The sequence below is a fragment of the Salminus brasiliensis genome, chromosome 23 (assembly GCF_030463535.1).
Source record: "Salminus brasiliensis chromosome 23, fSalBra1.hap2, whole genome shotgun sequence".
Lineage (NCBI taxonomy): Eukaryota > Metazoa > Chordata > Actinopteri > Characiformes > Bryconidae > Salminus > Salminus brasiliensis.
Window position 1 is genome coordinate 8,535,433 of NC_132900.1, and position 72,089 is coordinate 8,607,521.

The 72,089-nt window shown below is 43.9% G+C and overlaps 1 protein-coding gene across 2 annotated transcripts; it reads right to left on the reverse strand.

Moving 5' to 3' along the window:
- Window positions 1-703: 703 nt before the first annotated feature.
- On the reverse strand, window positions 704-44,086 carry gna11b (guanine nucleotide binding protein (G protein), alpha 11b (Gq class)). Of its 2 annotated transcripts, XM_072669333.1 has the most exons (8): window positions 43,211-44,086; window positions 13,777-13,961; window positions 12,118-12,272; window positions 10,179-10,307; window positions 9,027-9,155; window positions 5,372-5,501; window positions 4,779-4,932; window positions 704-2,632 (listed from the first exon to the last, which is right to left on the reverse strand). In XM_072669333.1, exons 1-8 carry the CDS (start codon window positions 43,344-43,346, stop codon window positions 2,442-2,444), a joined length of 1,209 nt encoding a protein of 402 aa, XP_072525434.1. In that variant the 5' UTR covers window positions 43,347-44,086; the 3' UTR covers window positions 704-2,441. The 2 variants fall into 2 exon arrangements, with proteins under 2 accessions (XP_072525434.1, XP_072525433.1); XM_072669332.1 differs by lacking the exon at window positions 10,179-10,307 and having other exon boundaries at window positions 43,211-44,082.
- Between the last annotated feature and the right edge of the window lie 28,003 nt (window positions 44,087-72,089).

Below are 72,089 nucleotides of genomic sequence, written 5' to 3' on the forward strand. Positions count from 1 at the left end.
AAGGATGAAGTAGGTGGTGGCGGTGGGTTGGATTGGGAAATCAATAAAATAAAATGCGTTAAAAGCTGATAGTTTCATCCATCCAGAGTTTTTATACAGCAGAAAAGACCCCAACGACTTCAAAATCTGGTCCATAAATTAGATAAATAAACCATCCTTTATTTACTTAATCTTCAGTTAATCTCGCTAATGTCCTTTTAAAATCATTTGTTTAATATCTTTCTATTTCGAGAGGATCAACATTCACACCATGAGAAGAGCTGTACTTGCGGTCTGCCTGGAAACCAGAGCGGGAAACGCTTCGGAAGTTTCTCCTACGGAGGTGCGACTGATTTCGATTTTCCTCAGACTATTGCTCATAACCACTTATTTCGTCCATCCACAACGTTACTGTCGCGTACAGCTAATAATGTCATGTGAATAATCAATCAATCAATCATAGTGAAGAAGAAGAGAAAAAAAAAAAGAAAAACGTAAATCACAGTATCAATAATATTGTAATTCATAAGAAACCAACCAAAACCGTACACAATTACAAAGAGTGGATATTTTTTTTTCCTTTTTGCCAAAGATAGTGTACCACAGACTGTTTTTTACATAAGCAATAATGTGTATACGTATTTACAAATATAAATATACACAATCAATTAACTTCAGCGCATTTAACGACTTCCACCCCCCCCCCCCGAACAACCCTCACCCTTCACTTTAACACTACCTCCCAACCCCCAAGCTAAATTAACCTATGTCTCCACAAACTCTTATTAAATCAATAAGATAATGTCTCCGCAAAAAAAATAAAGGCGTAAACAAACAAGATTGTGTGCGTCAGGGCCACTAGTTGGTAGCGGATAATCCAGAATTCAACCGACAGTTGAAATCAATGAAGTATCTGTCAAGTCAAGAGCAAACTCGCAGTACTATGAGTACGATACCAGCAGGAGCCCCACGTTACCATCACGTCGGTGCTTAGCTGACGACGGATGCTAAATAATGCAAAAAAAAATGAAGAGAAAAAAAACAAAAACTGGACAAGGCAAGGAGGAAGCAGTCACTATGGAAAACACTTAAGAACATAAAAGGGGGGGAGAAAGCGATGCAACCATCATAAAACCCGTGTGGAAATCTGCAAAAAACAATACCTACTGTGTGAATATAATCCTGCTGTCGAATGTCTGTTTTACACACTGATAAATCCTTAAAGTTTGATTTCTTACTCATCACTGATTCTGTTGCAGTTTTAATTCGTCCGATAGCAGTAGAAGTATAGATACTTATCATTTAAAAAGTGTATTTTTTCTTTTTTTTCTCTTTCGATCATCTCAGCAATGTACACACATTAAATCAGATTTTTCCCACTCTTTCTTCCGTGCTTTTGTATCATCATTTCACTTAAATGTGCATTCTAACATTTTTTTTCTTCTTTTTTTGCGATTGCGATGCTCTCACATTTAAGTTTACATTCAACGATGCAAGTTGAAGACTAGCCTCAATGAGATCATCTCATCTTTTGTGAGGGAAAAAAAAAAAGAGGAACAATTCTCCATACCACCAGTGGAACCCCCCTCCCGCTGGAATCTCCCCCAGATTCGAGAATCCAGCGGACTCCTCCCGTTTCTAGAGGGATCTATAAAAGATCCGTTCGGAACTTCCGGCACCACAGCGATTGTCCTTGTTTGTGTTCATGTACAAGTGTGGAAATATGATGTGATTTTCTTTCTTTTTTTGTAGTTTTGTTTGTTTGTTTGTGTTTTTTTGCAGGATGGTCCGAACCAAAACAACGTTTGAATCAATCCAGGCAGAATGAAGAATATGCGCTTGTTGGATATGACTGGAAGAGGATAGGAAGGGGTGGAGAGAGCGACGTCACTTCCAGTTTCCGTGCCGGCATACAGTCCACGAAACGCTCTTGCCGAACTGCGTCAGTGCTGCCGCTGCAGCAGCCATCCCTGCCTGACCAACTCTGCCACTTCGGAACCCTTCATTTTTGTTTCTTTTGTACTTTTTCCAAAATGAACGAGGATCAAAACAAGTCACAGCCTGTTACCCTAACTCCTCCTCCCCCCTCATCTGAAAAGGTCAGAAATCCTCACGGTCAAATTCGAGGGAAGGGATGGAGGCCTTTGACATGAGCTGCCAACAAGAGAAAGTGGACAGGCTTTGGAGAAACCAGGAGATGGCTAGAGGGTACGCAGGAAACCAGGTCCATAACACCCTCACACAGCTGGACCAAACGGGGGAAAGAAACCAGGAGGTTGAAAATAGGGGTGGATCGTAGATAGTTGAGAATGCGTATGTTGGTGTGTGTGTGTGTGTCTGTGGCATGTAGAAAGTGTGTATGTACGTGTGTGTGTGTGTGTGTAAGTAAGTGTGCGCACACTCTGTGGGTGCCTGTTCTGTGCTGAAGTGTGTGAGTAGCGCCTGACGGCGGCGGCAGCAGCTCACACCAGGTTGTACTCTTTTAGGTTGAGCTGCAGGATGGTGTCCTTCACTGCGGCGAAGACGAAGCGGATGTTCTCCGTGTCTGTGGCACAGGTGAAGTGCGAGTAGATGATTTTGTCGCTGTCTGGGTTCAGGTCCACAAACATCTTGAGGATAAACTCCCTTGCGGCCTGGGCATCCCGCTGAGGACCTGCAGGAGGAAAGCCATAATTAGTTATTCTAGTTGAATGATATCAGTGGATAAACTCTATTGGTCTATTAGTTATTTGGGATGCAACAAGGCATCGTACATCGTCAGAAACTGGCAAGGGCAGTGGTCAAAAGCCTTGGCTTGATGGCTTGGCTCGACCCGCCATTCCTTAAGATCCACAGAAGACAAGCATCCAGGCTTTTTTCTGTCCTGGCACCGAAGGTCTGAACTTCTGAACAGCCAGTCGCTCACCCTATTACTGTCAAATGCAGACTGAAGACCCACCTCTTCAAAGAGTACTTAGCCGAAGTGTAGTGCAGAGTATTATGGTCTCCATACGGACTTTTGTCTTTAGTAATATCTAAGTTAAGCTATCTTTGGATCCTAGTCTATACAAACTAGCTACGGGTATTTTCTGAGTGAACAGTGAAGCACTTTTGTTGCTCTGGAGCAGAGTGTCTGCTAAATGCCTTAAATGTAAATGTAAATTACGGGAACACAAAGGTCAGCGATACCTATATCAATACTTTTTCACAAAACAATAACAATGCTGACAAAAACTTCCAGTGATTATGATTTGTATTCAAAATTTGCTTCACTACATCCAGTTAGCAAGAGGGAATAGCCTACAAGCTAATGCCAGCTGACTGGCTTGTTCTAGCTCTTCTTCACTTCCACATCTTTGGAAACAAACCGGATGACCAAACTAGTTGGCTACCAAACTGCAGCTAACCACACATCAGAGGGGAAAGTGATGCACCACGCAAGAACGCCAAAAAGTTCTTGAAAAAGCGAGCGGGTGCTAGGCTAAACCCAACACATCGTGCTGAGAGGACACTATCTGGTAAGACTAGGGAATAACAATAATTAGTTATTAGTTATAATTAGTGTTTACAACATAAAAAACAGACCTAATTTTTTCCTCTGAAAGGAGAATCTGCGTGTTTTATTCTATGGGAGTGTTTATTTTAAACGGCAGGACTTTGTAAACCTTTACAGTACAGATGTAGCGGCTCAGAAAACTCACAGACCAATTCCATCAGATCTGTGCATTATGATTGAGTGAGTGAGTGAGTGACACACTGGGAAGTTTATACCTTTGCTCTATAATATTTATTTGGGTTAGAAGGATATGGTTTCTGCTCATCTTATCGGTCACTTGGCATAGATTAAACTGTGGATAATTGTGCCAGAAGGCTCAATGCTTTAGTCAAGAAATGAAATAATAGTTGATATGTTACTCACTTATAGAAATCATTTTTAGTTGCAGCTTTAATGGCTTGAACTTAAAGTTCAAGGCCTTGCTACAAATACCAGTTTGAGCAATAGAAAGCCTGTAAAATGTTCAATTACTTCAGGCCAAAAATGGTCAGAATTAGGTTCAGGAAACAATACTCTCAAAATATACATTTCTTCAGTTTGTGGCACACAGTAAATGCCATTTACCTTGTTTTCAAATGTAATTCTTTGGTAACCAACAACCACATTAGCAATAGGTTTATTTATTAGGCAGTGCAGCTTGCTTTCCCATGAACTTCACCCTGGATTAGCTGGTTTTCTTTGCTAAAGAATCTGATTTCAAAAGGGCTAAAATAAACTGAAAGCTTAAATTTAATACCCATTTCTGAACGCTGTCCAGGTGAGAAAACACTCACTCACGTTAACAAAAATGTACCCTAAACAAATTCAGGAATACACCATATGCACAACAGAAAATCAAGGAATCTTATTATATAAAGAGAGTTTATCTTGCTTTTGTTGGAGTAAGTCTCTACTGTCCAGAGGGGGCTTTATTCCCCATGCCTGGCATTAGGAATGGTGCCAAAAGGTTCACGTGTATCTGCTCCAAAGTGTCCTAATCTACTAGCAATACTTCTCTACAGGGACTAGACAAGCTGTGTGCATGGATTTGCACATCTATGTCAGTAATAAGTGCAACTTAAAGCATTTAAGGCATTCATTAGAAGGGGTGTCCACAAACATTTGGACATTGTGTATGAACTGAATTACTGTTTTCCAAGTTTCTTTGCTCTGCATAATCTGATATCTCTGCTGTTCCGACACACCTTATCCAACTAATAAGCTAATGAGTGAATGAGTTGAAGTACTCAATACATGTGTAAAGAAATCTGAAATTAACTCGTACCATCAAACTCTGGGAAGTAGTCGACCAGGTGGGAGTAGGAGATCTTCTCTTCTAGTAGATCCTTCTTGTTGAGGAAGAGGATGACAGAGGAGTTTTGGAACCAGGGATATGTGATTATCGTCCTGAAGAGGGCCTTACTCTCCTCCATACGATTCTAGAAGCAAAGCAGAAAAGGGGAAGCCAGGAGGTCCTTGTTAGTACTGCGGATGCAACATTGCCAAGAAGGGGACAAATGGACTAGACAATAATTAAGCAGCATTCCATGCAGCGAAGCCCAGTGACACTGGACCCCATTTGCAGGGAAGAAAAGATTTGACCAATATTTAAAACTAATGTACTGAAGCAACTTGCTGGGTCACAAATAATTTCACATGGGGGAGATATGAGACCCACCCAGAATTGTAGCCAATTATGCACTCATGGACTCCTGGGTGCCCAGATGGCTGTGGATCAAATTCACAATCTTGTGATGATCGGGCCAACACAAAGAAAGTTGAACCCAAGCACTTTAAAATAATGGGTTATTGATGACAGGGTTGTCAATAACCAGGTTCGATAACCCCCCTGTTATCCTGGAATCCTGGAATTCTTACCTCGTTGTCGGACTCGACTAAAACCTGGTCATATTCGCTCAGTGCCACCAGGAACATGATGGACGTCACATTCTCGAAACAGTGGATCCACTTCCTGCGTTCGGACCTCTGGCCCCCAACATCCACCATTCTGAGAGGCAGAGGATGGGTCAGGAAGAGAGAAACAGCATCCTTAGCTTAGTACCCCTGAATCCTGTGTACCTTTAGTTACAGTGAAACCACACAAAAAGACCAAATCCTATAGATCTACAGTGGCAGAAGCAGCCTCTGATGCCTCTTAAATGAAATGCTGTTTTATAAAATGGGTTTAAAATGTTCAAGACCCCCAAGTAGCTGTCAGAGGAGAGCGAGCATTGGGTATCTGAAGTTTACTACAATGGTGTGAATCATGTGTGATATTCAAAAGTCTTCTTAACCACAAATCCAAATTAAGAGTCCGTATAGGAGGAGCTCAGAGGCCGGTTCTCCACAAGTGCATTTAAATAAACCTTCTGTGTGGCATAACTCCCTCAGAGCACCATTTTTTGGGTCGCTATGAAGGGAGTTAACAGTTTTATAAAGACGCTGTGTGTGCTGCTACTAGTTCCACTACTACTACACACTGTGCACCCCCCTCCCAAACCCCAAAAAAGGGCCTCAGTAAGCTACGAGGACTACGATCTACACCAACGTGCCCTCAGGATACAAACCGGTGGTCAGTTCACAATACAAGCCAAGCAGTGACATGACATGGGGTGGCTCTAGCAAAGGAGAGGGAGCTGTTCAGAAGGAAAGGAAAGAAAGAAAGATGGACAGAAAGGAGAGCAGGGGCACCTCTTCTTGATCCTTTAGAAGCTGAAGAAACGGTCCATCCACAACCAACTGGGCTACAACAACTATGTGGACAAAGTTTATTTGAAGAACCAGAGAATCTAAAGAACCAGGACTGAGTATAGAGAGAGGACACTTGATTTATATAGATTTTTAAAGGTCTTATATACCGGTGTCTCATTGGCTTCATACCTCACCGTAACGGCAGGACCAAAATGAGGACAGCACTTTGGAAGAAAGGAGGGGAGGGAAGAAAAAAAAAAAAAAAGTCGGTTGAATTGACCTGACAGTGAACTTCCTCCTTCATGTAACCACACAGCTTCCTGTGTCTGCCACATGAGAGGCATTCGGCCAGTTAAGGAATCCATTCAAAAACACAGCAGAGTTCATCTGCTGAGACCTCTGTGCAAGTCTGCGAGAGGGATTCCAGACTGAGGTTCGTAAACATTGCAAATGAAATACTGCTGGATAACAACTGAAGCTTATCCCAAAAATACTGGGACACCTTCAATTCATTGTTTATTCTAAAATCAAGGGGATTCACACCTCTTCCTTTTGTTGGAGTAACTGTCTCTACTGTCCAGGGAAGAAGGCTTTCTACTAGATTTTGAAGGGGCATTGCTGATCAGCAACAAGAGCTTTAGTAGTGGAGTTAGGATGTTGGATGATCATCACCCCAACTCATCCCAGAAGTTTTGGAAAGTAGCACCAACCATCATTCCAGAGAACACAGTTCCACTGCTCCACAGCTCAACGCTGGGGGGCTTTATACCCCTCTAGTCCAGGCCTGGCATTAGGCATGGTGCCAATAGGTTTATATTTATCAGCTCTGGAGAGTCCTATTCTATTGGCAGTACTTCTCTACAGGGACTAGACAAGCAGTGTGTGTGCATTTGTACATCTTCATCAGGGTGTATGGGTGCAACTTAAAACAGCTGAATGCATTCATTAGGAGGAGTGTCCACAAACATTTGGACATGTAGTATATCTCTAACAGGATTGGTTTTTGCTTTGCTTTTTGAAACTGGTTCACACAGAGCTTAGCTCTTAGCATTTGGAATCAGCATTAATGCTATATAACTTTAATGTAATTTAATGCAATATGTTTTTGCATTTATAAAATAACCAATAGTAAAATATCTGATCTTCTGAAGAACCGGAGTGTAGATCTGCACTAATAACAGACGTTCTCTGTTCGTTTCACTGAGCTATATATATATATATATATATGTATATATATGTATGTATGTATATGTAAAACATTTTTATAAAAATAACACAGTGGATTTAGTTTTCGCTGGTGCTAAAACTGAGTGCAGCCTCCAAGGGTTAAACACCGGTCACCCGAGTGCGCTGGACAAAGGCTGGGAATGGAGATAGATGGCGTTAGAGGCCGGGTGCAGGCGCGATGGCTGATCGCAGAGGTGGATTTTGGGGCGGACAGCGCCCCCGCCGTCGTTTCAGTCCTGAGCCAGCAGCCCACAGAGGGGCCTTTGATAAATGAGGCCCTCTAGGAGAGCCTGCCTAAAATAAAGCTCCTTCACATCGCCGTCCTCATTTCCTTCAGCCGGGGGCTCGCTGACCTACTTCCAAACATGCACGGGCTCTATAATGTAGGACGAGCCGCCACGGTCGCTCAGGCAAAACTTCAGAACGGACACGGAGAGGAGAGGGGTAGGAGGGAGGGAGGGAGAGAAGAGACGAGAAGAGAAGAGAAGAATGACAGGGAGAAAAGGAGGAGAAAGTAGTGCGAGAGAGACAAAGAGAGAGGAGAATGATGAGGGAAGAAGAGAAAAAGAGGAATATGGATGGAGGAGAGAGAGTAAGACAATGTATTATGTGTAAGAGAGAGACTACATTATTAGGAGACGTTTAATGTATTAGAGTAAGCGAGAGAGCGCTTTACAAGAGAGAGAGAGTGTATAATATGAAAGAGAGAATTAGTAGAGAGAGAGAGAGAGAGAGAGTATTAGGAGAGAGCAGAAGAGAGAGAGAGAGCAGGAGAAGGAGAGAGAGAGAGAGAGAGAGTATTAGGAGAGAGCAGGAGAGAGAGGGAGAGAGAGAGAGAGAGTATTAGGAGAGAGCAGAAGAGAGAGAGAGAGAGCAGGAGAAGGAGAGAGCAGGAGAGAGAGAGAGAGAGAGAGAGAGAGAGAGAGAGAGAGAGAGAGTATTAGGAGAGAGCAGGAGAGGGAGAGAGAGAGAGAGAGAGAGAGAGAGAGAGAGCAGGAGAAGGAGAGAGAGAGAGAGAGAGAGAGAGTATTAGGAGAGAGCAGAAGAGAGAGAGAGAGCAGGAGAAGGAGAGAGCAGGAGAAGGAGAGAGAGAGAGAGAGAGAGAGAGAGAGAGAGAGAGAGAGTGAGTATTAGGAGAGAGCAGGAGAGAGGGGGAGAGAGAGAGAGAGAGAGAGAGAGAGAGAGAGAGAGAGAGATAGATCGCTTGGTTTGCTGAATAAATATCAGCGAACAGTACCGGTTCAATTAGCATATCAGCTGATCTTCTCTTATTGACCTTCACACACAAACATCAGACCCGCCTGCCTCGTCTCCGTCCAAATAAGGAACTCTAAAACAGTGAAACCCAGAAAGGCTCGTTCCTCTTGCTAGACAACTGCTGAGAACAGGTTTGTGGGTTTTCAGAACTCAAAGAAAAATCGATGGATCCACAGCAGAGTCAGCTATGATTGATGCTTGTGTACAGTCTGATCTTTTTAGGTCAGAAAACTAAACTCCTGCTTGAAACCAATGGCTGAGAATCGAAGACTCTGTAAGAAGGTTCAGCTTTTAATGGACTAGACCCATTTCTACACCAACACCTAGACAAGAGCGACGGAAGTAGAGTGTCTTCTACCTGAAAATGATGCTTTGCAAGTCGAAAGGGTACTCAATGATCCCTGTGGTTGGGATTCGAACCCTAAGCACATCCTGCTGGGTGGGTAGATAGGATGATTCAGCAATACGATCCAGATCGGATAGATAGCTAGAGAGAGACAGAGACGGAGAGAGAAAGAGAGAGACACACACAACATAATGAAGACTGGTTTTAAAAGAACAGTTCCCCTCCTACTTCACAAGCCAGTGGGTCAGTCCAGTGCTAAAGGCCTCTGCTTTGGGCCAGTCCAACTGAGAGGTGCTGGGACGTGGTTAGCATCCATCACACCACTGTGGTATTCCTCAGAGTTGGAGATGCGCCCTACAGAAAGCTTTCTGGGTCTGGCCAGGGTGGTCTAATAAAAGCATTTTTGGCATGTTTAATGTGTTGCTTAAGGAATCAGGGACTATTTTCTTCATGAAACACCTCAGAACAGTTCGAGACCCCTTAAGCTTCTTTGCATCTGGACATCCTAATGCTAAACATGAGGGACAGGGTATGAAAACAGCTGAAAAACACTCTTAAGGCCATTCACTCAACTTTTCTTGTTTTTTCAGACCTCAATCAGACCTTCACCATGTTGTAAATTTAAAATCTTTGAAATGGGCTTCACCTAGCATTTCCTAATGATGATGACTGCAACAGAACCATAGCCATAGCCTAGTAAGCTATTTAAAATCAGAGCTACTTCAGTTATGCGAGAGCTTAAACCCTTTTAGGGTGCCCAAAGCTTTGCATGGTGCTCCATTCCTTTTTCCAATTGTACAAACCAAAATAATTTACTAATCTTGCTTGAAAGATCTTTAACTGTATGCTTTTTGGAGATCAGTTCATCTTCTACTTACTGAAATCTTCACCGCACAGCCACTGTACCTGTAATAAGTCAAGCGATGAGTCAATGAAGCTTCAGGGGGTTTAAACTGTTGATCGGTGGTTTAGCTCAGGTTTTACAGGTTTATTGGTTATAATCTGCCTCCTGGATCCTGGCCAGTCCCAGAAAAGCCACAGTGTAGGGACGCAGATGATCATTAGCAGCTTTCAGACAGTGATGTGCAGTGTGTTTGTGTTCATGAGACAGAGGCTGTGCATTGCAGCTGTAGATCCGCACACAGTGGGCTTCAGTACCGGTACCTGAAGATGACATTCTCCAGGTCAAAGGGGTACTCTATGATGCCTGTGGTGGGCACACGCACCCGCAGGACGTCCTGCTGAGTGGGGATGTACCCCGAGGCTGTTACCCGCTCGAGATCAGTTAGGTAACTGCAGGATGAAGGGCAATGTAAATCCACACAACAGCTCCAACACACACTCCACACCCCCACCCCTCCCGCAAACACCTGAAAACACATGTAGGCTAGGTGATCAATGTTAACCATTAATTAACTACTTACCAAACACTGGTAATTCATTTTTTCCCCATGTTTATTTTCTTTGCAACAGCAGGTGCAGTTGGCCTAATTGTACTCGATTAATCTTATGATGCCTATAATGAAATAAATAGGGGGGGGGGTAGCTAACTTGAGTAGCTAATTTAATCGGTCATTAATTGTAATCAAGGTAAAATGTGAAACTAATCGTGATATTGATCGGAGGTACTAATCGTGATATTGATCGGAGGTCATAAAAGCCAGCACTATCCAGTAGCGGCTGAAAAGAAAAGGTACAGGTGTAGAACACTTTTGTTTACCACAGGACGGTTTATAATGATATAACAGTGGGTCATAATATTTTTAAATGACTGTTAGTACATACATTATATTATTTATATTTATATTACACACACTCCCTTCTGATTGATACCCACTTCTTATAATAAGAACAAAACAAAAAACAAGAATATCTTAACCAGCCAATTCAAAGCCCAAATCATTTGCATGTAATACCAGCTCAGACAAGCAGGGGGCACTGTTCTGCACATTACGCATTACACCGTCTTTCTTGGCTCTCTCTCTTTAACAATGCCTCACACATTTGATAATTATAAGCTGCAGGTCTGTGACCCGGCAAACTCATTCAGAGTGAATCAGGGCTGCCTATGAATTCATCTACAATTCACTGTAAAGACACTCATTAGTGTCCTTCGCCGGCCGGATCAATGCTACATTCAGACGCAAGGTTCAAGGACAGTAGCTGAGATTCTGCCTGCTTTGAGTGTGCCAAAGAAAAAACGAAAAGGGAAAAAAAAAAGAGGCCTAGAGGTTAGAACCCATTCAGAGCAACCAGAGAAATTCCTTGAGAACACAGTTTATAATCTCCCTGATTTTCATTCACATATTTGAATGGTATTAGTTCACTCTCTCTCAGACACACACACACACAGATCCCAACAAACTATTATAATAATAAATAATACACACATACACACACACACACACACATATACATATACATATATATATATATATACACATACATATACATACATATATACACACACACACACACATACACACACCATAACATTAAAACCATCCGTCTAATGGTGTATGCCCCCCTTATGCCACTATAACAGATCTGACCCATCAACGCATGGACTCCACGAGACCTCTAAAGGTCTCCAGTGAGATTCAACATCTAGATGTTTGCAGCTGATCCTGCAGGATGGGGCCTCCATGAGCCTGGGGAACTTGTGACCCTGTGGCCGGTCCACCAGTTGTCCTTCCTTGGAGCACTCTTGGTAGGTACTAATAACTGCATACTGGGAACAACCCATGATGTTTTGGAGAGGATCTGACCCAGTCGTCTAGCCTTCCTTAAGCTTGTCCATTTTTCCAGGCAACACTTCAGAACTGACTATTCACTTGCTGCCTGATATAGATCCCATCCCTTGACCATTATGGCTGATACACACACACACACTTATTCAAGCCAGCATGCAATAGGGACAGGGTACATTCATCTCTTTCAACTATTATTTCACTTATAACATCTGATATTTACTGATAACATCAAACTCTCTAATCAAGCAAAAACAAACGAAAACATTAACATGAACACACCTACAGCCACTCCTTACACCCAACCCTTTCAATTCAGCATCACCTTCCACATTAGCAGTGCATGTACTCACTATTTAGTGGAGTCGGAAAGCTGGTACTCCCTGCGGCGGTCGTAGGCTTCCTGAATGCCTGGATCTGACCACAGCATCTTAATGGCACTGATGTAGGGCTGGTCAAATGACGACACCTTCTCAATATCCACCTCTTTCACCAGCATGGCGTTGGCCTGTGGTCAGATTATGATGGCAGAGATGAAGAAAATGAAATTACAATATGGGAAGTGACCAACATGCATAAGGGAAATGAAAGACGAATATTGTAAGCCTGTGGCAGAAACTCGTGCAGCCCTGTCTTAGGAGAGATAATGCAGGCTGTTTAGTAAGGTCAGACAGGGTCTACAGTGAGCTCAATAAGGGTGTTCCTGTTTTTTGGCTCTGTTCCGCAAACTCTAATTCAAATGACATAATGACTTCTGGGAGGGGTAGTTCAGAGAAAATCATATTTACACAATTACCCCAAAATGTAGCCGAACGGCCAAGGCTGTTTTCTTCTTGAGTTTCGGGCTGGAGGTACGAGGACAATGTAGCTAACAAGTAATGGGAGCTTATAACCCACCTATTAACCTAATTGTTTTCCTGTACTTTTGTCCATTTCTTTATTTTTTTTTTTTTACAGAGAACAGCACATAGAGCACTGCAGACAATAATAACGTCGTATAATGGCTGGTAGTGCTGTTTTTAGGAAGGCTACACCAGCACCATTCCAATATACAAACTAATTCATGTGTGTCAATGCAGATGCTCACATACCCACACACTTAGAACTACTACCTGGCTCTGCCTGGGTTAGCATTGCACGCAAATGTGATTAGTTGTACTGGGATTCAAAATCCAGGAAGTATCTGACAGCTGACTCTAAAGATGTCTGATCCTTTAATGATCAGGTAGGTGTTTGTCTGTGCCAGGGGTGTTAAAGGAACAGTCTGGTGAAAAATCAAATGAACATGATTTATCAAATGACCTCATACACAGTCAATCGACCTATAAATGTGTTTGAACCCTGATGTTGCCTTCTTTAGTTTAGAATGGGACATGCTAGGATAACACTACTAACAAGCACTGAACCTGGACTATTACCAGTCTCGTCTTGGAAAACACAAATGAAAATAAATAAATAAATAAAGGTTTAAGGTGGTGGTAACTTCAGGCTAGAAAAAAAGTACATATGTCGTACAAACGACAGAAGGCTGCATATCACGTTGTCCTCATATCAGTATTTAACCACGATTTTGACATTGTACATATGCTAATTCGCTCACAGATCTGCGTTAATGTTAAAGCTGTAAATTTTAACGTCACTGTAGCTGCATCCCAACTCGCACACGTCTTCACTTTACTGAGGAAACTACACTAATAAATGCAATTCTAATGGTGGCTAGTTTTGAAACCCTGTAGAAGTAGTAGTAGTAGTAGTAGTAGATACATGGCTCGCACATGGATGTACTGCGCACATGGATGTACTGCGATTACAACAGAACCCAAATACCCACAGATACCTATCTGGAGATAAAACATTTACAGACTGGTTAGAGGCTCATTTGCACACTTACTGCTTCTGTAAAGTCTGATACAAACCGAAAGTCCAAGTTCTACCCTACTCTTGTTGAATAATGAGAAGCAAACACACTTCCATAGTGCTTCTGTAAGAGCTCATCCGGTTCGGCCCCTCACCTTGTTCTGCTCGTACTTGTAGCCGATTTTCAGCGTCTCTGTGGCACGGATCATAGCCTGCATAGAGGTGAAGATGTTCTGGTAGACCAGCTTGGTGAAGCCACGCTTGTCTTCGTCTGTGTAGCCGGTGCCATGGATGATACGCATTTGCTTTATGAACGTGCTCTTGCCGCTCTCTCCCGTACCTACAGAGCAAAAGAAGACAAGGGTCAGGGTCAGAGAGATCTGTCTGGTAATGGTTATTTCCTTCATGTCAATGAATCATCTACAGACCATTTACATTACATTTACATACACTAGTAAATGCATTTTGTGCTTGGCTGTTGAATCTATTTGTACATAGTTGGTTAGTAAGTGGAGGTTTAGGCACCATGTCCGTACTGAATAGCTCAATGAGCACAAGGCGAGGAGTTGAGCCAAGAACGGCTACAAAGTTCAGATATTACAGCAAAGACCGCAAACTGGACCACCAATCGGCAACGGCATTTCAACAATGGGAGGTTTGGGACCAAAATCTTTATGTTAAAAAAGGTTCTGTGGCGTCAAATCACCTCTTTTCTGTTTCCTGTCCCATTTCATGAGACCCTGCCTGGTAAAAGACCTCAGAGCCTAAAGATGTAGACCATATATTTACTAGTGTTTAGATGTGATGGGCCCAGGACCTCATGAACATGGCTTGTGACTAACACAGCAGTTGCCCAGCAATGCTACCGTTGCATTGCTGGGTGCGGTAAGGATGGTAATGCAGAGATAGCTATGCTAAGGCTGTGGTAGGGATGCTAACAACATGGCAGTGACACTGGGCGAGGCCGGCACGCTGCAAACGGCACGGTAGGAAGGTTGAGTCGATGTGCTATGGCTACAGAATTCGACACACACATCAATGCCACAGTATGTCTTCACTCCACTTACATTTACGACCTTATCTTAAAAGCAAGGAGACCCAGCCTCAGCTTCCCTAAGATTACATCTTCTCTCAGCAGCACAGACGCCTGTTAGTTTTATGGCAAAATGCAGTCCTCAGACAGACTGTCAGTACGAGATGGACGAGTCTCTTCTAGACAAACAGGAGGCAGTCCTTGCGCATGCGCAGGTTTGCTGACAGTCAGAAACTGTGGAGGAACCTCTTAAGGTGCTTTGAGGAACCTTTAAGAAACATTTTCTTCCTCAAAGCACCTTAAAAGTTTCAAACTGAAGAACCTCCAAAAGTTCCTTAAGGATCTTATATTTTAACAGTAGAGTATAGTATAATCAGCACACGTTTTTATCCGGAGGACCAGAGCCAGTCCGATATAGTGCAGAACTCACAAGTGCTTTTGAACATGATGACTTATAAGTCCTGATGAATCATCAGCTACATTTTGGGCTACGTCCGGACAGGACGTTTTATCTTCACAGGCCCAAAAATACAAAAAGCTTTCACAACCTGCGTTCAACTTGACCGTGGGGGTCTTTTCCTCTTGACCAGTTACATTAGTCCTGTTAGAAAATCCACAGACCATCAGAACATCATTCCTAGAAGAATGGAAAGTCTGAAGATGGTGAAACAGCCTGACTATTACTGATGCAGGCCTACTCATACTACTCATCTGCTGGGGTTTCTATTTTTCTCCCCCTCTCCACACGCAAAGTGCATCCGAGTGTCCGGAAGATCTCATTTAACAACCCTGTCATCAGAAATAAAAAAAAATAATAAAATAAAAATAAAATAAATAATAATAAAAAAAAATTAATTAATAGATGCTACCTGCTCCAGCTGGAGGTTAGCTAGATGCTACCTACTCCAGCTGGAGGTTAGCTAGATGCTACCTACTCCAGCTGAGGTATGGTATTAACAGCTAATTAACAGCTAAACTCTAAAGGTCCGAAACTCTTTAGTCCAAAACAAGGAAACACAGAAAGACTAGCATAGCTATCTATGAGCTACCATACACCTTTTTTGAATAATAGCTTACAAATTTGAAAATACGGAAATGCTTAAACCATCCAAACCCTCCAAAAATCACATAAAAAGTCATTAAAAAACATGAAATCCACAATAATTTTTTTCATATCCAAACCAACGATCCCAAAAGACACAAGCAACAGCCGCAGAGAGAGCGAGAGGGAGCGCGAGAACACAGGAGCAGAAGTGCTGATGGTGTGTAGAGCCTCTCAAGATAAACTGAAGGACCTCTTCACTGACTGAACACCCCTGAATAACTTCACCCTGAGAGATGTATGGTCATGGGCGGTCGGAAAGCTGGCAGTAACGCGGTAAACGTTAAAATTAGGCAGACTCGGCATCAGCTGGTCTAAAACTGTAAATGGCAGAGCCAGATTTGAGAAGCACACTCTGCATCCACATTACAGACTGCAGTGACCGGTACTAAACCTCCGTTAGCATGCTGGCTAGTAGCGCTCTCTCGCACTTCACACAGGCCTTCAGACGCCCACGCGGAAACACAAGCGAGAGAGAAAGAGCGAGAGAGCGCGAGAGGGAATGACAGAAATCAAGAAACCTCATCACGAACCACAGGAAGTACACCACAACCACATCACACTAATTTATCCACAAATCAGAAAGCACAGTTCGCAGCTCTCGCTCTTTTAGCACTAGGCCGCACTGAGAAAATAACAACTGCCAGAACAATAAACTACAACTATTATATTAGTGCATTTTTTTCACAGTGCAGGACGACATTTTTGTGTTTTATTAAAAAAATAAATAATAATAATGAGGGGTATTCCAAGGGTTCTTCAGTAAAGACTAAAAATCTGTTTCAGCAGAAATGGTGTCCCCTGAAATCACCTGTAAAAAAATCACCGTTTTGGTGCATTCTAAGCAAAGAGGGTTCTACACGGCGCCGAAAAAGGGCCGCCTGTTCTACACGGCGCCGAAAAAGCACCGAAAAGGGGCCGCCTGTTCTATACAGCACCGAAAAGGGGCCGCCTGTTCTATACAGCACCGAAAAGGGGCCGCCTGTTCTATACAGCACCGAAAAGGGGCCGCCTGTTCTATACAGCACCGAAAAGGGGCCGCCTGTTCTATACAGCACCGAAAAGGGGCCGCCTGTTCTATACAGCACCGAAAAGGGGCCGCCTGTTCTATACAGCACCGAAAAGGGGCCGCCTGTTCTATACAGCACCGAAAAGGGGCCGCCTGTTCTATACAGCACCGAAAAGGGGCCGCCTGTTCTATACAGCACCGAAAAGGGGCCGCCTGTTCTATACAGCACCGAAAAGGGGCCGCCTGTTCTATACAGCACTGAAAAGGGGCCGCCTGTTCTATACAGCACTGAAAAGGGGCCGCCTGTTCTATACAGCACTGAAAAGGGGCCGCCTGTTCTATACAGCACTGAAAAGGGGCCGCCTGTTCTATACAGCACTGAAAAGGGGCCGCCTGTTCTATACAGCACTGAAAAGGGGCCGCCTGTTCTATACAGCACTGAAAAGCACTGTCTGATTCGAACAGAAGAACCTTTATGGCACATTCCAAGCAAAGAAGAACATGATGTAGAACTAGAAATGGGTTATTTGACTCAACAGTGGAACCTTATGTAAACCGGGTTCTATACAGTAAGTATTAAGACAATATCACTGTTCAAACTGTCTGAGAACTGCTGGGTTGAGGAACTAGAACTTGTAGATTAAGAGCTTGCAGTTTAATGAGAATGGGAAAAGTCAGCGGTGAGGTGGGCTAATTGTCTGATCAGACATCATAAATACCTAGAAATTCATAACAACCCCTATATGAAAACTATCCCCTATCTAACCCCTAACCTAACCTAACTAACCCCTATCTCCAAACCTCACCAGATTTAAGGAATTAATGGCTGGGCCTAATTTCGTTTATTAAAGGCTTGCTTGTTAAACATCTTCAGGAGTCTCTGAAAGGCTATGCTTAGTGAGTCGCTGTTCAGTTCACCTCACTTTTACTTTCTGGCTTTTTTGATAAAACCATTACTTGAAAAATCAACACCACAGCCGACTGCAGTACTGCAGCTACAGAACGAGAGCCAGCGTGCTGCACGCTGTGGGAAACCGATACGCAGACCACAGGTTCTGCGATGGGAACTGAAAATCAGGTTTACAAGCAAATAAAGATTTTATCTTGTTGAGGAACTTTCAGACGAGGCTCCAAGCTAACAGTTTAGATCATGAGGATAACGACACCACGTATGACAAAGCTCCTTCTCCGGTTTCAGTTCCAAACAGTGGCTGAAACTCACGTTGCCACTGATGGCATCACATGCTGTGGTGTGATGTGGTGTGGTGTGATGTGCCACGCACATAGGTCAGTTCATTATGGCTCAACATGTTCAGCCATGATGCGTTACTATGGTCAGTCAGTGTCAGCGCGATCCATCACGTACCAAACACAGGCAGTCATTTCATTTCCGTTCTCTCACTTATTGGTCAGACCTGTCTGGACGGGAGCATGAAGGAGGTCCTGTGTTCTGGACAAGTGCAGATTATTTCTGTGCAGATTAACATGGAGCAGCAGCACAAACGGCATTTACTCATAGCTGTAGTCATTATCTGGCCAGTAAACCAGGTTAAACTGGATACCTGCAGAGTAACCTTGATGGTTGGGTCGGATCGAGGTGAGATCACGTTCTAATCACAAACGACCCGCTCCAGAGTTTGTTTGGGACTGCACTGAAACCACCGCCGCCTAAGGGTCTCTGTGTGTTCGTTTCAATTAGAGTTCACCAGACTAAAAAGTGCAGGTGTGAAAACGACCACGGAAAGACGTACATGTAAATGAGTCTGTTCTGATTGGCTGTGGTTGTTATGCAGCGTGCTTCCAGCCCTAAACGCTCCTCATAATGTAAACATTAATAAGCGAGGTTAAGGAGCTGCAGGAGGCTGTGTAGGTAGATATTTGCGAAAGTGTATTGGTTTCTGGGATCTTAAAAAATATATATAATCGAGCCGCGATCGGAGGAAATGCATGAAATAATAGCCTGAAAAATGTGAACTTTTGGTGGGACATGAATTAGCCAAAGTCAGCCACTGAGAATCCGAAACTGGACCTACAAACACACCGTCAGTGCGGCCCTATTACAGACTATATGGATGTGGCTTTCTATGAAATTGCCCTTACACGTATTCTTTATATCAGTGCTGTCCAATGCAAACAAGCTTCTCCAGAATGGTGATTTTACAGGAGAAGGCAGAAATGTCCTTAACTTTAAATGGAAGTCAATGGACAATGAGTTTATTCCAAGTAATTTAGAGCATTTCTATTGGTATATTAATCCAGAGGGGGGGGGGGGGGGGAGTGTGTGTATTTGTGTGTGTATACGCAGTGTCTTTTCCTGGCCTTTGATCTTAAATTATGTCACAATGACCTCATTCAGTGACCGTATTACTCTTTTTTTTTTTTTTTTTTTTTTTGTCTGGACATCTCCTTGATGCCCTCTGAATTACACACATCATTACTGAGCCTTTATGAAATCTGGCCTGCACTAAGCAGGTCATGTTATCCAATGTGGCGGTACAGTTTCTTCAGCGGGGGTCAGTGACATCTGCCCACTTGAGCTATTTTAAAAGATGAATTGATACAGAATTGGTTCAGGAATTGGTAAATACCCTAACATGCGCCGTTACTGCTGGATCAGATCCTGTTTCCTGTTTCTCCATTATCCCATTTTTTTCACATAATTATGCAAGACCAGCTATTTTTATTTATTTATTTATTTATTTTTACATTGTCAGAATTGTCAGGACTGGACCAATAGAAATGCTCCAAATGACTCACAATAACCATCACTGATTTCCACTGAAAGCTAAGAAGGCTTTTCCCCTCTCCTGTAAAGTTGCTGTTTTGAAGATAGCAGGTTTTGCCGGCCAGCTTTCATGCCAAACCTGAAACAGCCTCCCAGCTCCACCAGAAAGTCATTTCCATATTGTTTTGTTTGGGTGGTGCAACAATTGAGGAAGTTTTGTATTTGCTTTGGATTTGACGTTCTCAAGTAATAATGGCCAACAATGTGAGAAGCAGCAATTACACAGCGTGTTTGCTGATGGCACGGTCCGTATGCCCACAATCTCACAAACAGACGTTCTTCACATGGTTCTTTAAACGATGCCATGGATAAAGAACCATGTTCCATCCAGGGAAAGTTTAAAGGACCTTTAAAAATGCTTACTCGCACACATCTCTATTACAAACACGGCTCTTTACTGAACCAGCAGTGGTTCCTATTGGAATGTTCTAAAAACTGCAATATTCTGGCTTTAACTGAGTGAGATATCCTCGAGCTCTACAGCGTTCTAGCTGATTAACACGGTCCATCTTCCATCAGCTACAGCGCTATTTTACAGTGGGAAGACTTCTCGCCCAGTGGAAACTGCAATTATGCACTTTTTAGAACATATTAATGCTTAGAACCTCATTAGCTAAAACATCCCATCCTTTTTTAGAATCTAATGCCTAGATCCTTTTTCAAAACAGTCATCTCGCCCAATAGAAACTGTAATCATGCAATTTTTTGAACATATTAATGCTCAGAACATCATTAGCTAGAACACAATATGTTTATGTCTCTTTTTTTGAGAACATACTGCACAGAACTCTGTTAGCTAGTTTGCTCCATCCTTTTTTAGAACGTGAAGACATCTCCAGTGGAAGCTGCAATCATGTAGTTTTCAGAACATCAATGCTTAGAGAACTCCATTATCTAGAACGTTTAATCCTTTTTTATTTTTAAAACATTAATGCTTAGAACTCCATTAGCTGTTCTAAAGTCCAGTCCTTTTTTAGAACGTGGACATCTCATCCAGTGGAAACTGCATTGTAATAATGCACTCTTTAGAACATATCAATGCTTAGAACTCCGTTAGCTAGAACATTCCAAGAACATTTTGCTTTTAGAACATAATGCTTAGAAGTCCGTTAGCTAGAACGTGCCATTCTTTTTAGAATGTGAAGACATCTCACCCTGTGGAAACTGTACTAATGCACCTTTTAGAACATATCAATGCTTAGAACTCCATTAGCTGGAACATTTAATCCTTTTTTGTTTTTAGAACATATTAATGCTTAAAAATCTGTTAGCTAGAACGTGCCATCCTTTTTTACAACATATAATCATCTCACCCAGGGGAAACAGTAATCATACAACATATCAATGCTTAGAACTTCATTAGCTAGAACGTTTAATCCTTTTTTTTGTGTTTAGAACCTATTAATGCTTAGAACTCTAGCGAGAACGTCACATCCTTTTTAGAACGTGAAGACATCTTACCCAGTGGAAATTGTAATAATGCAGTTTTAAACACACACCAATGCTTAGCTAGAACGTTTAATCCTTTTTGCTTTTAGAACATATTAATGCTTAGAAATCTTTAAGAGCAAAGCACATAGAAGTCTGTTAGCTAGAACGTGCCATGCTTTTTTAGAACATGAAGACATCTCACCCAGTGGAAACTGTAATAATGCAGTTTTAAAAATATATCAATGCTTTTGTCCTCAAAATAAACCCCTGGCTCCACACCGCGCTCTTCATTTCATTAGCATGATTACTCTGATTCATCAGGATTTGAGCCATGTGACCATGAGCACACCAAGACGCCGTGGGTTCCTGTCCAGCACTACAATCTTGCCCAAGTATTCCGATGTTATGATGCTAATGAGTATCATAAGTTGCTTCATGGAAAATCAATTGATTACTGTGGATTCTGAATCACTCCCTTTCCCCCTCCGGGGTCTGTGTGAATGAAGAAAGCCCCTGTGACACAGTTTAGCCTAATTCCTAGAAAACTCCCTCAATGGGGCAGCGCTGAAGTCAGAGCTGTTACTTGGCCAGAGAACCAGCGCGACTACATCAAAGCCATGAGTAAAAGACGCCATTTCAGTATCAATGGATTTCGGTTCTGGGACCACATCAGTGGAATATCCTGGATCAGATAATGGAGGGGAAAAGAAGAATGAATGAGCCTAAAACAGCTCACATTCATGGTACACCATCATGCTCAAACTACTGAGACGCTCTACTACCAGAGCACTAGCTCACAGCTAACAAGGTGTTTCAACAGATCTGAGAAGGAGCTGAGAAATCACACATGAAGATCTGGATGCGTTTTGAATGGTTTAAGAGACGTTTTGGGGTTTGTTTATTAACAGAAACGAGATTGGGGACAGTCCAAGTACAGTGTTTGTTAGCAATGTAGCCTAGCCTAGCATCTCCTGGACTAAACTAGGGATGCACCGATCCGACACTAGGATCGGGTATCGATCCTGATGCTGACGAAATTAGCTGGATCAGGCATCGATCGATCCACAGGACCGATCCATTCACTGAACCCGATTCCCGCATCCATGGTATTCTAGGCTTCATAACTCAGGATCAGAATAACCTTTTATAACCGTTTATCCTAGTGTCTTTAATCTCGTCCACATGGCGAGGTATCGGCTGATTCGCAAAGTTTATGTATCATATCGGGACATGAAAAGTAGGAATCGGTGCATCTCTGTTCTAAACTACAGAAGCACACCTCAGGTATCAAATATGTCTTGGCTGATTCACTGCAGCTGGGGAGAGTTATGCATCAGGTTTTGCACCAAACTAGTTCTTTAAGTCAGGTGCTCCAACTAAAAATGGCTCAAAAAAAAAAAAGTCTCTGATCAGTATCAGATGAATCTCAAGGCTGCCATACCGGTCCTGAAAAACATATCATGCCATCTTTGGACACTGAATCCGATTTTCCAGAGCTGTGTACAATTGTCATTACGGCTTTTACTGCTACTCAGACTGGTTGAATTAAGGGCTCCCTGCTCCCTACTCCCTCCATAGTGCACTACATAGGTCATGAACACAAAACAGTTCGTCATATGTCTAACAATGAGCCATTTGGGAGCCATCCATAGTGTAATAGAGTAGGGGGCAATTTGGGATTTAGCCATGGTCTGATGTTCTTAATGCATATGGGCGATCTGTTTACACTAATAACAAATGTGTGTATGACACTGAACACTACCACTGCCAACAGGTCAATCTTTTTGGCACTCAGTGGACGCTGTTCCCTCCAACCGGGACGCATCGTTACACCCCTACCAACAGGTATACGTTTCAAACCTGCTGGCAAGCACTGCATACGCCACCACACCACACGCCAAGACGATTCCCATAGCATTCAAGCATCTCAATGAATTAGAAGCAGCAGGAGAACACCCTAAAGAGGAGTACACTACACCCGGATCCTACTGGGTAACAGTAGGGGCTACTTTCAGGGTACGGTACAGGACTCTACAACAAACACACACTCCAGCGTAGCACGACACAAACACACTCTCATAGTCTATTAAAAGGGGATTTCTGTGTTCGAACTCCTTCACTCTGCTGGAGAGGTTCCATCCAACTGGAACAACAGGTCTTAAAAGCCCATGAACCATTCAGATGGTGCTGAATGCTCGCGCACTGAAAACGAAAGAAAGAGGAAAAAAAGAACACACTGATCACAAATATTTGCTGAGGGTTCAAGAAAAAAAATATCAGAAAGAATAAAGGCATTCAGTTGTTCAAAGTGGCAATCCTTTAGTTGTCATAGCAACGTCGTCCTTCTTCTGTTTGTTTTATTGTGGATGTTAAAAATGAACTTGATTTCCCGCTTTCTCGCGCTCGCTCACCCTCATGTTCTCTCTCTCCCTCTCTCCTGGTGCTTGGACGTACTAGACATTTTATGAATGAACAACAAGACATAACCGTCTATGGGAAAGGAGAAAAGGCACTAATGGCCTTGGGAACACATATAATACAACCCTCTTTAGAAATGACTTCAGAAAAAGAGAGAGGGGGAAAAAAAGGTGGCTTGTAATTCTAATTTTCACAGCCTGACAAAAGAAAAGCGGAAAAATGTGGCACTCATTTTAACTGGGTGGAGAATGACGAGGGTGTTGTGTTTTTAGTACTCTCCCCTGGTGGGACAGAGAGCCGTTTTGTGTTGTTGCACTTTTCCAGCCAAAAAAACAAACGCGACAACACACACACAGGCTTTTGTCTAGACGAACGACTGCAGAAAGCAAGGACAGCGCAGCAGCGTCGCTCATGAGTGAAGCAACCAAAGGTCTACTGCCTCTAGACCTAGTGCTGACTGGTTGCAGTATGATGTGTAGCTCTGCCCAGCCTCACCGTTCCAATGAGAAAACCACGCCCATTTTCCATCAAACGTTTCTCCATGTCTTTCCATCTCCATTGTCTCCAAATTCCAACAGTCACCTACTACTGCCGCACTTTACTTCCCCCCAGAAATATGCTTTCTGCTGCTATTCTGACACAATCTGCGCATTTCATCACCCAAGAGAAGCTTCGTTTCGGCAGCTGGTTGCATGCTGTGTATGGACCCTGGGTATGGACCTCCCTGGCTACGGTGCTGCATTGGGGCTCACCCATCCATCCCGGCACCCAGCAGCTAAATGCCACGCTGAGCTGAGAGGTGACTGGGAACATGGGGAGGCCTCTCCTTCAGTCACAGCTTGAGATTTAGCTCTCCAGGTTTAGCTTTAGCTCTACCGGCTGCTCAGACCTGAAGAGAGGGCGTTAGCCACGTGATTGGTCAGGGGTATGCTGACGTAAACCTGACCCACCTGTAGGGCCGCCCACTACACATATACTGGTGAAATACAGCAGATATTTATTGGACTTTGAGAAGAGCTTCGTAAGACATACTTTGCACATTAACACTGGGGGCCCTGAGGAGCCAGATTAACTTGGATTTAGGTTCCCAGGGGCTTTAACAGTCCGATAATCAGGAGACATACAGCTCCGGGAAAAATCCTACACTTACACTCTATCTGTAGAATGTGGGCTAAAACCCAACGATACCAAAAGAGTCAAGCTCTTGTTTCAGCACAGCCTTTTTGCAAAGCCTGCCGGCCTCCAAGACTCCTCCTTCTGTCTGTCCGTCCGTCCGTCCTTCTCCACACAACGGCCAAAGCTCTGTACAGACGGGCCGAGGAAAAGGAATAGATAGAACTATTCAAATGTCTGATTTATTTCGCGTGACCCTGTCACAAGATAACACCCCTCCCCGACTTCCAGCTGCCTGTTGTTCTTCTCCTCTGTTCCCTCAATGCTCTTCCCTTCACTCCCTTTACCAAACAGGACAGACGGCCTTGCTCTCTCTTTCTCTCTCTCTCTCTCTCTCTCTCTCTCTCTCTCTCTCTCTCTCTCCTTCCCTCTTGTGCTCTCTCTCGCTCTCTCTCTCTTAATACGGCCCTTCCAGAAATTCAGGATATTCATAACAGGAATATTTCTCCATTCTATTTTTTGAGACGACCTAGAAATAGGAGGGCATCTATTATAGTATAGTGCCGGGTGCAGCGCAGGTCCTATTGCTCACACTTCCATTTCTCCCCCTCCTCCTGCATAAGGAAGGCGGCCTGACAAAACCAATTTCCCAAAAAAGGACCAAAAGAAAAAAAAAGAAAAAAAAAAAAGGGATGATACATTTAGCTGCCTTTGTCTGTGATGATGAAGAGGTCCGTCAACAGGAGTGGGGTTGGACAGACGTGCTGAGGACAGAAGGGGAAATGGGGGTTCTGTGGTACAATCTGGAAAGCAAAAAGTTGCACATATGTGCCCCATCAGAAATTTAGGCAATCGCCCTAGGCCACTTTTCAGCATGTGCTCCGTCTCTGCCTCTACCCCTCTCCATCACACTTGTGTCGTAACACACTACATGTCCAAATGTTTGTGGAAACCCTTTCAAAAAAATGTGTTCGGCTGCTTTAATTAGGTTGCAACCATTGCTGATACAGATGTGCAAATGCAGACAGCTTGTCAAATGCCTGTAGAGAAGTACTGCCAAAAGAATAGGACTCTCTGGAGCAGATAAACATGAACCTATTGGCACTACATGGGCTGGCATTAGGCACATGCCCTTGCACTAAAATGTGGAGAAGTACAACTTTCCAAAGTTCTTTGGAATGATCGTGCTCCATTCAGTACTTGTGGCTGAATGCCATCAAATGTTCACAGCAGTGCTCCAAAATCTAGTGGACAGCCTTCCCTGGACAGTACAGACAGTTACTCCAACAAAAGCAGGATTAACTCATTTTTTTAATAGCCTTGACTTTGGAGGAAATAATGAATGAGTAGGTGTCCCGATACTTTTGTCCATATAGTGGATGTCAATTAATCATGGGCTCTACAGTGGCATCTGTCCATGGGTGGGATATATTTGGCAGCAAGTGAACAGTCAGGGAGCCAATCTGACAAGAACCAAACTACTGTGATGTCCAGATGACCGGGTCAGAACATCTTGAAAACATCAGGTATGCCTTGTGGTATTTTTCTGGTATGCAGTGGTCGACATCAACCAAACGAACAACTAGTGTAATTGGGGCAATTGGTACCTAAGGCTCACTGATGTGATCCATGGAGGCCCAACCACCTCACAACATACAGCACTTTTAAAAGGATCTGCTGCTCACGTCTTGTGTGACCGATACCACAGGAGGCCTTTGCAGGTCTTGCGGAGTCCGTTCCGCGAGAGCCTAGATCTGATCAATATAAGGGGGACCTTCTCAATATTAGGCAACATTATATTAATATTATATTCTTATATATTAGGCAATATTATTCTTGGGCACATTTTATAAAAGGTTTAAATCTGGGCATTTGGACAGTCTCTGTATTTCCACTGAGAAAGCAGCTCGAACAGCCCGCAAACCCCAAAACCCATTACAGGGGTCCGGCACCTCAGCCAATCATCATAAACCCCAGTGATCACGGACCGATCTGGAGATCATCAGAGTTCTAAGGTGGGGGGGGGAGGGGGGGAGCCAGAAAATTCACAGAGAGAAAGTAGTTTGTGCTGCCCTCCCGAAATGTAGGATACGGCTGCGCCTCGGGCCGCAGCCCTGCACGAGTGGCCTCCATAGTGACGGAGAGAGTAGCAGCAGTGGAAAGTGTGGGCCAGAAAAATCGCTCCAATCTAGGCTACTACTGTCCCTCAAGTCCTGCTGGAGTCTCGAGCGCAGAGCAGGCTGGAACGGTGCTACTCTGAGTGTGTGTGTGTGTGTGTAGCTTGGGCTAAGAGAGGTAAAGAGGCCAACATGCACAAATGTGCATGTGTGTGCACATACACACACACACACACACACGCACAGAGATAGATATACACTGAGCACTACGTGGGCGGACGATCCTCAAAATCTGTGTTGTTGCCGTAGTGACGGGCCTACAGCCCCCCCCCCCTTAGTGTGTCAGCTTCTGTACAGCTGATAAAAAAGGCGCTTTACCACCACCACCACCTTACTGCTGAGCAAACGAGCGAGCGAGAGAGACTTAACACACAGACGGATTACCTCACTCACACACTGTGCTGGTTAGCTAGGCTTTCCAGTGCTCCACTACACTCACTGAACTCCGTCGTTCCCATCGGGCTGCCACTCAAACACATGCAAAGCAGCCAGACTTCATTTGCATTGAGGTCTAACCACACTGAACTGCTTGAGGTCGCCCAATCAGATGAACCACCCCGCACATTTGCATGAGCCACAGTTAAAAGGATGACCCTGAAGGACACTGAAGTCCCCAACTGTCCCCTACTTACAGCATTAAGCATTATGTAGCATGTTTACCTCCACGTAGCAGCTTCAGTCACGTAGATGCTCCACTGACTGTAACAGGGACAATGGCGGCTCCGTCATTGCCACTGCACTAGGGGACTGCACTGGTGGAGCTGGATAAGACCTCTAGACAGAACTGCTTAGCGTCATATTTATGCAAACCCCTGAATTATACAACAGCTAGTTCAGACCTCACAATCTGATTGGTTGTGCTGATATATGTGCAAACTCTTACAGGCTGACCTGGTCAAATTGGCATCATGGCATCATGCCAAGACACCACCTTTTCCTTTCCGACACTGAAAGCTTCAGAGTTCAGCTGATATCGACCCAATATTTCTTCTTTATAAACTGCAAAGATTTCAAATGAGCTGTTTCTAATTACAGCTCTTCACTTAACATGAGCATCTGAAAGTAGGCCATCATGCTCACAATACACTCTACACATCACACAGTGCGAGACATACAGCAAGACAAACACACACAAGACTCGAGGAAAAGGCAAGCAGGAAATATTTAACCCCTTGTTGTAGAGATATGAGCTTTAAGTTTCACCGCCCGGTCATGCTGCTAGCCATCAGCAGCTGGGGCCCAGAGAGAGCCCAATTGGCACTGCTCTCTCCAAGGGGGGTAGATGCTAGCTCCCCACATCCCTCCAGCGCAATGCTAGTGTCGTACAGAGCCGGGTACACAGAGCTTTCCTCAGAGCGTGTGGGTTGCTAGGTAGCGTTGTATTGCCTGCCTTTCAGAAAAAGGGGTGCTGGCTGGCTGAGCACGTCGGAATGGGCGTGCCTTGGGCTTCGCCCTCCCAGTGTCGGGAGCATTGCATGTGATAGGGGAAGAATGTGTATGGATGGGTAACTGGTGATCCAAATTGGGGAGAAAATGGGGTTAAAAATCATGAATAAAGAATTCACAGGCTTCTCATGTGGGTCTCAGAGGTGATGAACACACTCATTTACCTGTAAAAATGGGGGATATATATATATATATATAAAAAAAAGAAAAATCAAAATAATAATATAACAATGTTCTCCCACACAATCCCCCAAAATGCATTCCCCCTCTGACTGAGGGAAGTGGATATTTCAGTCAGTTCACCCCAGAGATTTGCATTCTTGCTCCTGGCAGACCATAAGCGGTGGTACTGCCTATCCGTTGTACTGAGAGTTCTTGTGCAGGACAGTGTAATCGAATGCTACACACTTTTGTTTTGCTAAACTAAGGCTAAAGATTTCTGAAATCCACTAACCTGCTTCAACAACCTCCACAATCTGCTTTACGCCTCATTACTCCGTACACCTTTTGTGAGGAATTTCTAAAGGTTCTCCAGAAGGCGGCCTCAGAATTCACCTGCTCTGCCCTTCTGAACACAACGGCACAATCTCCCTACGCTACCCTTTTTGTTCCCAAAAAACAAAAACAAAAAAATCTCCAGAGCGTCGGGTCGCGCAGTGGCCTAGTGATGCCTCCCCGTTTGTGAAACGCTTACTTTGTTTAGCTCTCTGTTTAGCTCCCTTACCGAGTGTTTCTGCTTTAGAGAGCTCCAGAGCGCCCTAGGCACTGGAGCTTTAGAGGCTTCACAGTTGTGTAACAGCACAGGAGTAGACGGCAGCAGCTTGAAGACGATCGGCTTCTTTCTACAAGGTAACACACTCGCACAAGCACACGTGCTCCTCTTTGCCAAAGCCTCATGCTTGAACTGATACAGCCTACAAGAAAAGTAGGTCTACACTCTCAACAGTTGGCCGTTATTCAGGTTATTCCAAACTGCAGATAGGCCTTTTTTATATATTCCACTAGACAACAATATATTAAACAAACGGTGGATTTTGATGGTAAGACCAACCTTCCAAAGGACGGTCAACCAAGAAAGTGCAACCAATAAATGGAGCATAGCGGTAAAGCTACAGTTCTACAGACCATTGGAGTGAGTCTCGGTAAAGTTACTTTCGCCATGGAACATAAGAGCTTCTGATAATGGTCATGTCTAATTCAGCTAGATCATGGCTGGTGAAAATTAACCAGCCATGGTCCAACCCGACAATTATCATCAGCCCAGATTGGTGCATCTTTAGCACTGAACATCCTGTGAGGGGGTCATTTTTGAGGTCATTATTCAATCTGTAGACTGCAAACAGCTCGAGTTAGCTTAGCATGACATGATGCTAACTTGCAAAACGCTTACGGTACTCTCCATAAGAGTGCATGTCCAGAACCCCATACCCTGACGGTCTGACTGAGGTGGTAAATTTTTTTCATAAGTCTCAAAGTATTAGCACAATACGCGGGGGTGTGGTGACATTACCGGGGTGGGGGCTGTAAGTTGCGCAAGTGGCGCAAATGGTTCTACGTTTACGTGGCTTCTGTACCAACTCAACTGATTGGTAACCCAAGCTTTGGTGTTCAAACAATGTAACAGCATTAGACACTTCATAAAACCAAATAATAAATAACCCACAATGCATGGTCACACTGATGCGCACTGACGAGATCTTTTGATGTATTGTTACAGCGCTAGTCAAGATATCAAATGCAAATGAACTCACTCTGGCTCGCTCTTGTTCTCTTTATGTCTCTCTCTCATACAACACTAAAAGGAAATCAGTGCTTCAGGAGCCCCAGGCACACGATACCAACCCAACTGCCACCCAACTGTAGCACTGAGGTGACATACCTCCACTGTGCCGCCAGCTTCACGGTGAAGTGACACACCTGTGCTAACTGCGTAGCCAAGGACACCAAGTTCTAGCATACAACAGAACCACCTCAATGGCACGGCCTTCAAAAAGGGGACAGGCAACTCATTTCTCTAGGTGCTCTTGAAGCTAGTGATGGGACAAGCCTAAAAACCAGCTTCCAAACCTCGCTTCTCAGATGTAGAGATGTAGAAGTATGATCAGTGGTCGATATATCGTTTATTAGTCTCAATTTTGGAATTACAGCCAGTAAAGAGCAACCCATAAATGCAGCATAGAGGGAAAACTACAGTCCTACAGACAACCTGGGGGAAGTCTGACCCATCGTTTTCAACATCAACACGCGGTTCAAGGTTGGGTAGGATGGTAATGGTGGCGTCCATCTACAACTGAAAGCCATGCCACATAAGAGCTTCAGAGAACAGTCTAACAGTCTAATAAAGGTCTAATTTAGCTAGATCATGGCTGGCTAACTGGCTAACATTTGGAACGGTCAAACAGTTGAGGTGAGGAATCGTAAGTGGGGCTCAAGCCAGACAGACTTCGACTTCGTTCTGTGATGAGCAGACTGTTACCCTGCTAACTAAGCTAATGCCAACCAGCTTCTCTCTCCTGATTCAGAACAGTTTAACATTTGCAACTGTTAGACTTACGTTTTTAACATTCATGAGCACAGCGTGAGCGCACTTAGTCTGTGACCCTGTGAGCAAAATTAACTTTGAGTGTTTTTTGGTTTGAAACCATCTGTGCTACCTGTGCAAGAGCTACTCCCTGCCCCGGTAATACTGTTTACCACAGTGATATTTGGAGGTGGCATGACAGTATGCTGCCCAACCCCATTACCTAATAGGGATGCATCGATCCGATATTAGGATTGGTTATCAGTCCTGATACTAACAAAATTAGCTGGAGCGGGTATCAGATAATTAGGCCGATCCATGGAATCAATCCTTTCACTTTAATTTGTTGGTGTGAGACTGCACTAAATGTGCAAATAAATAAATGACCAATGGCAATTTAGTACACTTATATCTGTGTGGTAATTTGTTACATTATATAAAGTAAAGTTTAAGTCAATCCTGATGCCTTAAGTCTCTCCCACACAGTGAGGCATACGGTTTATTAATACAGCAATGGCATCGGACTTGTATCAGGTATCGACCGATACTCAAAGTTTATGTATCGTATCGGAACTGAAAAAGCCAGTGCATCCCCATTTCTCACATCCCCAGAATCCCTTAACACTCTTTTAGTTTAGGTGGAATGCACAGAAGTGCTAGTTTCTGCGAAGTGTGGCCATCACCAGAGCGATTCCTGGAAGTCCTTAATTTGGTACAAGAACAAGGACATCAATGGTCTGTTTTTTTCCTGGCCCTTTTCTTTGGAATGGTTCTGACTGAAAAGAACAGATTAGATCAAGGAAACTGAACTGTAAGATTGGATCAATAACTCAAACAGACTTGTGATGACGTGTCATTATTATACACTGAAAGCGCAGAGCACGCTGACGCTGAGCTACCAGGTTAAAATGTGCATCTTATTTACTGTACTGCACTTTTAGCCCCTACAAATATATCCCAGCCTTCTCCGCAAGGCTAATTCATGGAGCTATAGTCCAAAAACCAATCAATCAAGCAACCAATAACAGATATCCACCCAGAATTCCCACCCACACCCATGCATTTAAAAAACAACGTTTTTACAGGAAATTCTTTGAGCAACGCCACAGATTGTTGAGAACTTGGATGTTCTCCCTGAAGAGGTATATTTGTAATTAATCTTTACACTAAACCAAGCCTTTTTTATTAGGTTCTTCACACTCTCAGATCTTTTTTTACAAACATGGTTCCTTAAGGAGTGCTTCTTCTATGACATCACTTAAAGTACCTTTTGTAGTACCTTCATTTTCTTACAAGCGTAAACAGTTTCTGGGACCAAAACTAGGCCTAGATGTAGCTGAGAGTTGTCAGCTGATCACAGAGCTGTCACTCTGTCACACTGATAGCAGTGCTGTTTGATAATCAAATCAACTAAATGAGGTCCTCAGCAAAACCCGGCGCTCTCAAAAGGCGACTGTCGTCGAAATTCTTTGAAACTGACGGTATAATAATCTTCTGTATTAAACACAGCTCCAGCAGCTGCGGCTAACGTAAGCACTCCAGTAAGTCTGTTTAAAGCGCCATTAACAGACGCAGACAGTACGATTTCTACTTCCATACAACGTCTTACTTCAGACCTGTCCATCATCCCGCCCCTTCCTCCACCCATAAGAATGCAGCTCATCTACTACGGGCCGGCTTGTAGGTCAGTTCGAAGAAGCCACTGCCAGAGCCAGAGCCGTCTCGGAGGAATGCGGCGTTAAGGAGTGATTTGTCGAGTGTGAGCGCACGGCTCCCATTTGTCTGCATCAACAAGCATCAAACTGATAAAGTGTTCACTGTGAGTGACTGAAGGACACACTACCCGGCGACAGACAAACAGAGCGCTGTGACACAGGAAATACTGAACGCAAAGGGCCAACAACAATTACAGTGATGATTTTATATATATATATATATATATATATATATATATATATATATATATATATATATATATATATATATATATATATACTGCAGTGGTTTCAGAATGTGAATCATGGCCTACATGCTAAAATCAGCCACTAGAACCATATAGGAACATTTATGTGGTCAGATCAACGACTTCTCCACTAGACCTAGAGCTGTGGGACATGGACAAAATGCTATAGTGCGACTAGGGCTGGGCAATTTGATGATATTTAATTGTATAGTGGTAAATTGTTATTGTGATACATAATATGCATATCGAGGATCTTATTGGTGCTTAATAATGACTGATCAGCTGCAGGTTTCATTAATGTTATTAAATGTAGAGCAGCAGATGTAGAGTATAAATCACTGGGAGTATCTGAATAGTAGTTGTTATGAATCCGTTGCTACTGATGTATTTAGTCTGTGAAAAATGTATTTAAATATTGTGATATAGTATATTTCGCCCAGCCATAAGTGTAACTGCACCTTTTATCGTGATGCACAAAATGCTTTTCTGAGCATATCATTTAACTGGATGTAGGCCCCGAAAATTTGATAGAGATGGCAACATAATAGTATACTAATACTTAAGCAGCTATATACACAACATATTTTCAGCAGTATCCACAGACACTAGGGGTGTGATTAGGGCTGCACAGAACCCACTTTTTGCATACCATGGTTATACCACGGTGCATAGTTTTACCACCCCCTAAAATTAGCAGAACTCAACACGTCCTCTGCAAGGTGTTAAATAGGCTTGTAAAACCATACCTGGCCATTTTTCACCCCAACCAAAGTCACACACTTACTATTCATACATCAAACTGAACTTTAACACATGCATTCACTGTCCAATCAAATCCCATTAGACAGAGTTGGGACCCGCCCACAATGAGTTCCCACCTAGGAACCATTGAGGAGCCATTGGTCAATATAAAAATAACATCAATAATAACATCAATAATAATAATAATAGCCATTGCGTTTGTGTCCAGTTTGGGTCACTGGCAAGAAAAAGTGATGACAAAATCCCAACGATCATAGATTCACAGGTATAGCACCTTAGCGGGCCATAGCGACCCATACCACGCTGCACTCTCCCTCGCTGGAAAAGCGCAACATGAGTCAGTCATAATTCCTTAAAGTGTGTGTGTGTGTGTGTGTGTGTGTGTGTGTGTGTGTGTGTGTGTGTGTGAGCGAGCGAGATCCAAAATCTTCAACAGCACTATGAGTAGGCGTTTTGCCTTTTTGGAAATCAAACACTCTGCTCCAGTGAAACCGTGAGAAGCAGTATTTGGAATCATATTTGACACAGAAGAAAAATATTAAATAAATAAATAAACAAATAAACAAAAACTATAAAACTCCGACTGCAGATCCTGCCCAAAAACCTCCACAGTAAAATCCCTAAAAAAAAAAGTGTCAAGGATAAGGAGAAAAAAGGAAGAATGCGGGTGTGCAACATGGTTGACAACTGGAGCCATCTGAGGCCCTCTGTGTAAAATTAGCATCACGGCTGCCATGCTAGCGCCATCAAATCCTCTTTTTTAAACTCTCCCTTTCGGTCATTTTGCTTCTTAGTTGTGCCGAGTTACACAACTGCAGTCACCAGACCTAGACATGGCGGTGCACTGACTGACCACTCAGAAACTGACCAGCATCCCCCTGCGCACAAGATGTTACATCCCGAGCTAACCCTCTAGCCATGAGGTAATACGCCAGCCCCGAGCTAACACGCTAGCCCAAAGGCTAACCCTCTAGCCACAAGGTAATACGCTAGCCCAAAGGCTAACCCTCTAGCCACAAGGTAATACACTAGCCCAAAGGCTAACCCTCTAGCCATGAGGTAAAACGCTAGCCCAGAGCTAACGCTCTAGTCACAAGGTAATACGCTAGCCCAGAGCTAACGCTCTAGTCACGAGGTAATATGCTAGCCCAGAGCTAACGCTTTAGTCACGAGGTAATACGCCAGCCCCGAGCTAACACGCTAGCCCAAAGGCTAACCCTCTAGCCACAAGGTAATACACTAGCCCAAAGGCTAACGCTCTAGTCACGAGGTAATGTGCTAGCCCAGCGCTAACGCTTTAGTCACAAGGTAATACGCTAGCCCAGAGCTAACGCTTCAGTCACAAGGTAATACGCTAGCCCAGAGCTAACGCTTTAGTCACAAGGTAATACGCTAGCCCAGAGCTAACGCTTTAGTCACAAGGTAATACGCTAGCCCAGAGCTAACGCTTTAGTCACGAGGTAATACGCTAGCCCAGAGCTAACGCTCTAGTCACAAGGTAATACGCTAGCCCAGAGCTAACGCTCTAGTCACGAGGTAATACGCTAGCCCAGAGCTAACGCTCTAGTCACAAGGTAATACGCTAGCCCAGAGCTAACGCTTTAGTCATGAGGTAATATGCTAGCCCAGCGCTAACGCTTCAGTCACAAGGTAATACGCTAGCCCAGAGCTAACCCCTCTAGCCACGAGGCAATACGTCAAAGTCAAGTCACTCCATATGTATGTGTGTGTGTGTGTGTGTATGTGTGTGTGTGTGTGTGTGTGTGTGTGTGTGTAGTGGTACACACGCTGGACTGATATCTGTAGCTTTTGGTCTACTGGTGTGTAATCACTGGTTCAGTGGGTGAATGTGCCGTGATTAGGGTTCCTATAGCAGTGGAGTGTATTAGCATTAGCGTTAGCTTCCACTCGGTTCTGAATGGGCTCTTTAGTGCTGGTTTAAAAACAGAGAAAGGCGAGCGGTTCTCCCGCTGGTAAAACAGAGCGTTTCAGTGATCGTTTAGTAAAGGGTCAGATATTATGGTCTGTTTTCATGTTCCTCTGTAAAATAGCTCCACACTGCAGACTCTCAACTCCTTTATTTCCCTTCTGAGAACGTCCACACTGCTGCCGGCTGGGCAACAGTGTCCATTAATGGCACCTTGAGGACACCAGAGGGTGCCCTGAACTGGATTGGGATTAAACTAGCCGATAGCCGATCCGTTAAAATATGTCTGGATGGGCACAGACACTGATCCACTGGATCAGATACTAAACGGTTCAGTTACCTTGTCAGAACGCTCCTCATAGCTGCCGGCTCTGAATACTGTCTGATTAAGGCGCACTGAGAACGCTCTGGTAGAACACAGTGGCAAAAACAAAGGATCAGAACTGGACTGGGCAAAAAACCTACAAACAAACAAACCCTGAAAACTAATCAAATTAAATACGCCTGGATTGGATTTGGCTACGCCTATTAAATTGAAATTTTAATGAAGTAATTAAACAGAATAATATAAACTGTTCAAGCTATTTTTAAAGTTATAACTTTATTATAAAAGTTATTTCTAAGTTATAAGAGTGGAGGTCTATAAGACTGGAACCTCTGCTGGCCCCTGCCCTTACCCGTGCAGGGTAACAGGTGGAACCAATGGCGATTCCAGACTTGCTAATACTTTAGGAATAACTCAACCTGTTCACATCGATTGCTCTGTAATCACTGAATAGTAATGATATTATAGAGTCACTAGACTTATAGAGCACACAAGTCCTGCATTTTAAGTACTGTATGTCACAAAATGCTTTACAATAAGGATCAAATTTAATATTATAACCTCACACTTCACCCAAAACTGGAACTGACTGAAATTTGGAACCTGCGCTTCTCACACAGAAAGAGGGATTGCGGGCCTAGAACAGTGCAAAGGGGTCATGCAGTAACTTTGGCCTTGCTGAAACAACTCTTAACCAGACAGCACAGACACAGAGGGGAGGGACAAGGTGAGCGAGAGGAGACAGGAGGAAGGAGACAGCCAGCAGACAAAGGTAAAGCGTAGAGGGGGGAACATAGGGAGCGCAAAGGAGGAAAGGGAAATAAATAAATAAATAAATAAATAAATAGAGAACAACAGACAGAAAGAGGTGGCACAGAGAAAGAGAGAGAGAGAGGGGAGAAAAAAAAAAACGAGCGAGAGACATCCAACTATCCCAGCAGGTCTCTTTTTGTGTGAGGCTGTAGAGTGGCACCTGTTCTATTTATACAGTCACAGGGGGAGCAGGCGGCCCGAGCCGGGTCATTCAGCCACCTTGAAGCATTCCTTCAAGGAGAACAGAGAATGTGTCTGCGCACACATACAGAGAGAGAGCGCGCGAGAAGGGGAGAGAGAGAGAGAGAGAGAGAGAGAGAGAGAGAGAGAGAGAGAGAGAGAGAGAGAGAGAGAGAAAAACAGTAGGGGGAAAAGGGGGACATGCAAAGTGATTGCTGATGAAAGTGTTAATAGTACTCCTCCATAGTACATCCCAGAATAATGCTCACAACTTCCCAACAAGCCAAAAGTTAGGAAGCAACACTGATGCATAAACTTTATTAAAAGCTTTATGAAAGGAACAGTTCTACACCATATCATCCCAAAGCAAATATGCTTACATGAGGCCTGAGAAGGTTTCTCTCTGTCAGATTTCTGCTGCCTCCTAAACGAGCTGGCTGCAAGTATCAAGGTGAATTTGGAACATGTCCCAAGCAAACCAGCAGGGAGAGCAGTGATGGGAGACGCTCCTATGGCTCCAAAATGAGTGAGCGGCGTAGCCGTCGAGAGCAGGCCATCACGGCAGCGCAGTCATGACCACATTGCCTTATTTGATCATAACGGATGTAGGAGGTGACCTGCAAGGGCCCCGAGCTTCGCCTCCCATTAAGCTCTGCGGTCAGCCAGCCACAATCGAAAACAATCTCACAGGCCCATTACAGGGCACACGCCTGACGCAAACAGCGCCCGAGCCATTTCGTCACCTCCTCAATGAAAAGTCCAAAGTCCAGAAACCTCTGTTTGCACTGCCAACGGTGACCGTCTTAAGGCATTGGAAGGGGAGGTGCTGGTGGAACTAGTCCTCTGCTGATCTGCAAACAGTTGAACGATTTTTCCAACACTGGTGCAGGTTAAGCCCAACCTAAAGCTGATCCTGAGTAAGGGGCAAAATGAAAAAGAAACTGCCCAAGCCTGAGCGGACACTATGTGGATTTTGTAGCAATCTGAGGGCCTCTACTGAAAGTGAAAGTGTCTTTAGATGCCAAGGCCCCTCCTAAAAGTATTGTGGAGCCACCAAACCAAACTAGGCTCTTAATCTTCAGCAGGTTTGCAACTGCCAGGAAATGCGTGCCAACTCCACCAGGCTGTGTGCAAAATTCATTCATACAACAAAGAGCCAAGCTGTTTTTTTCCCCCAGCAGAAACACAGCTAAATGACAAGTGCTTGTGTGGTTGTTCATAATGTGTGCCAAAGGCACACCCACTATTATTCTCAACAGTGGTTCTAGGTCACTTCCAGTTTAGTGAAGATCATAGTTTTCAGGAGCAACCATGAACTGATGGTCTGTGGAGCTACATCTGCATTCTGAGACCTCATATAAGACAGACGATGGCTACAGTAATAGCTCCAGAAATCCCCACATTAAAATCAAAGCGAGCTGAATCCTTAAGGATGCAAGCATGAGTCACTCAAAGTAGCAGAGCTGGCTTAGATCGGTTCTAGTATCAGGCTGATCTCAACAGAAAACGCTGAATGGGCTATCGAAAGAAACAGACCAAAGATTAAGGTTCCTGGACAGGGACTAAGCCTAGTACTGGACTACACAACATCCATCCACCATCTGCTTCTTCCTGGTCAGGGTTGCAGTGGGGGTCCAAAGCCTACCTGGAATCACTGAGCCAGTCTATTGCAGGGCAAAACACATACCTAGCCCCTCACACCTAGAGGCAATACAGCACAGTTAGTTCACCTACCAAGTGTATAGGAGGAGGACCTGGAAGTATGCAGAGAAAACCCACCAAACTCCTTATAGACAGTGACTGGAATATGGATCAGACCCAGAATCCCATGTCCATGACTCTGTGAAGTATACACACTACCTGCCGCACCACCATGCCACTCCATATTCCTTGTTGAAAGCAAGTTAGTCTAGGACTAGGGTTAATCCCTGCCTGGAAAAACAACCCTAAAGATCTTAACCTGTAACCTGGCTGATCCTAGTTCAGATGAGCATTTCCTTGTAGGTGTTCTTTGTAGGCATTGTTCAACACAAAAGCTGACCAATCTTTAAAACATGTCGTAACCGTCCACCAATATTTTTCAGATACCACAACTGCGACAGACACTACTGTCCTGCATTATGAGACCCCTGCCACAAAATCTCTAAAAGAGAACCTAGCCCTCAGATCTCACCCAAACAGGGAATATTTCATTTCAAAGAAAACATCCAGACTGGGCTGTGTTTTGACCAAGTACAGTCAATGGTAAGCTTCGTCAAGCCGGGCTCCTCCACAGCCTGATAAGGCCTTGGGCACGGGCCGAGGGCAGCGGCGGCAGGATTCTTTGCTCCAGGGAAAAAGCGCAGCGTGATGGGCTCTGAGGGTAGCGAGGCAGGCAGAAATGAACAGTGTTGGCAGCAAGTCAAGCCCCCACTCTGCTGAAGTACTGAAGCACGGGGAAAGTGGTCACAGTGTCGTCGTCCCCCGCCACTGGGGCACAGCATAAAACGGCAAGGCACAGTTTAAAGCCACAAAATGACAATACTTTGTGCCTCTCTCTATGTTAGGCCTGATGCAGACAATCAGGCAAACATGTCTGGTGTCTACAATGTTGCCCTGCAGCTAAGAGGCTAATGTAGCAAACAACAAATAGAAGCTCAAAGTCCACTGGATAACCGTTATGCCAACTGTATGCCAAAATATTGTAATGTAATACAAATGTAACTACGTCGTAACTTCAGCTCCTAACAAAGCGAATTAGACCGGAAATACTGGTAATTTGACTGATCCAGATGCTGGGCAGATGCCTTCAAAAAAGAGAACACTTCACATCTTGATAGTCTTTATGTGGAACTCCCCCAGTATGCTATGTTTAAAGGGAGCCCACCTACACTAGTCGTTTTAACTATGTCCTGAAAATATAAATATAAATATAGTATGAAGATACTACCAATCTGAGCGTGCAAAGAGAGCTAAAGCTTCTTCCACTGCATGTGACTTCCACAGCAGCTTCTCAAATCACCAAACGTTTCCAAGCACCTCAAGATGTTTCGAGGAGAACATGTATTCTCCACATGTGCAGTAAAATCTGAAATAAAGGGAGCATGAGCTGGACATGAGAAACTGAGAGCAATGCACTGAGGATGAGATTACTGTCGATACAATTCCTTAGAAATGAGCCCTTTAATAACCAGATAACCAGCTAATTTTCCATTCCAGAGCTCCAGAATATTGCCTTGTTCCTCTTTTCATGGTTGAACTCAGCTTCATATTGAAATTTTCCATTCCATCTTGTGAAAATGTGAATTTGGCAGTTCACATCATTTCATTCACAATTTCATTATGAAAGGACCAACAGAAATGCTTCAAAACAACCTGGGATGTCCTTGTACACTGACTTCCACTCAAAGTTTTTTCCTTTTCCTGTAAAGTCACCATTTTGGAGATACTAGGCTTTTGTCAAACAGCAATGAGATAAATGTTCCACTTCACAACAGAAACAGCTGGCATGCTGTAGGGGTGACAAGAGCTGCTGTTAGCCTTGGCTTACAGCCTTTATCAACACAAGCAAGGAATGGTTAAACTCTACAGCTCTTTTCTCCTCAGCGAACGACATGCCAGCATGCCATTTTAAACAACAGAGACAGAAGTGACTTGCGTGCTAATCGCGTCCCCTCCTAAGAGCGAATGGTGTGTACTGCAAAAAAACAATAATAAAAAGACCAAAAAACAACATATGAATGGGAGTGGCACCTGACAGAAAACTGATAGATGCCAATTGGCATTTTATGGTCAAACTTAAATCCCTGTGGTTTTCAAAAAGATCTATTATCGTCCAAAGACTAGGAACCATGATCTTTACAGTTTGATCCCCAGTGATTGATTAGGCCCATGATTGCATTTGGTAGGGATACAAAACTGTAGCCAAAAGACAAAAGCTCCTTGCAGGCAGAGTCGTTCTATATCTGGGATCAAATCCTGCTGCTTGATGGATATTGTAGAGTCAAAAAAATATATACTAATAAATAATTGATTAGAAAAAACAACTGAGCTATCTGCACCAATTAAGCTGCAGCCTATTCCGGATATCTAAACCTAATTGGGGTTTATCGGCATCAACTGGGCCATCCTTGTGTGCGGCACATCTGGACAAACAGCCCTCTGCTTTCTCTCTTTTGGCTGTTTAGTCAAGACTGAAGGTTTCAACTGATAGTCCTTCCCTTCCTTCAGCAGCAGCAGAATCATCTCTGTTGGAAAGCCTTTCCTTTTCTTTCTGTAAACTGCTCATCATTAACAATACTGTGTAAGATCCCCTCAGGAGTTCTATCGTTCAGCACGCCTGGCACCATTTACTTTATTAATGTGAACCTATTCACCTTATTAAAGCTGCTTACACATCATCTGGGATCATGATACCATCACACACTGGAAAAACACCACGATGCTGAATCGTAAGAACATCGCCCAGTACTGATCAGTAGCAGGTCAACTAATTCTGACCGATAACAGCCCATCTTCACCATTCTGCTTGGTGAGGGCCACTACTGGACTAGTGCAGCACAGCTGTGACGTCTACCTTGGAAGCAAAGTCTTGTTTCACAAAGCCTATTAAGGATATGGATAATCCAGACTAGTGGCGACTTATCCAGGGTTACGCTGACAGTTTTAACTCATTTAGGATTGGCCATTACTAGGATGACTGAGCACCAACCAGCACCCCGTCTCATGTCTGCTCAGTTGAGCTGGAGAAGAGAAGACGGCAACAGGAAATTTAAGAGAGACGCTAAACTGAATGCAGATGTAAGTCAGCAATTAAGAAAGTCAGTTATCTAGTACACTTGGAACAATAACAGGTCATTAGTAGTCTGCATATCTAGTGTTTACCCGCATAAGCCCACATCTCTCCTTACTTCGTTTTGCCCTCTTCTTCCTCCTCCTCACCCTCCATCTATGCACTTATTACCAGCCATCGATTCCTATTTTAATGCATCAAGCTTTGTGGTCAGGAGCGGAAAGGAGGTCCCGCTAATAGGAAATGAATGCAGAGTATGTCCGTGTCAGATATCACTAACAAACTCACCAAGTCATAGAACAAATACATCCGGCTCTCGAGACAAACCTCCACGGCTTGATAAAGCACCCATTTCTCCTTCCTTGAGGATATCCAGAGCAGGGCGTACAGTTCGCTCTTACGCCCACTGCTGTATCACCAGGCTTGGCCAACGTTTTAGAAGAACACTTATTAAAGGGCTGTATGGAAGTGCACCGATGATTATGACGATGACCTCAAATCGTCTAGCAGTGTGCTGATGTGGACTTGCAGAGCCATAGCCTAACCTAAATAAGCCCAAATCGGATAAACTCCAATGATGCTCGTCAGGCATTGCTGACGGTACGGTGTGAACACTCAAGCGCTCTTAAAAACAAAGGTGCATCAAATGCATCTGTGAACGAAGCCATGGAATAGAGCTTCTTTAGACCTTTGAGAGGTTCTTCACCCCCACACATACCTACTACAAATGTTTTGCACTTTATGGAACCAAAAGTGGCTTCCACAGCATTGGACCTGTGTTTTTAGGCATGTGGGACGTTTGAGGTCTTGAGAGAATACCTTGGACAAGCTCCTTTTCCAGCCATACTGGGAGAAGATAGCATTGCACTCCCACTGAACTGAACTGGGTTGAGAACTGACTTGTCAAATAAATGGCAGGCCAACATGGCAAAGCCAAGGAGGACATTTGTAACCACCAGCCTGGACATCTCTACACCAAAGCCAAGCCTGTAGTCCAAACAGAGCTTAACACCTCTCCACTGGACCTCCACTTGAGCTCCATCACTGCAGGCAAAAACATGCATCAAAAAAATCACAGCTGTCCAGATTACAAGGCCCACACTTCAGCAATATCTGAAGACTGCTGCTGGCTAATTAATTAAGGGCATCTTGGCTTAGGACTTGGAGACTATGTGGAAGAATTACAGCGGGAATGTTGGCTGGGAACCGTCGTCCGCATTAAAGTGCTCAGCTAGCTTGGTAGCCTTTGCCCAGCTGCCCGAAAAAAACAACACAATATGCTGCCAAGATATCGCCCAAGTTAGCAGCCCAGCAAGGCTGTCAGTGCTCTCTAAGAGGGCTCAACACCAGCCACAGACACTGAGGAGCACAATTACACACAAATCTCCACCTAATAACTTCATTCAGATTGCAGTGTTGTCTGAACTCGCGGCCCTCTCTTCACTTCGGCCCAGCTAAGGGATAGCTAAGCTAGCTGCCGTTGCTAAGGGTTAGCACAACGGCTACCCGCTCCATTAATATGGACACAGGCGCCTAGCTATCAAACTAGCTAGCTGTATAAAATACCAGATATCAGAGCGTAAACATTAAGCTGGTCGCTTAAGCAGCTCAACAGCGGGTATCCCTATTTTTCTCGGTGTGTGTATGTGTGTGTGTTAAGAGAGAGAGAGAGAGAGAGAAATGTCAGCTTTGCTAGCTAGCGTTTCATTGATTTGGTGCGCAAAGCCTTCGGTGCGTTACAGCGGCTAGCGGTTAAGCCCGGGTCAGACCTGTTGGGTGGCTAAAATGGAAACATGTTGGACGGCGGACCCACCGAGAAGGAGCAGCTTTAGCTCCCTCCTCGCGTCTCGCTTGTCTCGGCGCAGCTGCTTGTCGATCTCGGCGTTGATCCGTTTCGACTCCTTCGCCTCTTCACTCAGGCAGCAAGCCATCATAGACTCTAAAGTCATCCCCCCCGCTTTAGGAGCCCGGCCTCGTCGGGACTGGACGCGGATCTTCGAAATATGGTCGTGGGAAAACAAATAGGAGAAAAAAAAAATCCCAATTCCTGTTCGAAGGCAAAAAAGAAAAAAGAGGCGAACTGGAGGGAACTGGAAGGGAGGTGGGGGAGGAGGAGGAGGAGGAGAAGGAGGAGAAGAAGAAGAAGGAGGAGGAGGAGGAGGAGGGGGCTGGTGGTGGGGATCCAGGCGCTCAAGTAGTCCCCTCTCACCGGGAAAGGTCTCCGTCCTCGGCCGCTTGGAACTCGGCTTACAGTCGCGGAGAAAGCGGAGGGGCTGAGGGAGGAGGAGGAGGAGGAGGGGACGCGGCGCGGCGTGGAAGCGGAGGCGGTGGAGAAGAGGGAGGAGGAGGAGGCCTGCGCTGTCCGGGAGCCTTGGTTTCTTGCGAATGATAAAAAAAAAAAATCCAGGTCAAAAAAACTATCCTGCTGTACGTGTGACAGTCCCCCAGCGCCTCGACTCGCTTGTGGTCTTCAGTGCTTCTCCAGCAGCGCCCAGGAAAGCGGGGCAGGCTGGGCAGGCTGGGCAGACAGGCGCGACATCCGTGAGCGCTTCGGTTTAGCCAGCCCTCTCTCTCCCTCTCCGCCCTGCTAATGGTTAAGAGATGACCTCCTGCGAAAGGAAGAGGGGGAAAAAAAGAAAAATGAGCCCAGACTGCGGCGCCTGATCAGCGAACAAAGACCTGATCTTTAGCCCACCATGTGTATTAGCAGTTAGCACTGGACCAGAGGCTGAAACCAGTACCAGACCCGTCTGTTACCGTTATAGCACGACCAGCACATGACAGGTCCCCTCTCCCTATAGCTGCAGCAGCCCAAATACAATGAATGAGGCAATGATCTCCCACATTAGTTGATCTTCAAGTCATCATATCCCATTAATACCTCTTGTAGGTGCCACCAATGGGTCCTTCAGCGATGCCATAGAAGAACCACTGTTGGTTCCAAAAAGACCCATGCCTGTAATAGAGCTGAAAGATGTGAGTGTGAAGACCCTTCTGAAGGCATGAAGAACCTCCACTTGGTGTAAATGTAAAGCTCCTTTGCAATCACACGTGCTACATTACTACGTATTACAAACATGGTTCTTCTGTGGATGCATGATATCGGGAACATGCAGTACTGTGGAATAGTCAGAGACCACCCTTCATGTATTAAATACCCAGCCATTATATTCATCATTTGCTTTTCAGGAAATATCCCCTGCTCAATTTGCATAGGGGATGCAGATCAGGTAGCAAGCTGAAATCTGTGCTGCCCACAGATGACCACAAAACCATGAAGTGCTAACGTTAGTTGTGCATTTAAATGAGACAGTCCGGAGTGTCCTGTTAGACAGGAGGGTGGTTCAGTGCAGATTAGCTCACATTAGCTAGCTAGACAGACACCAGCTCCACTAACTGGTATATCTATAAGTAATATATGTAATAAGGATGTGTTAATGCTAGTTAACGACGCTGGCTCTTGAAAATAAAACAGTCAAGGCTGGCTACCCAAAGACACACACTTGCTGCCATATCCACGCTGGCTAAAGATGCTAACTCAGTGCTAGCGCCAGGCTGCTAGTGAGCGTGATGTAGGGAGGTCGAGTTAGCAGGTGAGGGCCGCAACGCCACCACCGCGGACTCAACACTGTCGTTACCTGATCCGCGACCTTTTGCCAATTTGTACTGCACATGTGCGCGGATGATTGGCACAAATCGGGCAGGGGATGCCAATCCAGTAGCAACAATATCTAGTTAAATTATATTCCTATTATTTTGTAATTTTATATGAAATAGATTTTGTTCGTATTGTATTGGAAGTGAAGGCAGTCTGACGTAGACTACCGCTGTGGACACTGATCATAAAGTAGCTAGCTATGGTTGGTGTGGCGCAACAGATAACACCACTACCTGCCAGTGAACTACCACACCATGTCGGGGACTGGGGTTCGATTCCCGGTCTGGGTGACTGTGCTGCGCTACACCAATAAGAGTCCTTGGGCAGGACTCCTAACACTACACTGGCCCACCTCTGTAATACCAGTAACCTTGTAAGTCGCTCTGGATAAGAGCGTCTGCTAAATGCCATAAATGTAAATGTAAACCCAACAGGCTATTTAACCTTATTTAGGGCAGAGCTAACTAGCTTTCCAACACAGTAGAAAAAAAAAAAAATCTATTGAGTGTGTTGTGAGACACCATGTAACTATATCCACCGCCTTCCAAAGAAGAGGACCAGCATCTATGGTTGAAGATGCTAAAGTTAAACATCCACCCAAACCTCCATACGTCTGTTTTACTGCTTTGTGGAGGAGAAACTCTGTTATGACGCTCTGGTGAAGCAGATGCGTCAGGTACTTGTGAGGCTATCGGGTAAGACGTTAGCCTAAGAGCTAACCTAAGAGCTTCACAAGCACCCGGCGCATCCGCTTCACCGAAGCCTAATAACTGAGCCATTGCGAATGATAAGGATGTTCTGATGTCGGTTTCTCCTCCACTAGATGGTAAGAGCAGACATGTGGAGGTTCATGGGGATGTTTAAATTTAGCACCTTCAACCATAGACGCAGGTCCTCAGCTTTGGAAGGTGGTGGTGGTGTGTTGTTACTTTTGTATTGAGTTTTCTTTAGTTTTTAGTTTACCATCTTTTCCACAGTTGTGCATGACAGCACGGCATCATCTCCAGACTCTGTTAGATATGGGAAAATACATGACCTCAGGTTGCTACATGAACCTGGCCTCGTGACTATGGCTTTGCCTGATGGCACCAGGCTGGTAAGGATGACTAAGGCGTTGTTTGAGGAAGCGAAAGCATGGTAAGCAAGTGGGTGAATCCGCTAGAGAAAAAGTTAACCCTAGCCTAGCAGCGTTCCAGATGCACCCATTCAGCTAGCCGGACTCAATAATACTTACAATGCTCTTGTTCATTCAAGTCATGACTACGCTAATGTTAAAGGTTCATTCCCAGGTAAAATAACAGGGTGGTAAATAGGCTTGTAAACAGAATCTGAGCATTTTATGTCCTAAATTTACTATTTTCCCATCAAGAAGAATACGAAAAAATCAATTTCTTAACAAGAACACACTCCGTATTGATATTTGCCTGTAAGGATCAATTCCTAAAAAGTTCAGGACTAAAAATATCAATACTGCCCAATCCCAAATATCCATCTGCCCATCCCAATCATAATTCTTTGCAATACAGGCAAAGGGCCAATCAGAGCAGAGAACAAGATATTCCAGGATGAGTTAAAATGCATTGAGCTGCATTATACTAGGAATCTGAATTGACCTGCTGTAGATATGCAAATTAGCTCATTTAAAAACAAGAACAAGCAGTGATGGCGATCTCGGCAGGTACAGCACATACTCCCCTGTCCCAAATACACACTTTTAAACCTTGCGCCTGGAAGGTCTCTATGCCATCTCCATCTGCTCATAATTTACATCCAAAGGTTGACACCTGCCTTTTCCTGATGACCCCTATGACATTTCACGTTTTGGCCACTAAGTGGACAGAGCGGACAATTGACCTGCACTGTTTGCCTGCATTTCTTTCACTACATCACTGGCTTTTCATTCATATAAGAGACAGAGCGGGATGGATTGGGCACAGAAGTAATTGCTAAAATCAGTGATAGCTGATGTGCTGGCAAATTACAACTTGATAACGCATTTAGAAAATACGGTATTCTAAAACACAGCTGCTGCTTTTTACAGTTGTTAGAGCTTCATGGCCTTCAGGGCTCCTAATAACAAGCCTGTAGGTGGAGGTGAGTCAGTAGGTCAGCTTAATAATAAAAATCTTCAACCATACTGACTACATTGGGGACAACTTTACAGGAAACACCTGTTGTTCACTGGTTGTCCTTTCTTAGAGTACTTTTGGTAGGTACTGACCACTGCATTCCGGAAAACCCCTACAAGGCCTGCCTGATGTTTTGGAGATGTTCAGTCCCATTTTTCCTGCTTTTAACACGTCACCTTCAAAAATGAACTGCTCACTTGCTGCAGAATATGTCAACCCCCCCACCCTTGACAGATAACTCTGTAGATAAATTATAGAAGATAATCAATGTTTTTCATTTCACCTGTCATTAGTGGTACTAATGTTATGGCTGATTGGTGTATATTATAAACAAGCAAGGAAGCCTCTATTGAGCTTACAGAGCAGAAGCAGGGTGGATTTCCCCCCGGATGCCCAGTTTGTCCAATTTCCACTACAACTCAGCTACTCCATGTAATGAACAGAAAGGGAGCCATGTAGGTCCTGCAGGTGCCTGGCCCCTTCCAGATAAGGCTGTCAATCACGTCACTCAAGAGTTACTATATAGAAGACTAAAGGTTAAACACTGATTCCTGAGGAACAGGAAAATGGACAGTATTGGCACAGGGAAAACTAGCTGTTGGAGGAAACATATCATACTGCAACCAGCCAGCAGAGGCACTAGACCTGTGGTGGCTTCACTTTTGAGAGACATTGCGCTGCCCATGCTTTTCCACAGTCATTAGTCTGTGGACAGAAAAATGATTTAGCCTTACTCAAGCTTTAATATGGCCAAAGACAAGACAGGTACGACAGGTACGACTGACTGACTGAACCCCAGCCCATGGTTTCCTGCATGGCTGATGCATGGTGACGTCAAAAATACAGCTCAGACTTTTTAAATTATGAAATTATGAAAAATTATGCATTATGCTAGAATTTAAGGCTGAATAGACCAATAAAAATGCTCCAAAAATTACTTAAAATATATATTTTTTATTAATTTGTGTTCCAGGGTTTTTCATTCTCCTGTAAAATTCATTGTATGTTTTTATATATATATATATATATTTTTTTGGTACTTTGAGACACAGGTTAAGGGTCAGGGTACTTCTTACTTACCTCACCACACACTACCTTACTTACTCACAATGAGAGACATGCGTGAGCCAGATTCAGTAAATGACAGAGCTCTGCTGACACCTACTGACCACAGCCTGCATGATAGAGGGAAGCATATCCATTAGCCACCAGAGGGCGCACAGCTCCTAAAAAAGCTCTGCATAGCGCTGCTCCAATAAAATTCCACATCACAGCAGTTTTAGAGGCCTAGAAGCTCCCCGGACTGGTTGCAGCCAGTTTTCATGAACTTATAAAAAAGAGAGAGAGAGAGAGAGAGAGAGCTCATTCAGGCCGTGTCTGATATTTAAGAGTAGAACAGAGTGAACAACCTGGATATGCTAACTTAGCTTAGCTAGCTCCACTGTACAGACAAAAGTATTGGGACACCTGCTTATTCATTGTTTCTTCCGAAATCAAGGGATTGTAAAAAAAAGTTTATCCTGCTTTTGTTGAAGTAACTCTCTCTACTGTCCAGGAATTTGGACAGTCCTAAATCATTCCAGAGAACACGATTCCACTGCTGCACAGCTCAACCCCTCCAGCCCATGCCTGGCATTAGGCATGGTGTGTATGTATGTGCATTTGCACATCATTGTCAGCAATGGGTAATATTAAAGTAGATGAATGCATTCATTAGAAGGTGTGTTGATCATTAAACTTTCTCTAATCTCACTAACACTCTTTTCACTGAATGCAACCAAATCCTCACAGCAATGCCCCGTAATCTAGTAGAAAGCCTTCTTCCCTGGGCAGTAGAGACAGTTGCTCCAACAGGAGCAGGATAAACTCTTTGTATTACCCTTAATTCCTGAAGAAACAATGAACCAGCAGGTGTCCCAATACTTTTGTCCATACAGTGTGTGTTACACTTCCTTTCACTGGAACTAAGGGGTGAAGTGTGACTCGTCGTTCTAGATACATTTTCTACAGCTGGATGCTTAACACCACTTCAACTGATGCTTGGAAACCTAGTTCCTGGAGGTCCTGGTGCACAGTTCCTGGTAGTTCTTTAGGTAGTTTGGAAAGCTGTAGTGTGTAGCAGCACCTCCCCTCCCAGCAGATGGAGACAGGCTGCTGTATTTCTCCAAAAGCATGCTGGTTCTTCAGCATGCAGTAGAGTGCGCTGTTGGCTTCTGTCCACATTAGAAAACTTCAGCAACTTCAACTTCAGGCTGCATAGATCAACGAGCCAAACAGGTCCAATTAAACACAATTCACAAAGCCAGAATCCCACATTTCTTACATTTGCTCTTTCATTTTTTACTGTGATTCACTCTCCCAGCCATCAGAGCGCGGGTGACGCCATCAGGCGCCGTGTGCTTTAGCCACAAAGGTGAAAAGAGCAGAGTTTGAGTCCAGTGCTATTTCACAGCTCGGATGAATGTCATATGGGGTTCTCCATGGCTGAGAACCTGCAAGCCAAACTGTGAACTGTGAGCCTTGGTGACTGACAGCAGGAGAGAGAGAGAGAGACAGAGAGTGACGGGGAGACATAGAGAGGGGAGAGAGACAGAGAGACAAATACAAAGAGTGCAAAGCGAGAGAGACAATAAAAGAAAGACAGAGGACGAAACAAAGACAGAAGGGAGAGAGAGGGGAAAGAGACACAGAGAAAGACAGAGAAGGGAGAGAGACAAAGAGAGAAAGAAAGAGGGACTAAATATAAAGAGAGAGAGAGAGAGAGAAACAAAAAGAGAAAGAGTGGAGGGAGGGGAGAAATTGCGGAGAGAGACAAAGAGAGAGAAAAAGAGAGAGAAAAAGAGAGAGAAAGCCAGAGAGAGAGAGGGGGAAAGGTAAAGAGAGAATAAAAGACACAGAGAGAGAGAGTGGAGAGACAAAGAAAGAAAGACAGAGGGGAGACAGAAACAGAGACAAAGAAAGAGGGAGAGATAAAGAAAGAAGAGAGACAAGTAGAGAAAGAGAGAGAGGAGAGAGAGGAGAAAAAGAGAGAGAGGAGAAAAAGAGGGGAGAGAGAGGAGAGAAAGGGGAGTAAGAGGGAAGAGAGGGGAGAGAGAGGAGAGTAAGAGGAAAGAGGGAGAGGGGAGAGAGAGGAGAGTAAGAGGAAAGAGGGAGAGGGGAGAGAGAGGAGAGTAAGAGGAAAGAGGGAGAGGGGAGAGAGAAAGGAGAGTAAGAAGGAAGAGAGAGGGGAGAGAGAGAAAGAGTGCAGAGAGAGAGAAGAGAGAGAGGAAAGAGAGGAGATAAAGAAGAGTAAGAGGGAAGAGAGAAGGGAGAGAGGATAACAGGGAGAGAGAAAGGAGGGAGAGAGGGGGGAGAGAGAGAGACCTCAGCATAAAGAAAATATATCCATTAGGTGCGTGTCAGCTCTTCCACTGTACTGCCTATACAACTGCAACAGCTCCTGTTCACGACCACATACCTGCAAAATCACAGTTTAGAGAGAAGCAAGTACAAATCCACCTCAGAGAGAGAGAGAGAGGAAGAGAGAGAGCGAGAGTACAGATTGACTGATGCTAGGTAAATAAGCCGTTTCCCTCTGGTAAGATGTCTCACGTTCTCTCTCAGACGTTTCTGAAGGTAATCAGAGCTATTAATAGCATTGGCAGGATGATGGACTGCTGTGTGACGCTGTGTTTGTAGCAACTCTCTCTTTAGCCCTTCTGCAGCCTCTAATCACACAGAATGTGCTTTAGTTTCATGCTTAAACACAAGCTCATATTGCTTTCTTCATGCTTTTTGTCTTATCCGGGCAGCAGCAGCGCTTCTGTTGCCAATGGCAACCGCAAAAGCGTGTTCTTCCCGCCATCTGACAGCGCAGCAGGAGCGCGGAGATCGTACTGTACAGTACAGGGCAGGAGAGAAGGCCAATGCAGTTCAGCTCTGAGATCTGAATGCTGGCTCAGAGGATTGCTGTGAAATGATGGAGTTTCGGTGGTGCTTGTTTGGCAAACTGGCATTTGTTTGCCAACAGCTGTTTAGCCAGTCAGTGGACGGTTAGCTCACAGCTAAATCACGCAAATGGTTTTGTTTACATGTAGAGTGAGTTAGGCCGTTTTCACACCTAAAAGCCTGTGGCCCTTTTCTACCACTTTTCTGCTTTTTTTCGTCTTCTATTCTTTAAAGGAGCACTATGTGAGAATTAGCATTTCTTGCACTTGGGCTCCCCCTGCAGCCACAAACTTTGAGCCACCACTAAACATCACTTTTCACATGCGTTTTGCAAAAGATACAGAACCATCACTAAAAGTGAAAGAAGCATGTGGACTCACACAGTTCTCACCTCACCAAAGTTACATAGTGCAGTTAGCGGCATGCCAAGTCTGGAGTAGCTATGATAGAGGCACTATTCTCCCTGATACAAGTCAGTGGACCATCACAATGATTTCACAGCTGCTACTGTAGAATAGAAAAATCACATACTGCTGCTTTAATGGATGGCAATACTGCTTTAGTGGGTTCCAGGTAGGCATGGGCTCTGAGTGGGTTTGTATATATGTTTTTACTGGCACCCAGTTGGGCTGCCCACCCTTCTATGTGTCCCATCTAGGCATGAAGTGTACAACCCAGATTGGGCCCATGCTTAACCCGTCCTGGTCCCATCACTGACCCTGGTGGGCATTCATATGTGGAGCAAATGTTTTGGCTCCCAGTTGGGCTACCTATACAGGCCCCGCATGGACATGCTAGCTGGGCTGCATCAATTTCCAGTAATTGGCTTGAAAATTCTCGAACCATCCATTGTTCAGTGACGTTGTGGAACCTCCACGGTTCTTCTAAACGGTTCACAGTTTCTTGGGGATGGACACTTTTGATGAGAACCGTTGTTTACGGCAAGTAGAGCAGAAATGATGTACGGGCTGGTGTGCTTTGTATGCGCAAAAGGACAATCAGCTGCACTTTAATAACAAGTGTATCCGAATCAAAGTATTTCCAGGTAAAATCCAGATGCAAAACACATGTTAATTTCAGGCGTAAACAGGCTCTCAGTGTCCCAGTATTCCTGTAAAGTTAGTCCCGTTCCCAGCAAAATTGCTCCCATTCTGTAGATAATAATGGACTATAAATGTGAGGCCTTTTGCCTCTTTTCTGCCGTGCCTCACTGATCCCCCATGCTTGTGTGTTTGTGTTTAAGTCTCTGCCCTGGTCCCGCCCATTAATCATTGTTCTCACCTGTGTCAAGTCAGTTTCCCCTCTTTCCGCTGGTGTTTTCAGTCCTAAGTTTAGTACAGGTAGCCCTCTTTGTGAGTGTTTTTATCAAAAAACACACTGAAGACCTGAGCATGGACTTGAAAGTCATCTCTGGTATTTCACCCTCTTTCAAAGACTTGCTCTCTGATCCAATTAGGAAAGTGATTAAGTGCCCAGGAGGGACTTTTAATAATGATGACCAACAAGGAAGCCACTGCGGTTGGTCGATCATTGATCCTGCTGTTCTGGCTGCAGCATCATTAAAATAACTAACAGTGAGTGTTCAGTTCCAGCACCTAGAACCAGATTTACTTTACAGACCTTACAGAAGACATTCTGCAATGCAGAGGTGTGCAGATGTGGTTGCTCGGGTACCAACACAAACAGCTGGAATAGATGAAATGAGGTGAAATAATACTGAAAGGTTCAGTCTATGTTTAAAAGCGGCCTAGAATGAAAAACTGTATTTTCCTTGGAACAGTTGAATAATGAGAGTTCGGTACAAGTGACAAACCATGAACCTCAAACACTGTCGTTCCTAGTTTCAAAGAAAAAGCCAGCACAACCAAAACAGAGCTGGGAATGGGCCAATTCTCAAATAACAGGGTGGTAAATCTGCTGAATAAATAAAAAAAGACTGAAGAATTTGTACCGAATAACATAAATTATATTACATTCTTTTAGCAGTCAATTATAGGCCTAATAGGCTACTCAGAGAGCAAAAAAAAGCTAGGTTTATTACAAAAAATACTTGTTAAGTTAATTCATATTTAGTTAAGTCATATTGTATTTTATTTGAAGTGGAAATAAATAAATAATTTAAAAAGTTTATTTCAATTTAGTTTAAAATGTATTTTATTTTATTTGTACTTTTACTAGGGGACTAAACACATTTAGGCTGTAAAATTAATGCAATTACAGGAAAAGTGCAAAATGTATAAAAACCTGTGAAAAATGTGTTTGTGTTCAGCACAACAAACAACCTTTTAGCAGCACCCCAGCAATCACTACGCAACACCATAGTAACTCCATAGCAGCAATATTGTATCCATCCAGCAACCACCTAACACTCATAGTGAACAGTCTAGCAACTGCCTGGTAGTGGGAAACCACCTGAGCTGCGCGGTCGTTCTGGAAATGCACTTTTGCAGTTCTACATTAGAATATGAAAGCTGTGAGCAGTGTTCCTTCCTTAGCTGCCAACAGCAGAACGCATGCAGAGTGAGAGAAAGGGCACTCTGAAGAAAGTTTGCCCACATCAGAAGTTGGAGGAATAAACATATTTAAAGTAGAGACAGTAGAGAAGAGCGAAGAGAAGCGAAGGAGCGTGAAATCATGACATCTGTAAGCTATTCCCTCCCACGAAGCCCCTGTTTCCGCATCCTCCTCCAACTCATTCTCATCTATTCTCTCTCTCTCTCTCTCTCTCTGACTTACTTACTCTCACTTATTCTCTCGCTCTCTCTCGGGTTGACTGCTGAGCGGGGGAACTGTTGCTCTGAGTGAGAGTCGGTACACACAGTAGGCCATTAGTGCAGTTATAACACCTCATGCCTTGGATAAGCCCATTACTGCCCCGGCTCCCCTCCGGCTACAGTGATGGCCTCAACGAACCAACGTCCCTCAGTGAAGCGGTTCGAGTGTCATAAACTGGAAATGAAAGGCACTCTTCATTGTATCGCAGAGAGGCCTCCTGAACATTTACATGCGTAATGACCTCCAACAGCCGCTGCTTCCTCTTGAGTAAAGGCTGCTTGAGAAACAGTGTGACGGAGCCAGGCAGGACGTTTATTTTCATACAGTCAGGTCCATAAGTATTTGGACAGGGACACAACCTAACACCACCTCAATGGATTTCAAGGTTTTTTAATTATGATTTTACACAATTTCGGTCGCAAATGACCCAATTCATACATATTTCCCCTCTGTCACATACTATGCCCCCGACACTGGAAGGGTGAAGACTGACACATGCCATGCTACTTTGCCATCAGCAGCCAGCAGAGTCTGAGGGAGCACAATTGGCCATGCTCTCTCTGGGTGGGTAGATGACACTCTCTCTCCTCATCACTCTTAAGCAATGTTGGCTGGCATGGCCTTTTCCTCCAAGCTATTTATTGTGGTAAAGGCCTGGCAGAGCATCTCAGGGAAAGAGGAATTTTCTGACTTCAGCCAGAGGATTTGCATCCAAGTATTAAAATTATTAATATATTTAAATGTACAGTGGGGAGAACAAGTATTTGATACACTGCTGATTTTTCAGGTTTTCCCACTTGCAAAGCATGTAGAAGACTGTAATTTTTATCATAGGTACTCTTCAACTGTGAGTGATGGAATCTAAAACAAAAATCCAGAAAAATACATTGTATGATTTTTAAATAATTAATTTCCATTTTATTGTGGGAAATAAGTATTTGATCATCTATCAACCAGTAAGAATTTTGGCTCTCACAGACATGTTACTTCTTCTTTAAGAAGCCCTCCTGTTCTCCACTCATTACCTGTATTAACTGCACCTGTTTGAACTCGTTACCTGTATAAAAGACACCTGTCCACACACTCAATCAGTCAGACTCCAGCATCTCCACAATGCCCAAGACCAGAGAGCTGTGTAGGGACATCAGGGATAAAATTGTAGACCTGCACAAGGCTGGGATGGGCTACAGGACAATAGGCAAGCAGCTTGGTGAGAAGGCAACAACTGTTGGTGCAATTATTAGAAAATGGAAGAAATGCAAAATAACGGATAATCTCCCTCGGTCTGGGGCGCCATGCAAGATCTCACCTCGTGGAGCATCAATGATCTTGAGGAAGGTGAGGAATGAGCCCAGAATTACATGGCAGGACCTGGTCAATGACCTGAATAGAGCTGGGACCACAGTCTCAAAGAAAACAATCAGTAACACTCTACGCCGTCAAGGATTAAAATCCTGCAGTGCACGCAAGGTGCCCTTCCTCAAGCCAACGCATGTCAAAGCCCGTCTGAAGTTTGCAAATGACCATCTGAATGATCCAGAGGAGGAATGGGAGAAGGTCATGTGGTCTGATGAGACAAAAATAGAACTTTTTGGTTTAAACTCCACTCGTCATGTTTGGAGGAAGAAGAATGATGAGTACAACCCCAAGAACACCATCCCAACCGTGAAGCATGGCGGTGGAAACATCATTCTTTGGGGATGCTTTTCTGCAAAGGGGACAGGACGACTGCACCGTATTGTGGGAAGGATGGACGGGGCCATGTACCGTGAGATTTTGGCCAACAACCTCCTTCCCTCAGTAAGAGCACTGAAGATGGGTTGTGGCTGGGTCTTCCAGCATGATAACGACCCAAAACACACAGCCAGGGCAACTAAAGAGTGGCTCCGTAGGAAACATCTTAAGGTCCTGGAGTGGCCTAGCCAGTCTCCAGACCTGAATCCAATAGAAAATCTTTGGAGGGAGCTTAAAGTCCGTGTGGCCCAGCGACAGCCACGAAACCTGAAGGCTCTGGAGGAGATCTGTATGGAGGAGCGGGCCAAAATCCCTGCTGCAGTGTGTGCAAACCTTGTCAAGAACTACAGGAAACGTCTCATCTCTGTAATTGCAAACAAAGGTTTCTGTACCAAATATTAAGTTTCTTTTTCTGGTGTATCAAATACTTATTTCCCACAATAAAATAGAAATTAATTATTTAAAAATCATACAATGTATTTTTCTGGATTTTTGTTTTAGATTCCATCACTCACAGTTGAAGAGTACCTATGATAAAAATTACAGTCTTCTACATGCTTTGCAAGTGGGAAAACCTAAAAAATCAGCAGTGTATCAAATACTTGTTCTCCCCACTGTATGTTAATTTGTCCAATTACTTTTGAGTCTGTTACAACTTGAAAAGCAGTTAATGCAATATATATGTTTAACCCCTTATCCTAAAGCTAAAAAATCTCCACTAAGATGTTGTCCAAATACTTATGGACCATGCTGTAAATCACCTAAGCTGCTAAATCAGCCTTGTGATGGGGCGGCTTCTCCTGGTGAAATGTGATATTCTCTATTTATTTGGTTCTCAGTGCTGAGCTTGACTCACACACACACACACACAGACACAGACACACTGAGCGAGGACTGCGAGAGCAGCCGAAGAACATGCAGTGGTGTGAGAGTGTGTGTGAGATGAATGAATCAATGGCGACCGAAGCGCCATTTTGTTTCCCTAATCGACTTTGGCGCTGGGGTCGCAATACCTTCCATTAGCAGAGTGAGGGCTTCCTCTCTGATATTTAACACACTATTGACCCAGAGAATTTAGACAAAGAGAGAGAGAGTATTGATCATATTCGGCTTTCCTGAAGAGCCGGCAGAACTCCTGTGCTTTAAACTACAGTGCTTCCCCTACGTGGCGTGACATTTGGTAGGATTGATTGCAATGAAGGATGGAGAGGGAGATGTTTATTAAGATGGTATTATAAACGGAGGCCTCAGGAGCTAAGCAGATCCAGTGGAAAAAAACCCAACAACAACAGGGTTTTAATCATCTACAACACACGCCACAACCTCAGTGCGCAGGGTCCCGCACTGTCAATCAATCGGCAATCAGAGGCACAGTGTATCCTGGATACCAATCTGTTGTAACATATGCCACTTCTGTTGTTGACAGGACTTCTTCGACTTGGAGAAGATTCCAGCCAGACTGAGATGTTGTTTTGCGAAGTGCGTCCGCGATCTGAGCCACGCAGGGTTTGATCGTTGCATGTGGGCGCCATGCATCTAGCTCCAGCACTCGCCCTCAGCTGCCAATACGCCTAGGCCAGCGCTTCCCGCTCTGTTTCACAGGGACGCCCAGACAGACCACAATTTTTTTTCTGCACTCATAATCCCATTTCTACGGTTCTTGCCCTGGACGTAGTTGTTTTATTGGTATATAAGCTTTACATTATGTTGGAGGTCATTAAAAAGGAAGGAGTTAATTTCAAAAACACGTTAAACTTTGTAAAAAATATGTTTGCAAAACATTAATTATTGGTACATTTGTGTTCCTGGATCCTCATGTGGCAAGTTTTTTTTAGGAAGTGCGTACGTGAGTCAACCAGCTGGTTGACTTGCCCAGTTAGGGTAATTTAGTCATAGACCTGAATTGAATACAACCACAATATGATCTAATGTACTGTACTAAAATAAAACAAGGACAAATATGTCCATCTCTGCAGTAACAGCCTCAGAAACATATTCGAGTAAAATGTAATGTTTACGGCCACCCATCAATCTAGATATCTGTAGCCATAGCTGTTCAATGCCCGGTGTTCTTCAGGGCATTGTGTCAAGAGCACAGATTATAAATTCACTTGGTGGACTGGGTCACGATTAGGCTCGCACCACCTGTGGTCTAGTAACCTCGAGCCTGCAAGACAGCAGAGTCCTGTCCAATGTGCAACAAGCAGGCAGGCATTGATCCACACCTGTTTTGGACAGTCTCAACCATATGGCCCACATGTCCCATTAACTAATGATGCCACCTGGACTCACTCTCGTTTTTTCTTCTTTACAAGCCTGCCAAGGAGGCGAAGTCAGAATAGGGTCACAACACGAGACCCTTAGTAGGTCAGCAGTAAGTAAATCTCCGATCTTTGGTCTTCTGTACTCTATAGCCGGGATTTGATTCCACCCTCCTCTTACATCGTCAGTCAAGATACAGTCAGAGCTGACTAAACTATGGACCCACGTGGGAATCTAGGATTTTGATGCAGCTGGTCATCAACAGTTTGCTTCAGTAGCCTGACTTAAACACTGCCTTACAAAGCTCCAAAAGAAATCTTTTAGCAGGCCAAGATAACAGTTAGACTAATGCTAGCTTAGCTGCATTCATAAGCCTATAGAACAGCAGCCAGGACTGACTGAGGACTGTGACAATTTTCCATGATATATTGGGTATATATATTGATATAATGAATGCTGGGAAGTGTGGTGGGAGAACAATGAGACTAGGGGATTCAGAACACAATGAATAACACATTAAACACTAGTTGTAGGCTGGCATGTCCCCTGTGTGAATGTGGAGCTTTACACAGAAAAGCTTTTAGGACACTCAGCCATTATTAGCTGGAATTAGCTTTGACTTGAAGTTCTGTGTAGGCCACTTTCAGGACGCTCTATCCATCTATTTGTGCAAATGTGTTTGCTATTATGAGAAAAAAAGAGACTTTTCAAAATACTCCAAATATAACAAGATCGGTTTGCTGCTTAGTTATGACTTCAGCTGGCAATTTGTATCCAAAAGAAACCTGATTCAACAAACCCATTCAGACAATGACAGAAAGCATGCCTGCTCTACCTGGTGTGAGGATAAGAACGAATGCAAAGTGTTAGCAAGTGCTGGAAGCGGGAATAAGGATGATTTAGACACTTTCAGAAGCAAATATTATTACTTAATACCCGCTCCAGCTCCCCATTCCAGGAAATTAACAGAAAACCATGCAGTTGTGATTAAAAATCACAATAGCAACAGGAATCTGGACACCAACCTGAGCCAAATCTTCAAATAACACTAATAAACCTAAATGGGCCATTTCCACAGCATGCATAATAAGAAGCTTGTAATTAAGTAATTCATTCTGATTGTGTTTTGCACTTAGCATTTGTGTTTATACACTTTTTGTCTTTATAAGTTCCATTTGTAACAGGATACATCAAAGCTATTAAGGTATGAAGAAGAGCATGCTTTAGGTCAGGGCATTCTTAAGGCCAGAACCAAAGTGATCAAACACACTTACTTACATACAGTGGATGGTTGGTGTGGCACAACAGATAACACCACTACCTGCCAGTGAGCTACCACACCATGTGGGAGACTGGGTGATTATACTGCGCTACACCATTAAGAGTCTTTGGGCAAGACTCCTAACACTACATTGCCCCACCTCTGTAATACGAATAACCCTGGAAGTCGCTCTGGATAAGAGCTTCTGCTAAATGCCATAAATGTAAATGTAATAAATGCAAGAAAAAGTATGCAAACCCTTTTGGAATTTTTCTGCATTCATTTATACATAAAATGACCCTTATCCAAGTCAAGTGTATTAACACATATAATGTGCCTGAAATAAAAAAAAACACACAGAAAAGACTGATCATTCATGTCTTCATTGAGAACAACAATAAAAACCTAAAAACTATAGTGCTAGTGGATAAAGTGTGAACATTTTTTAATCAATAAATCCAATAAAAGCTAGTTGGAGTCAGGTGTTAGCCTACCTGGAGTCTTCTTAAGAATATGAGTTTGGAGGTGTGGACTAGATCTGCTTTGACTGATAAAAACCTCTCGAACCTTTTTGAGTTTGCTCCGCACAAGAAGGATATGTGTATGTGAGCCATGCCTCCCCAAAAAGAACTTTCAGAGGATCTACAATCAAACATTGTTGATTTACATGAAGCAGGAAAGGGTTCAAAGTGATTTTAAAGAAATTCACCTGTCTACAGTGAGGCAAACAGTCTACAGATGGAGACAATTTTGCACTGTGGCTACTCTGCCAAGACGTGGGCACCCAGTCAAAATGACCCTAAAATAATAACACAAAAAATCATTCATTGAGAACAATCATAAAAACTAGTGGATAAATTATGTGAACCCTTTAGTTAATAAACTCAAAAAAGCTTATTGGAAATGGAGAGCACAACTGAGAATTATTAATGAGGTAAAGATACAACCCTAAGTGACCGCCAAAGATTTGAAGGCATTATTGGTCCAGGCTAACATCTGTGTTCATGAGTCTACAGTCTGTATATCCTTGAACAAGCAGGGTGTCTATGGCAGGACACCACCAAAGAAGCCGATGCTTACTAAAAAAAACATTGCTGCACGCATAAAGTTTGCAAAAGAGCACATTGACACTCCACAACTTTACTGGCAAAATGTTCTGAGGGCAAATAAAATTAAGATTGAACTATTTGGAAAGAACATGCAGCGCTACATCTGCCATAAAAAAGGCACTACACATCACCATGAAAATATCATCCCAACTGTAAAGTATGGTGGAGGGAACTTCATGATCAGGGCCTGGCCAACTTACAATCATTAAGGGGAAGATGAATCCCCAAGTGTTTAAATTGTAAACAATAATGTGGGAGTGTCTGTACGTCAGCTGAAACTCTGTAGAAGTTGGATGATGCAACAGGACAATGACCCAAAACACTATGACGGTGACTTTAGGATATGTGACAGCAGTTCATCACCTCAAGACCCAATTATACCTGTGCCAGTGTCCTCGGAAGGAGAGCTCAAATGTGGCACACGAGAACAGGTAGAGCTGGGCCTTGCCAGCCTTCTTGTGTTTCTGACTTTGAGCCTAGCCTTGCCTCTGAAACTAGCCTCTGTTTTCCTGTAGTTTTTGATCTTGGACTGTGGACCATGAGTTTGCCTCAATAAACTGTGCGCAATTGCATCCAGTCTCTGAATAAAAGTCACTGTTTTGATTTTATTCCCCAGCATCTCAGATCTAATCTCTATGGGTTAGTTGATAACCCCTGCGCTCCACCTCCCATTTCATTTTGACTTTCAGATTCCCAGCACATTTTTCAGCTCCCTCCCTCCCAGTAGGTGATGTGTCCCTTATTGTTCTCTCACCACACACACACACACACACATAAACGCTGAGCCTGAGTCCACAAATCAGATTTTAGCTGTGCTGCTATGTGTCTCGCATTATTAGCCCTGAGAAATACCACGCACAAACTGTGGCCAATTAGAGAGAGGATGAATCAGAGAGAACATGACCCCCCCCCGCTGAGGACAGGCACGCGCTGTGCGCTCAGATTTCTCACCATGTTACTGTGGGCACGGCGAATAAAGCCAGAAAGGACACAAAGTGTTGACAGGGGGAAGAGGCGCAAGAAACGAATGTGGAGCTTTGTGGCTTGGCTACATGGGAACCGCTCTTATGATTCCTCATCAGTTCTGAATGGCAGACTATGAGCGCAACAACCTGCATACACAAACAATGCTTATATGGCTCAGTTTTGTTCCATTTGAACAATATTTCGATGCAAAATAGGCACAAAATGTTCTTTTCCAGCTAGTTCAGCAATGTTTGGACAAGTTTCCAGGAAGGCTAGCCTGTAACGTTAAAGGAATAAGGCTCTGAAAATGTGTGGCATGATTTTTGCCCTAAAATTTAGTTAATAGAGGAGAGGTACATATACAGGTAGTACCAAAGGAAAACAGCTATTTTACTATACACATGGTCCTGGCACCCTGTCCAGGGAGTAGGTTCTGGACCCAGTGTGACCCTGGCCAAGACGAAGCAGATAAGAAGGTGGATGGATGGTTAGATGGTTCATTCGTGGTTTTGGATAGTTAACAAAATGGCTATATTTGTGTTCTATTGGTTCTATGTGGTTCTATTTACTACCACTGTAAATTGGTTAGGCCTTTAGGAGCTGTAGTGAAGGTATAGCTGGCACCATGAATTCCACAACCACAGTAAGTAGAAGGTAACAGAGAAATCAAGCAACCAGTCACTGCAGACCTTCCAGTCCAAGTCAAAATACTGAATGGCACTGGGTGTAAATATGAGCCATAAGCTTACAGACTGAGTTTCTGTCAGCTGTTAATGAAGGTAAGACAGTGTCTGCAGCTCAGGGTTAGGACTCTATAGTAGGGCCAGCAGAAGGCTGACATTTGTGGCCGGAAGCAATCGCCCAGTTCTCATTTTCACAGTTCGGCACTAAGCTGGTTTGTTTTCACCCTTTATTCGATTAGTTTGTGCAGGTGTGCATACAGTAATTGAATACAGACGCAGACCCAGACCATTGAAATGAGGTGGTCTCAGTCCCAAATGAATTGAGAACGTGGTCTGAACCGTCAACAACAATCCGAAACAACTATGGAATAACACTCCTGTAATACTGGGTCTAACCTAGTACTCTGCCCAAATAATGACTACAGCTATGATCAGATGCCATCTCTGCTGTTGCTCCATGTTAAACTGCACAGAAATAATCTGCACTTGTCCAGAACAGAGGACTGCCTTCTTCCTGTTTTTACCTTCTTGCTCCCGCTCAGACAGGTCTGACAATAAACGAAGACCACGTTCTTACGTCAGTTTTTGTGATGCATTTCTTGTGCGCTTGAATTTTTCCCTGTGTGAAAATACTCCAAGGCCGTATCCAGACGTATCCAGATTTCCCTTCCTTTGTTTTTGCTTGAGCATGTTAGCTCTGTATGGGGCGAGTATTTCATAAAAAGAGACGTCAAAACATCATGAAAATGGAAAAGAACACAGAGGTTTAATCCCAAATGACACTCTGCTCCCTACGCAGTGTAGAAATTTGACATCTAGTGCTATCTGTAGATGTTGTAGGTTTATGACTCACGTAGTTCACTATATAGGGAGTCAGGAGGTATCTGAAATTTAGCCAGAACCATGCATGCCTTGTGACATTTTAATTCAGTGACCAAAAACGAGCCCTAAACCCAGACAAAAACCTGTGGACGCGGCCCAAGTTTTCCAACTGGTTAACTGATTTGGGCCAGAGCATCTATAGGTGTGGAAACGCTCTAAGAGATTGATTAGCACCAAAACAAAGCTAAAGAAACAAACATGTCTTGGCTAATCAACAAAATTTGGAGTAAAATGGTTATTATTTGTTCCAGTAATATCTAGTAAAGCATGCTAATGCTTCCAGCATTAGCTAACCCTTACTTAACCTTGTTTTGCCTGCACCCATAATTTGCAGGTACTGATAACACAGCCCAATTCCTGTAATTTTCAAATTTATTTAATTATTTTAATGAAGTTATATCGCAAAACAGCACCTCGTTCTGCAAAACCCGTCCATGAGGGTGTTTTCCATTTCACCATGACGGGAAGCTACAATTAGCTGAAAGAAAACATTCATTTATTTGACGGGAAGGGGAGCGATTTGGGGTAATTGTCTCAGCAGGCCCGACTACCTGACTGTGTTTGTGGCCCGGTCTGTCTCTCTCTCCTTCTCTCTTTGTCTCTATTTCTCTCTCTTGTTACGCCCTGTCGCCTTGCTGTGCTCTGCCTGCCATTCTTTGGGTTGCGGATCCGCTTCCGCACCTGTTTGAGTGATTAAAAGCCCCCCCACCCAGTGCACAACAAGCTCTGTGTGGGCTACAAACCACAGAAAGCGCGTATCTTGTCATCAGCAGGAGATGCTGTGTTTGAGGAGCTCGCTAACAGAGCACATGGCGGCCGGTGTTGAAACTGAGCTCAGTCACATGCACGAGACTCAGCGGGAGTGCTGTGGCTCACAGTTTGAGCCACCCTGCCTGTTGAAGGCTGCCCAACAGCGCTAGGATCAAGCTTTAATCTGAGGCTATCAAGGCTTCCGCTGAAGCGCAGTAGCTGCTAATGTGTGCTGTGTGGATTCCGCGCCTGGGCAAGAAAACAAAATTAATGCAGGAAAATGAGTTTGCTGCCGCTTTGTAACACAGGGGGTCTTAAACTTTCTGACTCATGTAAGGATGCAAATAAGAAAATGAGCAAATGAGCAAAACTTATCAGCATAATTATACATTTACAGCTGGTTTAAACATTTTTAGAACATTCATTTGGCCCCATCCAGATGTGCATGTGTAACGATTGTAGCATTATACATCATATACTTAATGGACACAAGTACTGGGACACCTGCTTATTTGTTATTTCTTCCAAATCAAGGGTATTATAAAAATAATTTGTCTGGCTTTTATTGAGTCTCTACTGTTCTGCTGTTGTATTACTATTGAATGATTTCCTGTATCACGCTGTTAAAATTTCATTACCCCTTAAACACCCTATGGCGGGCTGCCGGCGGGCCAAAAGTAAACTTCTAGCCCCACCAGTGTGTACAGAAGTCCCTGTAGTTACTGAGTAATACACATTAGTGTGTAATAAGCCTTTCTGCGTTAAAGGGTTAAAGCCTAAACTCCCAGTGGAACAGCAGTGGTAGCAGTAGCTGAGGGCTTGTCACCCAAGCCACTGGCACATGGAGCACCACTGTGTAATTTCCTCCCCACTGCCTGAGAGGATTGAAAACACACAGACACAAAACCGCTGTCTCTTTTGTTGTCTTGGAGAGAAGGATGAAAATGTTCACTTTGTTAAAATGTTCACTGAGAGGATGAACTGTTTCCCACCTCTTCTAGTGATGCAGGTATCTCATTAAGCTCTCCCCGGCTCTGCACTTTGTAGAACAACTGAGAGAGAGAGAGAGAGAGAGAGAGAGAGGGAGAACAAGAATGTATAATGACAAGTTGTGGTTGACAGCCGTGACTGTGGCGTATTGTGTTGAATAGAGTGATTTGAACCGATTTGAATCATTACTCCACTTAGTCTGTCATTACGAAAAAACACCCTTTAACTCGGTTCCTCAGGCTCATGCAAAGGAACAGTCTCTGCAGTCTGGCAAGTGTGATACTGGACGACGTATTTCTGAAGTGCAATGAGCAGCAAGAGCTTTCTCAAAACAACTGAAAAGCAACAGAACTGCAGCCCAACATGCTGCATTCACACAGCAGGTAAAAGTGGCCCAAACCTGATCTTTTTGGTCATAGGTGGTTGTAACAGTGAAAAACACACTGAATCAGATCAGATTTGGGCCACTTTCATGTGTGATATTGAAATCTGATACATATCTAAAGCATATCCGATATGAGGTAGTGTGACTCAGATATGAGGCAGTGTGACTCAGATATGAGGCGGTCTGATCAGCCCGATCAGATACGTCAGTCTAACTCGACATTTGCTGAAGAGAAGGGAAAATGGAAGACAGCAGTGAGGGAGGTTTTCAGTGATAGGACAGTGAGGTAACTGACCTCTAGGCCCATATCGCAGCCATTCAGTGGTTGAAGTTATTTCTAAAGAAAGGGCTATACATGGCCACAGGAGGGCGCTGCAGCAGGAAAATAAAAGCTGTGTTCCAAAGCCTAGGCTGCAGCCCAGGTAGGGCGGGTCTCCGGTAGGACTGTCCTCTGAAAACTGTCCTTCTTAGTAGCCTTTCAGTCACACAAATAAAACAGTCTTACCAGACTGCGTGGTGACATCACTGGAAAGGTCCCGCCCCCTGCAACTGCGGCGAGAATTATGATTGTACTTTTTCATTATTTGACGGAAACATTTTTAACAAACTCTGCTCTGTCGCGTCCTCCAAATCGCTCTGAACGTAGGCTGCATTTCTTTAAAAATAAGGATTCTTTGAGTGATGCCATAGAAGCACCACTTTTGGTTCCATAAAGAAGCATGTATGTCATAGAAATGTTGAGTGCGGAGAGACTTTTGTGGTTCTAAAGAACAATAACATCAATCACATGTACAGATCAATCACATGTACAGATCAATCACATGTACAGATCTCTATTACAAACATGGTTCTTTATGGTTCTTTCTATGGCATCGCTCAAAGAACCCTTTAAAGCACCTTTATTTTTAAGAGTGAATATGATGGGTGGCCATGTAGTAAGAGTGTAAAGAAGTGGCCATGGCTGAATAACGTGCTCCTTTTACAGCAAGCTCGAACGCATTCTCTGTGATAAGCCCATCACTCCAAAGAACCCTTTTGGAACCTCATTTTGAAGAGTGCACCTCTGTAAATATCGTTCAGCTACATTCATTTACTGTTGATCATGGACCTTCTGAGCGATATGTGAGATAAACGTGTGGGTGAAATTGCCATGGTGTCTCCAAGATCTATTTTTACCACCCCAGTGACAACAAGCGTGCAACAAGCTAGCGAGGAATGCCTTTCAGAACCCATCTGTCTTCACGAAAGCAAGACGGCAATAACCAGATCCAGCGTCCAACAGGTGTAAATGAAGATGATTCTGGAATCATCTGGGAGACTGTTCTGAGCTTCAGTCTTGAATCACAGTAAAACTGAAACACACTGACGAATGTCAATGGTGATTCATTTGGTGAAGCCTCACCAGCACCAGCAGCCTTGTCTACTGCCCAAACGGTGGTGTGACTAGTTGAGCCCAAGACTTGCTGGCGAAAGAGAGGGCATCTGGGCAAGGCCCCAATTAGCCAGACTAGTGTACGTATTCTTATGAACTCTGGGACTGGCGAGGATGATAACGACAAGCCGAAGCGCCAGCTTTCAGAGGAATCTGCAAACAACAGCTGATCCGATCATCTAGAAAGAGTTTCACCGTGACCATATGTTCAGACGGTTTGAAGGCTCATCAAGCGCCAGACTGAAAGCAAGCAAATGAACATGAGCTGCTGTCATTTGAGGATGCAGGAGACCACGTGTTGAATTCAGCACCAGCATTGCGCACAGTCTACTTTAACCCTCATGCTGTGTTTACAAGTTAGTGTTGGAGATAACAGTCATCTTGTACCTTATAGAAGTATGCAACTGATTCTGGCATGCGTTGCCATGGTATTACTGGGATAGCTGTGCCATGGCTGGCCGTGTGGGGTGGTGGTGGTGGTGTTTGCCACTATTTGATAATGAAAGGGTTTTAAACACTCGCTAACATCTTTGATGCTGTGTTTTCATTACAGTATGGGTTTAGCTATTCATTACCTTGGTATTACCTTGATGTGGAGTTATAAACTGCATTTTGGGAGGAGGAACCTGTCTAAAGCCTTTTCACCTCACAAAATAACATGCTGTAAATTCCCACCTTTTCCTTCTGCGTTCCATTACTAAGTTTTTGCACCCCGTCACCTTTCTTTTAACTCAGTCCTAGCTCTCAGTCCTAGCTCTCAGTCCTAGCTTCACTTATCAGAGTTTCTCCCCTTCTACATACCTGGACAGCTCTGGCCTAAGCATTAGAGAAGCAGGCTTGAGACCAGAAGGTTGCTTATTCGATCCCCTGGAGGCATCTAACCACCAATTGCTCTCAAGGCGCTGAGGAGTGTGGTGTATGTTCTCATCCCCAATTCACTAGTGTGTGTGTGTTCACTGCCACATATGGGTTAAACACAGAGGTTGAACTCCTTAGTACTGCTGTTAAATAGCTATAAGGTGGGGCTCCAAGTGGTCCAGTGGACTAAGGCGCTGGTCATGCTGCTAGCCATCGGCAGCCGAGGCCCAGAGAGAGCACAACTGGCCTTGCTCTGTCCAGGATGGGTAGATAGCGCTCTCTTCCCATATTGCACTTCCTATCAGGTGCGTTGGTTGTCCGGTGATGTTGCATCGATGGCAGTCGGAGGGGGCATGTTGGTCCGCCCTCCCTAGTGTTGGGAGCTTTGCGTGTGATGGGGGAAGAAGGGGGTACATACGGGTTGGGTAATTGACTGTCCAAATTGGGAAGAAAATGGGTGATAGGAAAATTGGATACATTATTTTTTTACATGTACAGTAATACCATATACTGCGGTATTTATAAATAACGCTATAAATAATCACAAAATTAGGAGTATTTAAAAAGTATGAGGAGTATTTCAAAAATACACCTGTGTCAAATTGTTATTCTATTTCCCACCCTCTGTCCGAATATGGAGTTCTGGAGCAAAGGTTGAGCATAATTTGGGCCATCTGAAGGAGCAGGGGTGGTGGTGGGGTGTGGATTTTCGTCACGAGTAGGAGATTGGAGAGGAGTGTTTTTTTTAGTGTGTGTAGTAATGGAGAGGAGGAGTTTGGGCGTGGTCCTTCTCCAACTTTTAGTTATTACAGAACTCAATTTTCTTTATTAACACAAAATAAGACTTATGATATTTCATGGGATGGATTTGTTGCACGAAATTAAGTTAGCATGGAGCGAGGGGAGACACTGGGCAAACTCAAGTGACTTTTATTAGGAAAAATCTTAGAAGCAAACTGAGAATAATAAAGTGGTCCAGGACTGGGGTCAGGCAGGCAAAAGGCAGGTGAATGTCAAAATAACCACTAACAAGGTGCACTTACTAAGAATGCTGCAGGTGCCAAGAAGAACTGCGCTAAGAACCTGTTTTGGGATAATGAGGGGGAAGAAGATCCAGGATGGGGGGGGGTCCTGTGACCCACAGAATAATGATCAATTTTCAGCTACAGCGTCATAAGATGTAGATTAGATTTTAAGAACAGTATTTCTGAATGTCGTGTCTGAAAGGTCTTTTGTTCATCCTCTGGTCAGTTCACTATGTAGCAAACATAGTGAGCAAGTTGAACCATTCTAAACTCAGACGGAGAAAGAGCCAGACAACACAGTGTCCAAATTATACAGCAGTCGTAGCTCGTCTGCATGGATCCAATGGGGATTGTCTTACCTTCAGATGTTTCTTTAAATTTGAGGGGAATATTTACTGCTGAAAGGCCTTGTTTACTCTGGACAGTGATATGTGTTTTTCCTTTCGCTTTCCATTAGTGAATGCATTTCATAGCACATCCAGAAAGGCAAGCTCAGGACTCTCCACTGGGGGGCGCTGTTATAAACAACTAGCTTTGTGCATGTCATTATGCCTGGCCCTATGACTACAGGATATTTCAAATCCTAATCGATGTTGAAAACGGGAGAGACCCTACACATAACCTTATTCACCGATATTTCTGTCCTTGACCGTTATTAGTCATCAAAGACCCCACACTACACCACCTGCTCCGATCCTCAAAACCTTGTGAGAGTTTCTCGCTCACTGTTACATCACGAGAGCAGGTGGGAGTTTCTTGCAAAGTGGATGTAAACAAACATGGTGGATGACCGCAAAACCATTGCTATGCTAGTGGCGAGTGCTTTCTGCTCAGAAAAGGCCACGAAAATCTGTAAGCTGCCATGCTGTTAAAATCTTGCCCACACACTGAGAAGTTCCATTCGGCTCGGCTCTCATTGGTTGTCTTCTAGGCATGAGGTCAAAGTTGCCTTTCCCACAAGAGAATCGGCGCCCACCTCATACTACAGAAATCTATGTCATAAATATTGAACATGTTTCATATTCCTGATTGGGGCGACCCCGACTGCTCTGGGAGAAGAGTGGAGGATTGAAGGTTGGATTATAGACGCCACACACTACAGGATAATCTGGGAAAATCATCGTTACCAGTCACCCTGAAATCGTGAGGAGACTTTTTATGATTGTCAAATTCGTCCCAATTATCCTGTAGTGTGGGCCAGGCATAAGAATCAAAGAAAAAGCCACGATGAACATTAACAGCAGCAGCTCACCAACACAGACTGGCTCACTCGATCAGAAAGACACATGAAAAGATCAGTGATCCATTTTAGCTTAGGCAGTAATGCAATCTTGTTTGTAGTGACCCTATTTTTAAATGTAGCTGTGATCTAATTACTCACTTTTCACTGTTACTGTAAAGGATTATAGTTAGTGTTGTTTTGTATTGTGATATCCTGACGCCGTTACATGTATTCCGTTACTACCCGGCCCCGTCCATCCGTTTAGTTGCGTCTGCATTTCAGAGGGTACAGTCAACTGCCTCCAGCAAGTCTGTCTGAAAGAACAACAGAAAAAAGATTTTGGGAAATACGAATTCCTCTGGATTTTCTCTTCTTCTGTTCTGTTTATTTCTGTTGCCTCAGGAGAAGCCTGAACATGAAGGTTTGCTTTTATTCTTAGCCATTTTCATCCCCCATAGTGATGAGCCGTTCAGGCAGCACTTTTTAGAGTGAAGTCTCATGGGCAACACCTCCTCCCCTTTACGCTCACCCACTGTTAGTTGCTGGATCCAAAGGAGCTTCATTAAGATTCTCTGACATGAGCAGTAGTTCCCAACAGTTCTCCAGCAGCTTCATGCTTTTTAGAGTACTGGAGTTTATATGTAATAGCAGCATGTTACGCCCCTCAGCTAAGTCGAGGGGATTGGGGATCGTAAGCACAAGGCTGGTGTGGAAGGTGTGAAGGAAGAAGAGAGTGATTGGCCACAAGATACCTTATGCTGAAAAACCATCATGTGTATTATCCAGCATTATACAAGGCAGTGAATTCAGGAGTAACCTGCTTGGTCAATATTCACCTTCTGAAAACAACCCAGTTGGTGCTTCCCCAAGGAAAACTGCTATGGACAGAGCGACAGCGCTAATGGAGAGAAGTAAACAAGCTACCAAGTGGACTGAACTGGGACTAGGCTAACAAGGACTTTAAGCTAACCACTTGATTATATGAAACCGAATGGCTTTATTTGAAACCTACCGCCTCGACACATTGCTTAAAAGTACATATCAAAATAAAAAAGTCACGTGACTGTCCCCAAAAAAAGGTTTTAGTACGTCACACTGTCTCAAAACGTTTACATTTTAAAACACAAAATGCTTCTAAATGAGAGTCTGAAATATACTGATATCTCTGATCCCAGAACTTGTTTCATGAGACACGACAAGATTGCTAAACCCTCACAAAAAGAGAAGAAAAATGAATGTGACTATTTTCTTTATTGTTATTGCTGTATTATTTTGCAAATATGTGAAATGGAAGGATCTGGAAAAAGACCTAGGTCTGCCCCTTCATCATAAATTATCTTGAGATCATTTTCAGATTATATGGGATGTTTCATTTCATGAAAAGACGTTCCCTCCAGTTGGTCTTAGGCTGGAGGTTGTTGTTTTGACCACATATTGGCCACCGGATGTCACTGTGGTGCGATGATTCTAATGATTCACAAAATTGAATCTTTTCCGAATCATTTGTTTCGTCTGCTTTGATCTCTTAAAAGTCTCACTTATGCCATCACTAGATAGCGGCCTGAAAGTGTGCCTCCCAGAGTCTCTAAAATGGATTGGTTTGACGAGGGAAGGTCCTCCCCTTTCACTTATGTCATTCCTCCTGATTGGTCACCTGAGTAGACTCGACTCCATCAATAGAGAGGAATACAGGGTCTTGAATGGTCTCCCCAGTAGAATGTCATCTATCAATGAAAATGAACTTATGAACTTGTGGCAGACTGCAAAGACAACTGCAGTGTAGTTAAAGTCGACTGAATGCATTCATTAGAAGGGCTGTCCACAAACATTTGCACGTATAATGTATCTGGCACCAAGATGCTAGCAAATTCGGAGGTGTGGTTTCCATGGATGGCTTCAATGAGCCTTGGGCACCCATAACCCGGCCGTCCTCCTCAATATAGTGCATTGCATATTGGAAACATCCCACAAGACCTGCCTGATGTTTTGGGGATGATCTGACCCATCTGACACATTTTTCGTACCTCCAACACATCAACATTATGAACTGACTGTTCACTTGCTGCCTAATATGTAGATCCCACCTTTTGACAGATGCCACTGAAACCAGATAATCAATGTCATTCTCTTCAGCTGTCAATGGTTGTAATGTTATGGCTGAATGAATACTGAATAAACATAAGGCATCTCCTTTTCGATAATGAGCCTTGTTTCATTGTGCTGCTATTGACAGCAAGAGCAAGTCCCCACCTGATGCCATGAATTGAAATTTTCATCTCTTCCCTCTCTCTCCTTAGCTCTTGTGGCTAGTTGCGTGTGGAGTGTGTGGGGGTGTAACTTTTGTAATTACTCTGATAATAAGACTGGTTTTCACACTGAGTATTTCTCCAAATCTCTCTCTCTCTCTCTCTCTCTCTCTCTCTCTCTCTCTCTCTCTGTCTTTCTTTCGCTGTGCTTTGGATGCACAGGATGCCAAAACTGTCTGCATTTTTCCAAAAGAAAAAGAATGCATTAGCAGAGTGTAGCCGAGCGTGGGTCCCAACATGAGAAAAAAGACTGGTTTTTCAGCGATTGTAACCTAACAGATAACTGCAAGGGCGACTAATTACTATGTCTGATGTAATTCAAGCTGAGCCAGATTAGC

Excerpts from the sequence above, each read along its gene's own strand:
- gna11b (XM_072669333.1), bottom strand. The coding sequence starts at position 43,346 with ATGACTTTAGAGTCTATGATGGCTTGCTGCCTGAGTGAAGAGGCGAAG. Across the intron at positions 4,933-5,371 it reads TAGTCGAGTCCGACAACGAG|AATCGTATGGAGGAGAGTAA; the intron begins GTAAGAATTCCA and ends CTTTGCTTCTAG. Across the intron at positions 2,633-4,778 it reads CTACTTCCCAGAGTTTGATG|GTCCTCAGCGGGATGCCCAG; the intron begins GTACGAGTTAAT and ends TTCCTCCTGCAG.